The sequence below is a fragment of the Eleutherodactylus coqui genome, unplaced genomic scaffold, assembly GCF_035609145.1.
Source record: "Eleutherodactylus coqui strain aEleCoq1 unplaced genomic scaffold, aEleCoq1.hap1 HAP1_SCAFFOLD_316, whole genome shotgun sequence".
NCBI lineage: Eukaryota > Metazoa > Chordata > Amphibia > Anura > Eleutherodactylidae > Eleutherodactylus > Eleutherodactylus coqui.
In genome coordinates this window covers 73,575-139,766 of record NW_027101835.1, presented here as the reverse complement: position 1 = coordinate 139,766, position 66,192 = coordinate 73,575, and the positions used below count along the sequence as shown (strand labels likewise).

The following is a 66,192-nucleotide window of genomic DNA, read 5'->3' as shown; positions in this document are numbered from 1 at the left end:
TCCTTAATTTATGATTATGATGGCACTGGTTATTAACAGGCTTTTCTAATATGCATATGCATATTTTATAATGTTTGTGTACAAAATATTTTTAAATGAGATATAATTGGTTAACAACATTTTATCTATACAGTATTATACTGGTAGATGGTTTTAGGGAAAGGTTTTAAGAATGAATTTATAATAATGATGAAAAGAATTCTATCTCCAGTGTATGACTGAGGGCGGAGCACTTAGATAAATCCTGTTGAGATCACAGGATGGTCAATAAAGTTGATAGAGAAATTGAGACGCACCTTGCGGTCCAAACTAAATCGGGTGATGATTCACGTTAGAAAGAGGGGAATCCCTCCCACATCCATTACGTCATGAATTGGAAGGCGGAAGATGTAACTGTGTAACAATGTATTAAACTTCACAAAGTCACAATAATAGTTCTGAAACACGTAGCGGAATAAAAGATTTTATCAATAGAAGTTTCGTAGTTCATAATGGCGCGGGTAGGTTTTAAATAGTATATAGTGATATTCCTGAACTGGCTTTGCCTGAGAGCAAAAGCCTGTGTTACCCTGGACGCCTCTTCCCCACCAAGGAGAAAGTGGACAGAAAAAGAAACTTCCTAAAGCCGACTTGGACAACAGGTGCCGGAGGGTTCTCCCAGTGAGATGAATTAACCTTTCGAGCACCAGGTGAGTTACATATTCACCTTCCACTTTTATTTATATACATATAATTGCTTGAGGCACATTCTGATGTTATATAATTTCTTTCTGGTGACGGGGCTTTAAATACCCTTCCTCCAGCAAAGCGAGCGCTGTGATTGGATCGTGCGCCAGCCAGTCATAGCCGGCGTTCGATCCTATCACAGTGCTCGCTTTGTTGGAGGCGGGGTATTCAAAGCCCCGTTTACCAGACAGAACTGATACGAGGGGGTGCTGATAAGTCTTTGGCTTTGTGTTCTTTTTTTGTTTCTATGGTAACGAATGTTACATCACATGAAAGCCTTATATGTCTAATATATGTTTTCAAAATTTTTTGTTTGTAGCTTATGGCAACAGTGATCTAGGCAGTCGGGAAAACAAAATGGTGGAGTCTAAGGTGATATTCACAGCAAATGAGAGCAGAGGAGTGATAAAATTCTTGTTTCTGCAAGGAAAGTCCGTAAATGATATTCATGGTGATATGTCACAGACATTTGGGGATCAATGCCGTTCATATTCTACAGTTAAGAACTGGGTTGCCAAATATAAAACGGGCGACTTCAGCACCAATAATGAGGTACGTCCTGGACGACCGAGAGAGGTTGTTGTCCTGGAGATCGTCGATGCTGTGCACAACCTCATACTGGAGAATCAGAGAATTTCAGCTAAAGGAATAGCAGACATCATGGGGATTTCTCGTGAACGTGTTTGTGTCATTATCCATGAACATTTGAACATGAAGAAGCTATCTGCAAAGTGGGTCCCCAAATGTTTGACAAAAGATCAGAAAAGCATGCGAGTGAAAACTTCCCAGTCCATTTGTCAGCGTTTCCAGACTGATAAGAACTTCTTGGATCGACTGGTCACTATGGATGAGACCTGGATTTATTTGTATGACCCTGAAACCAAGGAGCAGTCAATAGAGTAGAGGCACAGTGGTTCTCCTCGCCCAAAGAAGTTCAGGGTGCAAAAATCAGTCACTAAGGTGATGGCTTCTGTGTTCTGAGATAAGGAGGGCGTGCTACTAGTGGACTACCTTCAAAATGGTTCCACCATCAATTCAAGGTATTACATTGAACTTTTGGACCAATTGAAGGCAGCTCTGAAGGCCAAAAGGCATGGCAAGCTGTCCAAAGGAATCTTGTTCCTGCAAGACAACGCCTCTGCTCACACTGCACAAGCAACCACGGCAAAACTGGTGGAGCTAGGCTTCCAGCTGGTTGACCACCCACCTTATTAACCAGATCTAACTCCCTCCAACTCTCATCTGTTTTCAAACCTGAAGAAACACCTCAAGAGTACCAAAATTCACACCAATTCTGATACCATGGCTGGTACGGATGACTGGTTTGAGGCACAACCGAAATCCTTCTTTTCGCAAGGCTTACAGAACTTGGAATACCGATGTAAGAAGAGTGTTGATATCAGTGGAGAGTATGTGGAATAAATGTAAAGTTTCATCTTCCTATCTTGTTTCTTTCTGGGTAAAGCCAAAGACTTATCAGCATGGCCTCTGTGATAAATTCTTGTAGATCAATCATATAATTGCTGTAATGTCTCAAATGATACTGTTAAGCCAACATAGCCACATCATGTGGGATACAAGTATGAATAGAAACCGCATCACGTCCTATCCAAAAAAAACTGAGAAGACCAACTTTAGGCTCAGAATTCCTGTGGACACCTGTGTAGTCATGAATGTACCCAGGAGCTTGCCGTACCAGAGGCTGCAAGAGTCCCAATCCAATTTGGCAAAAATCTGATCGATCACGGTGAACAGCAGTACTTAGATCAGCATATGAAATGCTAGTCTGAGTGATTATGCTCCATTGCTTCTCGGCAGAAAATATCCTTGATATGGCAGCTTATGGAGGCACCATAAGGCAGCACACAGTGCTTACAGCTCTACCTTGTACACAAGTCCTTCAAAATGCTAAATTCTAAAGAAAGCATAAAACTAAATTATGTACCCATCAAAAGTATTAACATTGATTATGTTTTGTGCAAACATTCTGAAAGACCGTCTGCTGGTGAACCAATTATCTTTTGTGGGTTCATTATTATTTTTTTGGCTGAAGCCTTTGTTTGTTTATCCAAGCTCCTTTTAATGTATATTGCCCCCTCCATACATTACTCATATAACATAATGATTATCTTGCTGGGTACAAGCAGGATGTACATTTTTAAGAGCCCTGCATAAAGCATTTAAAGGGGTTGTCCCGCGAAAGCAAGTGGGGGTAAGCACTTCTGTATGGCCATATTAATGCACTTTGTAATATACATTGTGCATTAAATATGAGCCATACAGAAGTTATTCACTTACTTGTCTCCGTCCTCGCGCTGTCTCTGTGTCCCCGTCGCCATGGTGCCGTCTAATTTCTTCCTCACCAGTCCGTTTTAGACGTGCTTGCGCAGTCTCTTCTCTTCCCTCTGTGAACGAGCCTCTCCAGCGTGCCCACGCGATACAGCTCATCTGCGCATGCGCAGACGAGCTATCACTGCACGGGAGCGCGCAGGGGCGGCTATTCAGTTCCCGGCGTCCCTTTAAACACGGGTGAAGGAGCAGTCTAGCCTTTCACCCCGAATCAGCAGCAGCCAGATGGGACCATCCAGGAGCAGCCAGACGGGACCATCTAGGAGCAGCCAGCCGGGACTATCCAGGAGCAGCCAGCCGGGACAACCGACCAGCAGCCAGGAGCCACACGGGACCAGCAGCCGGGAGCCACACGGGACCAGCAGCCGCCAGCCGGGACGAACACAATCCAAGCCGTGCAGCTGCCTGGGTAAGTGAGGTGTCTGTGATGCTGTGGGCGCTGGGGGGGGGGGGGGGGTGAGGTGTCTGGGGTGCTGTGGGCGCTGGGGGGTGGGGGGGTGAGGTGTCTGGGGTGCATGAATAAATGCATGGCTGGATATGTGTGCATAAGTGCGTGCGGATGCATGGATGGATGAGGCTGAATTAATGAATGAATGAATGCATGCATGGATGTGTGCAGGCCGCATGAGCGTTGGGATGAGGCCGCAAGGGCGGATGTGTTTGTACGTGATGATGGGTGCATAAGTCTGTGTGGATGCATGGATGGGGCCGCATGGGCGGATGTGTGTAGGCCGCATGGGCGGATGTGTTTGTACGTGATGATGCGTGCATAAGTCTGTGTGGATGCATGGATGGGGCCGCATGGGCGGATGTGTGTAGGCCGCATGGGCGGATGTGTTTGTACGTGATGATGCGTGCATAAGTCTGTGTGGATGCATGGATGGGGCCGCATGGGCGGATGTGTTTGTACGTGATGATGCATGCATGCATAAGTCTGTGTGGATGCATGGATGGGGCCGCATGGGTGGATGTGTGTAGGCCGCATGGGCGGATGTGTTTGTACGTGATGATGCGTGCATAAGTCTGTGTGGATGCATGGATGGGGCCGCATGGGCGTTGGGATGAGGCCGCAAGGGCGGATGTGTTTGTACGTGATGATGCGTGCATAAGTCTGTGTGGATGCATGGATGGGGCCGCATGGGCGGATGTGTGTGTGGTTGTGTGTGTGTGTATAGGGATGGATGCATGCATGTATGTATGTGTATGTGCAGATGGATGGATGTGTCTGTTGGTCTGTATCTGTGGGTGGGTGGGTTGGTTGTTGTAGCTTAGCATCTCTGTTGATCTACACCTTCTTGTCTTTAAAATGCAGAGCGTATACGTCGGAGCGCATCGGTGGCCATTGGAGATTCCTGGGTTTGGACTCGTGATATTCTTCCGAAGTTACTGCAGGAGGGTGAGTATTTGCACCACATTTTCTTTCCCACACACAGCAGATCAGTCACTTTAAAACACAAAATCACAATGCCTAGCTGCGTGGTTCCAACTTGCACTACATCCTGGAAGAAGGGAGGCGAAAGTGCTTGTCTTCATGTCTTTCCAACGAATATCGAAAAAACAAGACTTTGGCTACAGCAGGCTCCTCACATCTTTGTTGACGTTGAAGAGTGGCTTACTAAGATTTCCCCAAAAAAAGATTCTTACAGTTATCGTTTGTGCAGCAAACATTTCTTGGAGGATTGCTACATAACAGTCGGCGACCGTAAAAAATTGAAGCCCAATGCTGTGCCAAGTATATTCCCAACAGCGTTGGAAATTGAGACCCGGTTAGCGAAGAAAGGTGAACCTTCAAGAAAACGCAGAAGAATTGGGGAGACGCAGCAGCCAGAAAGTTCAGCCACAGAAACTTCGAGGGAAGAGACTTCGCACGAAGAATCTACCCTGGTTGCACCTAGCGCGGTTCAAGAAATGACAGTCGACGTGTATCTACAAGGTGATGAAACACAGCTAGAAATTCCTATGACAGTAATCAGTGAAGGTTGTACAGTAGATGCAAAGGTAATTGTCAATTTCAAAAGACAATTTGAGCAAAGAGAAACCGACAACGAAGCAAGCAATGCAGGGAGGGGTAAATGCAAGGCCTGTCAAGCAGCGGCAAATAAATCGCAACACAGGACACAACTCCAGTCAAGAAGCATTGGCATCCAATGCAATGAAGTAGAAGCCAGTCCACACCGGAATCCAATTTCATTTAAAATCCCACAGGGCACTCCGTGCTCTTCTACACCATTAAAAACCAATATGGGTAATACTGCCTTCCAAGAGATACCAGAAGAGAGCCCAATATCCAAAACAGCCAATGAGGCCGATAGAATCAATATGCAACCCTCAAGTTGCAATATTGCTTCTACTTTTGAGGAAAGCCTTTCAAGTGTTTTTTCTGATGATCAAAACGACTCGACATTCAAAGCATCGCAAGCATCGGAGAGTTCCGGTAGTGAGGATTTTGCCATTCCTTCTGATTCCAATAACCCCTTGAGCTACCCCTTACCAGAATTTGTAACCTTAGCTCCAACAGAGATGGACCCATCCGCTGAAGAAAAGTACATAGTTTTCAAAAGCTCCTTGATGGGTTTATTTTCAATGATCCCTTGCCCTTACCGAAATCAATGCTTTCTTAAACTAACTCATGTCAAGATTTTCCCAAAGGGATCAATGGTAATTGTGAAATCTTTCTGTGAAAGAGGCTACACCTGCAACTTGTGGCGAAGCCAACCACTCATCCACAATTGCCCGGCGGGGAACATTTTACTTGCTTCCAGTGTCCTTCTTAGCAGATCTAATTTTGCAAAAGTTAGTAATATGCTACATATTCTGAAACTTCAAGGAATCTCAAAAACCACTTTCTACCGCCACCAACATCACTTATTATTCTCAGTGATAGATAATCATTGGATGCAGCAGAGGGCAAATCTAATAGCAGAAATGAAATCAACACCCTTGTATTTAGCTGGCGATGGGCAATCCGATAGCCTGGGTTTTTCAGCAAAGTACACCGTTTATACTTTTTTGGAGTTGAAGAGCAAAAAAAATTGTGGGCTTCACGTTGGAACAACTTGTTCCACCTGCTTCGTCAGTTTCGCTCGAAACCACTGCATTCCAGAAAACACTAATTGAATTGATCGCCGATGAATTAAACATTCAAATAGTCACAACTAATCGGCATGTCTCCATACGTAAGGTAATGCGCCAGGAATTCCCAGAAATTATGCATGAATTTGATGTCTGGCATGTGGCCAAAGCTGTCGGCAAGCAGTTGCTTGTGGCTTCCAAAAGCACACACTGCGCAACCATTTCCCCGTGGATATCGAGCCTCAAAAATCATCTGTGGTGGTGTTCGCATACCAGTCAAAAAAATCCCGAATTACTGGTAGAAAAATGGAAATCGGCAACAAATCACATTATCAACGTTCACGAGTGGGAGAACAATGCCCAATATCACCGCTGCAGTCACGCCCTTCTTGAACCAACCACCGCTTGGTTAGCCCCTAACACTACAGCACATACCAAATTCAAAACCGTGGTTCTGAAAACAAGTTTACTGAAAGACATCCGCCATCTTTCCAATTTTTGTCACACTGGCGATTTGGAGATTTTTCACGCAAGTGTATTGAAATACAGGCCCAAACGAATTCATTTTTTTTATGACGGAATGGTGGCTAGAACGCAACTTGCTGTTCTAGACCACAATTACAACGTAGGTAGGATTCAAAAGCTCAGAAAAACACAATCAGAAGACGGGATAGAGGACCGGAAGTGTTACCGAGTGGAGTACTCAAAAGCACGGAAGCAGTGAATTTTGAAAGCTCTTTATGAGCCTAAGTCCATTGCATTTGTATTTGACATAATTCGTGAGATTGTGATGTTCGCCAAAGGTGAGATGTCCATCTCCTGGCATTCAAAATCCTCAGAATTCCCTCATAATATTGCACCTGTTGTGAAACCCAGTGAAGAGGAATTGGTTCACAAATTTCAAAGTCGATTTCCAAGGTAATCAAGAAAAAATTTTGGTGGGTATAAAAAAAAAAACAAAAAACCAACAAACTTTAACGAAAAATTTAGTAATATTTTTGTATCATGTGCAACCATTGTTTCATGTCTGTCTATTGTAAATAAGTGAACTACAATTTTCAACGGTTCGTCTGTCTCTTTTATCTGTGTCTCTTTATTACTTACTTTGTCTTTTGTATAGTTTACATGTGCGTTGCAATCTTATTTCCATGTGTGTATAGTAAAGATGAGCGAACGTGTTCGGCTCCGCCCCTTTTCGCCCGAACACCGAACTTTGCGAGCAATTCCGTGCTCGGGCGAAAAAAGTTCGGGGGTCGCCGTGGCAGCGCGGGGGGGTGCGGCGGGGAGTGGGGGGGAGAGGGAGAGAGAGAGGGCTCCCCCCTGTTCCCCGCTGCTGCCGCCCGCGCCGCCGTGCCTCTCCCCGCCCCCCGGCGCCCCCCGAATCTTTACGCGCGGACACTGAAGTCCTCGGTAAAGCCGGTGTCCGGGTGCGTAAGTGTTCGTTAAGAACACGTTCGCTCATCTCTAGTGTATAGTGATATTTATTTAACATTTTGGTCACTTATCCTTATTTATTTCCTATGCCCTCTAGTCCCTTTTGTTAATCGCATTAACATCCCTTTTTACTCTTTGCAATCATCTGCATAAAATGTCTTTTTTGTATAGAATGTATAACGGGTACAATGTGAAATGTTGCCGGTCTTATCCCATAAATCCTATGCATTTTTCCACGGGTGTTTCTAACTAATTTTACATTTTTTATTAATTTTTTAAATTTTGTAAAAAATTCGGTCCTTTACGGTAGAATTTTTAGTTAGGGAATTTTTAATTTTTTTAGATTGGTCTCGCAAGAGAATGAGGATCCTTGTCGTGGATTGCGGGCTTACGGTAAAATGACCAAATTAATGACACTCGTATTTAAAAGTATAGCCATAATATTTATAAAATGTTTTTGCACAAAAATTCTTAATTTGGTCATTTTATTAACCAATACCTCATTGCAAATTTTTTTTGATGTAAGTTATTGTACTAACATGACTTACAAAGTAGGTGCATGTGTTTGCGAATACATACGCACGCGCACCTTGTCCAAGTGTCCACGTGTCCACTTGTCCAAGTGTCCACTTGTCCAAGTGTACAAGCGTACATGTGTACATGGTTACGTCTGTCTGGGAGATATATATATTTATATATATAATCTCTCTCATACACACCCACGCAGACGTATGCATATATGTATGTATTACACACATACACACACACCTGTGGGTATGTTACATACATGCATACATAGACATACACGCGTATACTATATATATGTGTGTACACGCATATATACCCACACATATTTTGGTGAAGAAAACTATTTGTTCCATCACACCATCGATGTTGGGAGTGCATTGCAGCTATTACAGTACTTTCTGCTGAGACTTCAGCACTCGACAGCTCCCTGCTATAACGAAGCCTTGCCTCGCTGTGCAGGGGAAAGGTTCAGCACTGGACAGCTCCCTCCTCCCTTATAGAGACCTGCAAAGGAATACACAGGCAGGCAGGCAGAAAAACAGATAGAGGCAGACAGATAGAGAGAGAGAGGCAGACAGATAGAGAGAGGCAGACAGATAGATAGAGAGAGGCAGACAGATAGATAGAGAGAGGCAGACAGATAGATAGAGAGAGGCAGACAGATAGAGAGAGGCAGATAGATAGAGAGAGGCAGATAGATAGAGAGAGGCAGACAGATAGAGAGAGGCAGACAGATAGAGAGAGGCAGACAGATAGATAGAGAGAGGCAGATAGATAGAGAGAGGCAGACAGATAGAGAGAGGCAGATAGATAGAGAGAGGCAGACAGATAGAGAGAGGCAGATAGATAGAGAGAGGCAGACAGATAGAGAGAGGCAGATAGATAGAGAGAGGCAGATAGATAGAGAGAGGCAGATAGATAGAGAGAGGCAGATAGATAGAGAGAGGCAGATAGATAGAGAGAGGCAGATAGATAGAGAGAGGCAGATAGATAGAGAGAGGCAGATAGATAGAGAGAGGCAGATAGATAGAGAGAGGCAGATAGATAGAGAGAGGCAGATAGATAGAGAGAGGCAGATAGATAGAGAGAGGCAGATAGATAGAGAGAGGCAGACAGATAGATAGAGAGAGGCAGACAGATACACAGGCATACAGATATATATGTGTGTCAAAATACATACACTCACAACCCACAGTTTGTGTGTGTGTATATATTATACACACTAACATACGCATATGTAGTCATGTATATACATAATGATAGAACGATTAGTGATTATAGTCGAGACGTTCCAAATAAAAAAACCACACACTATATTTCACAAAAAAATGTATTAACATTTTAAAATCTGTAAAGCCTGAATACAAAATTGCACAAATTAAAACATCCTACAAGTTCAACTGGAAATCCAAATTGCTTTCAGTCGGGTCCATGTAGAACTGGAAACCAGTGTAATTTCCTTGCGGATCAGGGTAAGCTGTCCGTATTGATTTAATCACACACGCTGGTATGGGGATTCTATTGTTTTTCCCCAAGAATCCATGTATCCACGCTGTATAAGAGCGATATGCGCCCACACGCATAACCCTAAGAAAAAACGAAAGGAAATATATTAATATTTCTAAACTTATTAAAAAAATTTTAATAGTCTACATGAAAACAAAAAAAAAAGACGCATTGATATCTTATGTTTTTCCATGTTGCCTTTTTCACTAACCTTTTTTCCTTTTCAAATAAACTTTTTCCTTTGTTAAAAATTATACTTGCATTGTCTTGTGTGTTGTACAATAAAATTGTAATAAATACCTATTGTTTGTGGTGTCGTACTGTCTCCGGGTGACCAGTGCAGATAGTCTTATCGCGTGTTCTATGTTTTCGCGCACAAGCGCATACTGAGCAAATAACGGATGTTGTGTAACACATACGCAAGCTTCTGGTAACATCTGTAGGACTACTTTGTGTTCTCGACAACAGACACACTCCGCCACTGTGGGCATGCAAATGCACTGCCCACAGTGACACCACTCTTTGTTGGCAAGCCTGCCATGGGGATCTTCAGTGGATCCTGAAGCACCCGCTTCTGGTGCACCCTGCGGATCGTTTTGAAAACACTGGAGACTGCTTATGTCCGCCTGAGCATATAGCGAGTCTGCCAGTTGTTGTTGAACCTAAGAAGGGATTAATATGAAGAATACTGTATTTAATGTTTTAGGAAAAAAGGAAGGGGTACATTTTTAATTGTATGGTGTTGCTGAAAGCGGCATGATCATCCTTATTAGGCAGGGCACAGATTCCTGTATGTATATGTGCATACATACACAGACGTACGTACGAATTTGTATGTATATACACAGATGTACGTACGTGTTTGTATGTATATACTGACTTACGGGTGTGTATGCATTAACACGTACACGCGTGCGTACCGGTGTATGCCTAAACACGTACACGCGTGTGTCTGTGTGTATATATATATATATATATATATATATATATATATATATATATATATATATATATATATATTAAATATAATGTGTGTGTACACACGTAATTAAGTGTGACTGTATATACACATACACTCGTTCCTACGTGTGACTGTATATACACATACACTCGTTCCTACGTGTGTATGTATATACAGATACACACGCGCATGTGTGTATATACACACACACACGTGTGTATGTATATACACACGTGTGTGTATGTATATACACACATGAAATAATGTATTGAAATAATAAATTGTACAGGACTGATGCATAGTTGCGGTTTCAAACAATAAACAAAAAAAATTTTATACATATTTCAACACATACCGCCGAATAATGCCGAGTTTCGGGGAAATCCTCATCATTTTCCTCGCTATCAGATTAAAAGTCCTGCTAAAAAAAAAAAAAATGTATTCTGTTTATTACCATTGGTTTGCTGCAACCTTTCTATTTTCAGCAAAAACTTACCTCTCCAAAAGAATCGGATGAATAATCAAGCTCCTCAAATTCAAGATCTTCCTGGTACATGTTTGTTCTTGAATTGGACTACAAAAAAACTTTAAAAAAAACAAAAAAACACCAAGTTAGTGGCACTTCAATAACAGTTATGGAAGCAGCAGCATTTTCTAATAACAATCTTTTAAAGGTCCATGGCAGGCATAATTTAGGCAAATTTTAGATTGATTACTGGGCGATTGTGGACAGATTGTTGATAGCTAGCATTATCCGCAGTCTGTAGGCAGATAGCATGCATATTGTATGTAGAATGCAGGTTAATAGTGTCGATTGAAGGCAGTGTTTGTGTGTAGATTGCATGCAGATGCTATGTCTATTCCATGCAAATTTTCCGAAGATTGCATGATAATTGTATGAATGAATTGTGCGGAATGTATGCTGATTCAAAGCGGTTTGCAGTCACATGCACATTGCAGCACATGGCAGGCACATGGAAGCACACGGCAGGCACAAAAAAAAAAAAAAGGCAGGCACATGGAAGCATACGGCAGGCACAAAAAAAAGCAGCAAACGGAAGCACACGGCAGGCACATGGAAGCACACGGCAGGCAAATGGAAGCACATGGCAGGCCCCCCCAAAAAAAGAAGCACACGGCAGGCACCAAAAAAAAAACAGCACACGGAAGGCACAAAAAAAAAAAAAAAAAAACATGGAAGCACACGGCAGGCACAAAAAAGAATTAAAAAAAAAAGGACATGGCAGGCACACGGCAGGCACAGAAAAAAAAGCAGCACATGGCAGGCACACAGAAGCACACGGCAGGCACATGTTAGAACCCGGCAGGCACATGGAAGCACACAGCAGGCACAAAAAAAAAAAAGGGAAGCACACGGCAGGCAAAAAACAAAATAAAACAAAAAAACACATGGAAGGCACACGGCAGGTATATGGAAGCACACGGCAGGCACAAAAAAAACGAGAACACGCCAGGCACATGGAAGCACACGGCAGGCACCAAAAAAATAAAAAATACCCCTGGCAGGCACACGGCAGGCACATAAAAGCACACGGCAAGCACAAAAAAATAAAATAAAATACACTGCAGGCACATGAAAGAACACGGCAGGCACAAAAATAAAGAAAAAAAAAAAAAAGCCGGCACAAAAAAAAAGAAAAAAAAAATACACGGCAGGCACATGAAAGCACACGGTAGGCACAAAAAAAAAAAAATAAGCACATGGCAGGCGAATGGAAGCAGGCGGCATGCACAATAAACACTACAGTCGCGATAGCAGCACACAGCAGGAAAAAAAAAACGCAGCACATGGCAGGCACTATAAAAATGTAAGACACATTACTATACAGGGCATGCACAATACATTTTTCATGCACAGACTCACTGCATAAGGCAATGATCCTGTGCTAATAAAAGCATGAAAGAGTACCGCGGAAAGGTGCACTTACCTGCGCTTCTGTGTGGTCAAGAGATGGGAGAAACAGCTGTTTGCTGTTTTCTCCGGTAGACTCCACCTCCCGCTGTGACGCTTTCTGCCGACCAGCCAATGTGGCGGCTGGAGCGGCGTTTCATTCATTTGCAAGTGCACGCCTCCACCGATGACGTCAGTCACCTGCTCACGTGACCGGCGTCTCGGGACCGCGCATGAAGGCCTCCAGGAAGAGCGAGCATTGCACCGTGGAACGCACCCAGGGACAACGCAGGCGCCATCTTACATGGAGAAGTTTAAAAGTTATTATTTCTGCTAAACTGTAAGTAGGATGCGGTTTATAACCGCTCAAAAGGGCTGCTTTATGACGGGGGGTGACAGGGGGAATGGGCTAATAATATAAAATTTTGCGGTTTTGCCTCGGGACAACCCCTTTAAAACAAATTAAATTTCAGAAAAGCTTTGGGAGCTCAAGATGAATGTTTATGCGAAATCCAAGAAGCTGTTGTACAAACAGGTAAACTAAACATAATAATTCAAACTAATTGACTTTGAAGTTAATTTTTGTTTATTTAGCATCTATGAAAATATACCTACTTATCTTAACTCTAAGCTGCTCCATTACTTTACTGGGAATATAAAGTTTTGTGCTTAGCTTAAAGCCATATATAAAAGTTCTTCTAAATGTATATAGTATGATCATTTTCCTTAGGACTCTAAAATGTGGCAAAAAATGCCATTCTCACACCGTTATCCTACCAGCTGCAGGGTGTATTTTTTAGTGCTGTGCCACAGCTGCTGCAGAACATCAAAATATACACTATCAAAATAATTTTCAGACATGAATGTCTCTTTACTTCTAAGGCCGGAATCACACAGGCGAGAAACTTGCGCCAGTTTTCTGCGATGCAAGAGCCCGGAAAATGACACAACTATGAAATGTATTTTTTTCAATGTGTTTATTCCCATGTGCGACTTTTCTCTTTATGTGATCCTGCGAGAATTAAAAACCGCAGCATGTCCTGTCTTGTTTCAGAATGGTATGTCTTCTTGCCCATGTGTTCCTAAGGACCCTCTGTATTCTCGCATTGCCTTGTGTTGTCTTGCAATGTTTCTGTGATGCATTTTCATGCGTATTGCTATGGGAATATATGCAAATTTAAGCGGACGTGCTCATCAGCTTCTTAGCAGTGTGGAGGCCTGTTTGGAGCAGCGTGGAGGCAGGAGTTGTTGGCAACTTTCAAAAACACGACATACATTTATATAGACGAGGAGCACTTGATCTATCTGGTGCAGGGGCACCCCATCCTGTGGTACATCAGGAGAGTGGAGTACCATATCAGGAGCCGGAGGGACTTGGTGTAGGAGGAAGTTGCAGAGCTTCTTTTAGGGAAGCAGTGGGAGTCCCCACACTCCCTCCACAATACTGATGCCAGCCATAAGCCCCGTTCCCTGCAAATGATGCAACAGGATACCCGCCTGTATCACATCTTGTATCCAAGCTAAAGGCAGCCCAATAGGTTACTAGAGCCTCCATGCCCCCCTGTATCACAATTTGCATCCAAGCTAGAGGCAGCCCAACAGAGTACTAGAGCCTCAATGCCCCCGTATCACATCTTGTATTCAAGCTAGAGGTGGTACAACAGGGTACTAGAGCCTCCATGCCCACCCATATCCCATCTTGCATCTTGCATCCAGGCTAGAGGCGGTACAACAGGGTACTAGAGCCTCCATGCCTGCCCATATCACATCTTTTATCTAAGCAGGAGATGGTACAACGGGGTACTAGTGCCTCCATAGCCACCCATATCATATCTTGCATCCAAGCTAGAGGTGGTACAACAGGGTACTAGAGCCTTCATGCATGCTGTACCACATCTTGCATCCAAGCTAGAGGCCGTACAACAGGATACTAGAGCCTCTATGCCCACCGTTATCACATCTTGTATGCAAGCTAGAGGCAGTACAACAGGGTATTAGAGCCTCCATGCTGCCCTTATCACATCTTGTATGTAAGCTAGAGGTGGTACAGCAGACTACTAGAGCCTCCATGAGAAGGAAATATATATATCCTTGTAGGTAGATAAGAGAAAACAATGGAATATATACATTTATATAGATATAGTTATGTGCCTTTCTTTTTATATGTATACTAACTTTATTCTCATATGTACTAACTCTATGAAAAACTTAATACTTCGCCTTACATCAGATATGCCAAGATGCTTTGCAAGGCAAACAGAGAAAGAATGTCCAAAGAAACTGGATGAAGGTTAAAGTGAAGGAGAGAAGAGATATGGAGAATGCATGCTTAGCTGCTTTTTTAGAATTGAGTGGGTGATTCTTTGCACTGGAGTTAATTGAATATGTGATTTTCTGTACATAAGCCAGAGGCGCCATATCAAGATAACGACTGTTCAACTATGCATCTGAACTTTCACTATCTCAGGCCGGAAATCCGGACTTTCCATATATGGTTATACGGTGGAGTTGAGCCAATGAGCTCATCACCCATTTCTAGTTATGAGACCAAAGGGTATAAGATCCCATGTAATCTGTAATAAAGCGCGCGGCGCAGTCATGTCCCCGTGTGAGGAACTATACCAGACTCCGTGTGTGGTGTTTTCTTCCTTACCGCCGGCAGCGGGGCAAGTGGGGTGGGCCTGATTGGTGCTGTACTTAGAATTTCTCTGACAAATGGTGCCGAAACCCGGGACGACAAAACCGGAGCCGTGCAGCCCTGTCCACCCGGATCCACGCCACGGGGAAGCCGTCCTGCTGCAACCGAGCCTGATCAACTCACAGAACTCCAGGTAAGACCAGCATATATTTATGTTGTGTTTTACACTGCGAGTCTTGCAGCAGGAGGGACTATCTGTGTTTTGTGACCGGACGGGTTGGGTTAAGAGTTCTACACGGTAACTCGTGTGGGCTTCGGGTTTGCCGTCATGGACCACTGACCGTGATATGCGCATTAATCGCTCACCCAGAAACTAGTCTGTAGTCTATTTGTACTTTGAAGTCCATAGTGTTTTAACAATAGTGGAGATTGTTGTATCTGCAGAATTTTTTTTCCTCTTACTTTTCATTTTGTCTCATAGTAGAAGGGACCCTCGGTTTTAGTTTAGTTAGTTAATGGTTTAGCAGAGGAGGAGATGCACTCTATGAGATAGGTCTCATAGAAAAAGGGACTCTCGGTTGTTTTGCCTTATATATGGGGCTAACGATTTGATTTCAGAGAGATGCATTCTGTGAGGCTGGTTCCATAGGAGAAAGGACCCTCGGTTGTTTTGCCGGTATATAAGGGGCTGACAATTTGGAATTAAGAGGGATGCACTCTATGGAGCGTGTTATTATTATTGTTGTTGTTCTAATATGCGTAAGATCTTATTAAAGAAGACAGAGCCCTTTATGGGCCGCCGCCGTGCGGATCAATTGGTGGAGGAGAGACAGGAGTTCCAATGTGTAAAATGTAAGAAAACTTATGAAAATGTGTAACAAGGACCCGCACGGTAGATTACAGCATGGTGTCTGGGAGGAGGTCTTTAGGACCAAGAAGCGTGCCTTGAAAGATCAAGGTTTCCTAGAAAGTGCTGGAGTGAGGAGGAGAGAGAGACAGTCAGAGAGAGTTAAGTATGTACACATTATTTGTTTAGTAAAGTATCCGTAAGTGAAATGTTGGAAAGTACAGTAAGTGATCAAGAGGGTGTCGGGAGAGTGTCTATTGAAGGTTACATTGGCAGTTAGGTAGGGAGAGAAATATGGGGAACAAGCAAAGTCGAGAAGAAGGTTACAATGCATGTGATTTGTTGGCAAAGAGAGAGGAAAAGGTGTATAATATGTATAATCCATACTAGATGGATATATATATGTGTATATATGTATATACTGTATGTGCAAATGGTTAACTGAGCTTGCTTTTAGATGAGAAAGATTGTTTACATGAAGCTGCAGAGCTTGTGTTTAGTTTTCAAGGTCAAGCGATAAAGTAGAGAGAATGAAATAATGACCCTGGAAAATATCTTTGCTTGCTTAAATGGAATGAAAGCTTATAATGAATTTAATTAATTATACTGTCTTACAAGGCAGGAAATATAGCAATTTCTAAGGTATATTCTTACTTATACAGGGGTTGAAAATGCAAAACAACTCAGTCAGTGAATGCATATTCGGAGAGATAACAGTTGGTTTTACAAAGGTGGGGGCTTTCAGATTTCACTCCAAACTCAGGGTCACAGAAACTAAAATACTTTAGCGTTTAATATAGCATATAATAGCTTCAGTAAATAAGAAAGAGAGAATGTCTCAGTCACTCAGCAAACTTTTTTCACATAATTTGTCAAAGATAGCGCTCATTCACAATCTCATCTCAATAGAATCATGTACTTTATAACATTATAGCACTCACCTCAATGTTTTTCAACTGATGTATGTTTGTTTGTCAAACTTTTTTTTGTCTGTGCGTCTGTGTGTACTGGGACACCTTCAATAGGGGGTGACGGAGCAGACTTGAGCGCATGGATGGATGAAAGTTAATGCCCAGTGCTCAGGCTGTGATGAATGTGGGATGTGTGATGCAGATATTGACTAGGGATGGAGGTCCCCCCCATGCATGGGACTTTACTTGGTTGTGATGTGGATGCTTGGACGGTTAAGCTGAAATGAAGGTGTGAAAAAAAAAGACGCAAGCGACCAATATCGAAGGGGTGGAGCTAGATGATGTAAAGGACGTAATGTTTCATCCCTCTTGTCCACAAGGGAGGGGGTGAGGATCTTGAGCAGCTAGTAAAAGTTTTTTTGGTTTTTTTTCTCTCTCTCAAATTTGATAAGACATTGCAGGCAGGATCAGATTAATAATGAATTTGCTTAAAGGATATCACATTTCCAATATTAATAGATGTTTGTAGATTATTCTGCCCCGATGTAACTCATGTCTCTGTTATTGGTGCTAACATCTTACAGGCCTTATCTGCATCCATCAAATCTTTTTACAATGTGATACTACCTTGAACTCGGCTACTCTTCTTACAATTGAGTATCCTGGTTCAAAGGGGGGGGGGGGAGAAGGCATAGGTGATCTAGGTATTGCAAATCAGCCATTTTTAAATTTTTTGCAACAAGATTCTGATCTTTTTGAAATAGAATATCAGCCTGATTGTCTAGCATTGATGCAACAAGAAAATTTAAGTTTTAAAAAGTTACTGAAAGCCCTTGTTAACAATGCATATTTTGAGTTGTTTTTTATAGATGGTACCAGGGTGATTGACGACTCCACACTGGATATGTAGTGGTCACACAACAAGATGTCCTAAAAGCAGAATGCTCCGCATGTCGCAGTACAAGAAGCGGAACTAAAAAGGCCATCACTGAGGCGAGTAGAGTGGCCACAGGTAAGACGGCAACCTTTTACACTGACTCCCGGTATGCATTTGGCATAGCTCATGATTACGGCCCAACAGGGAAGGCCAGACAGTTTTTTACCTCAGCAGGACAGCCAATTAAAAATGATGCAGCGGTCTCACGGAGGCCCTACTTCTACCCGACAAAGTGGAAAGCTCACATCAATTCCTACACCGGAGAAGCAAGAGGCAACACCATCACAGACCACACAGCAAAAGTAGCGGCCCTCAAGCCGTGGAAGAAAAGAAGAAAAGAAGAATTTAACAATAACTTTGACTAAACCTTGGACTTTGATATGATCTTGGACTTTGATATGAATTTGGACTTTGATACAAACTTTGAACTTTGATATGCTAAAGACTTTACAGTTACAAGCCAGCAAGGAAGAAAAGAAAAAATGGAATAAAAAGGGACAGCATATGGTGAACAGTCAACAGCACTTGCCTACCACGGTCCCTGTGCCCCATGATGGCCCAGCTGACGCACGGAAAGACGCACCTCTATGTCAACGCATGAACGAGGACGGGTGGCTCCTTGGTTTTCTGTAGCTGCTGCATCATTTGTCCAATTTTGCATGATCTTTGCCGTAAGCAACAGGGCAGAAGTAAATTTGCCACATAACACTTGCCTAGACCACTCTACCCATTTCAGGGATTGCAAATTGGCTACACTCAGCTCCCACTTGTTGGGAAGCATGAATATGTGCTTGTTGTTGTTGTTGATGTTTTTCAGGTTGGAGACCTACTCTGTTGCCAAAGTAAATAAGCAGGTAACCGCATAGAAGCTCATGAATGAGGTAATCCGGAGATACGGGGTACCGGAAGTGATTGAGTCAAACAAAGGTACACACTTCACAGGTGAAATAATGCAACACATCATGTCTGTTTTGGGTATATTCCAGGCTTTTCACACACCCTACCATCCACGGAGTAGTGGGAAAGTAGATACAAAAGGCAATGAAGAAAACGGGCAAATCTTGAATTGAGTGTCTCCCATTGGTTTTTCTTTTTCTTAGGAGGGTACATGCCACAGTATCAGAGTTTGGGGAATGATTTTCTTGTTAATTTTGTCATAGGTCTCTCCAAGGAATTGTCAATAATGCATTCTGCAGTCTCTGCTTTTCTCCCAGGTCCTACAGATGAGTGTCACAATCTGAACCCAGGTGACAGGGTCTATGTAAAAAGTTTGAGAGAGAAACCCTGTTTAAAGGTCCTTACCAGATGTTGCTTACCACCCCCACTGCAGTCAAGCTCGAAGGAAAGCCCACTTGGATCCACACTTCGCACTGAAAAAACTCATGATCCTGCATATCCTTTACATGCTATAATGTGGTACAATTCCTCTAACACACACCTTTGACTACTGTACACTAGCCCCCTGTTTCAGAACAAATTAATACAATCAAATGTGCAATATGAAGAGTACACTGAGGGTAAGAATCCAACACCGCATCGTGCTAAGAGAGATGTTGACACTCAAGGTGGTAACTTTGATCCACATGTATACATAGATGTAATAGGAGTGCCAAGGGGGGTGCGGGATGAATTTAATTCTTGAGATCAGATTAAAGCAGGTTTTGAGTCCTTATTTGCTATTGTCACTGTTAATAATAATGTAGATTGGATGAATTATATCTATTACAATCGGCAGAGATTTGTAAACTACACCAGAGATGCTTTACAAGGGTTAGCTGACCAGTTAGGGCCCACTGCATCCATGGCCCTAGAGTGGCCCTGGATATGATTTTAGCAGAAAGAGGTTGGGTATGCAACTTTCTGTATGTGTATTATCCCTTTGATCAAAAAGAGTGTGAGTAAGGGACTGGACAATATGACACCAAAATTTCCCTTGTTTGAAAAAGATGAAGAGCCAGTTCCGATAATGCCAACCACGTAAGTTACCAGAAGAATGGAGAAATGTACTAGTACTTCGCCTGCCCCGATCTCCTAAGATGAACTGTCAGTGGACTTCCCATTTGCCTAGGGATAGTGCAGAAGACCTTAGCTTCCGGCGAGGGGACACCCTGTGGGGTGTTAACTTGTACAGATAGAGGGTATGGATGCCCGGAAATAAGCCCAGGGAATCCATGGCCTCCTTCTGAGGTGAGGTAGGGATCCCCCCTCCTAGGAGTAGGGACTTACGGGCAGTGGAGAAACCCTGACACAAGGGAGAGGCGACCGAGGAAGAGTGCAAGGTCTGGTGCTTGATCTCCGTATTAAGTTTTTAGGGGGGTTTGAGAAGGAAATATATATATCCTTGTAGGTAGAAAAGAAAACACTGGAATATATACATTTATATAGATATAGTTATGTGCCTTTCTTTTTATATGTATACTAACTTTATTCTCATATGTACTAACTCTATGAAAAACAATACTTCGCCTTACATCAGATATGACAAGATGCTTTGCAAGGCAAACAGAGAAAGAATGTCCAAAGAAACTGGATGAAGGTTAAAGTGAAGGAGAGAAGAGATATGGAGAATGCATGCTTAGCTGCTTTCTTAGAATTGAGTGGGTGATTCTTTGCACTGGAGTTAATTGAATACGTGATTTTCTGTACATAAGCCAGAGGCGCCATATCAAGATAACGACTGTTCAACTATGCATCTGAACTTTCACTATCTCAGGCCGGAAATCCGGACTTTCCATATATGGTTATACGGTGGAGTTGAGCCAATGAGCTCATCACCCATTTCTAGTTATGAGACCAAAGGGTATGAGATCCCATGTAATCTGTAATAAAGCGCGCGGCGCAGTCATGTCCCCGTGTGAGGAACTATACCAGACTTCCGTGTGTGGTGTTTTCTTCTTTACCGCCGGCAGCGGGGCAAGTGGGGTGGGCCTGATTGGTGCTGTACTTAGAATTTCTCTGACATCCATAGCCACCTGTATCATATCTTGCATCCAAGCTAGAGGTAGTACAACAGCGTACTTGAACTTTCATGCATCTCTTATCACATCTTGCATTCAAGCTAGAGGCGGCCCAACAGGGTATTAGACCTCTATGCCCACCCTTATGACATCTTGTATGCAAGCAAAAGGCGGTACAACAGGGTACTAGAGCCTCCATGCTCCCCCTTATCAAATCTTGTATGCAAGATAGAGACGATACAGCAGGGTACTAGAGCCTCCTTTCAAGGGGTCAGTTTTTCACAATAAATTATCCTTTTGCACTGATATTGTAATCACTTACTTGTATCAAATATCAGAGAGAAAGTTTCATTCCATTCCAACAACTTCTCTTATGGGAGAGATTGTTTTTTGACAATGAGTGTACATGGCGGATTCTAAATCTGTATGTGGGTTTTGAGAGCAGAATTCAACCTTTAAGACCTAAGGCAAACTGCACCAAAATCCATGGCAAAATTCTTACCATTTTGTTTTTTCATTAAACTAAGCTTTTTATGAAGGGGTAGAAGAAGAACATCTTTTGGGTCCACAAGAGGCTCAGCAACGACATTTTTCTCGGCAGAGTCAAGATTTATTGCAGGCCAGTCCGCTTGAATGTAATCTGATTTCCTATCCCTACTCCAAGTGCTGCAGACCTCTTTTCAAATATTTTCCTATCCCTACTGTCCCACATACATAAAAAGCAACAGTATTTAGTGTACCCCAGTTGCATTCCTAAGAGTACAACCATGACTTTTAGATTTTCCTCTTGTGTTCAGCATATTTGATTGAGTCGAGGAGGGCTGTCATGTTTGCATAAAAGTCTCCTTCACGTGAACTGCATGACCAACAGGAAAAGAAGGAAGACGGTTGCTGTTGTGAAGTAATACAGCTTTCAAACTAAGCTTGGAGGAGTCTATGAATAGCCTCCATTTAGTTGGATCATGGTTCAGATTCAAACATTTTATCCAGCCATTAACGTCGCAGCAAGCAACCAGATTGGTTTTATTCCGAAAAAAAGAAGCAGATCCCCCTGACGTTGGAGAAGACTCCATTGCTGTAGTCTTGACCCTAGAAGTTACGCCTTCTCCTTTGACAAGTCAAGCTTTCGAATGAGATCCCTCAACTCCGCGTGACTCAGTCTGTGCCATGTATCATCTTTTACCTCAAAGTCAGGGTCATGGGATGTGGAAGGCTTGTTGAGTTCTTCTTTTTCCACACTTTCTTCAGTTTCTACTTTAAACTCATAATGTTGGGGTGGAATAGGAACTGGTCAACTATCTGAATGTGGAATAGCAGATGGAAGATTTGGGTATTGAACTGTTCCTGTTTTCTTCATTGACAATCCTTCCTTTATAGGCTGAGTCAAGCAGAAATAGCAGTCATCTGTATGGTTTGTAGGCTACTGCCAAACCATAGGCACGGCAAAAGCCATAGATAATTTTTTATTTTTCAGCCAATCTCGTAGTTTAACTGAGCAAGAGTTGAAACATATATGTGGAGCCCATGACTTATCATGGTCCCCTACATTCATACCAAAATAATGCTGATAGGCAGTCTTTATAAGATTGCGTTTCTGAGACGAAAATGTTATTTCACCACAAATGTAACAAAAATTCTTCACTAAATTTACACATTTTTGTGGCATTTTGATATAGAAAATGTTACACTTCAAAGGCACTCCAAAACCAGAAATTCTGAGAAAAGGTAAAGCAAAAACAATATGAAACTCAGTCATAGCAACACTTATTATGTTTATAACCTACAAACATATGGAGAACGTTGTGTTATGTCAGATGAGAGGTGTGAGAACTACCCCCACCCCAAAAAAACCTCCAACAAAATAAGAATGTAAACTCTAAGAAATGATATGTCACTGTATCTCCAAAGCAAGAGCTAATCGGTCATTTGTATGTTGATTTTTGAATTCAGCAGATGAAAATACATAAGAATACGCTAATTTTGAGCCCGAAACAAAATCATCATTGGGCAGTGTAATCAATGTTAAATTTGTACGGCTTCTAAATGGTTAAAAAAACGAAAGCTTTTCAAATCTGCATCCAAAATAAGGTAAACGGATGGAAATATATATCCTAGCAAAAATGTGTACAGTATGTTTGCACATATTTATTATATTACAATTGAAAATGTGAAAAAATGAGAATTTAAAAAAAAATTGCCCAATTTTGGCGCTTTTAATAAATATACACAAATATTATTGGACTTCTGACCTAGTTGGGATAATTTGCACTCACAATGCCTAGGCCTGTGTTCCTTCCAGATTCCGTGGGGTCTGCTCTGACTCGTACTTTCGCTGCTGCAGGGAGGAAAAAGTCTCTCTGACGGCTGGGTCCACCATCTTTGTATCACTATCTCCCTGGCTTGTGATTGGCTCAGACTGGCTGGTCTGAGACTCAGCTTTCCCTCTTGTGTCCGATCTCTCCTACCACATCTTCTCTTCTCTGTCTCTCTCCCTACATTAAACTCTGCCCCCCAATCAATCCTAACCCAGACAGAAACCGCTCACAACACACAGAGCAGGTTAGGGTGACAGGGGTGCAAGAACATACAAGTTGGTTGGGACAACAATGACACAGACATACACACATACACATTCCACATGAGATAGCCAAACAAGAGCTGTGGGGGCCCCAACCTCAGGCAACTACAGTTGTTTGTCTATAATTGTCCTGTATATAACAACCAGTCCACATTTTTTACTAATTAATGTAGAAAAAGAGTTAATTACAAAGGGTTCACTTACTTTTTCTTGTAGCTATATGATATTAAAATCCCTTTTAATTCAGAATTGATCAGGAACTGTCAATCAACACCAGTGCACTGAAACTGCAAATATTAACCCCTTCAGCATTTGTATTTGTTGATGCACCATGCAGCTACAATGTATATATACATCCTCTACTTTAGCGGCACATCTTATCGTGTAGCTTTCTGCCAGTAGGTTAGCTCTTGCTAATAAACAGTGAGGAATGTAGTGGTCAAAATGAGTCAAATTACCAGCTAGCGACAGGCGAAACCAGAAAATTGAAATGGGGATCTTTGTTCTCAGGTCTTCTATTGATGATAGGCATGGGTGGACTGGCCAGTGAACTCACCAGGAAAATTCCCAGTGGGTCGATTGGGTCCTGGGGCCGGTGCTGGGGGTGACAATTTTTTTTTAATTTGACTGCAGAAGTGACATAAAATAAAAAAAACACATTTACTCACCGGGGTCTGTCTTCTCGGCTCATGGGCTCTGAAGTTCACTCAGCATTGGTTTTGCACTGATTTTCACATTACACGGTCACGTGGTTGCTACAATCAGTCTCCAGCCTCACCAATGCTAGGGACTGGCACTAGACGTAGCGATTACGTGACCATGAAACCCAGGTGAGTGTATGTGGCTTTTAATTTTAATGCATACAATAGGGGGCAAAGGGGATATTATTATTATGATCAGGAGGAGTATTCTTATTACCAAAAGAAGGACAAGTGAGGCATTATTTTTATTACTAGAAGGTGGCCATGAGGGGCATTATTATTACTGAACGGGGACAGTAGGGGCATTGTTACTTAAAGGAGCCCGTATAGGATTTTATTACTTAGTGAGAGTATAAAAGAAGGCACTTTTACTTTGTATGGGGCACTAAAAGTGGTACTTACTCTGTGGTGCCTACAGAGAGCACAAAAAGGGAATACTCTTATGCTTTATTACTATCTGGGCCACTCTGGATAGGAAGATTATGTAGAAGTATGCAAAACAAAGGCAGGTGGCTAGAAAATTGAGGAGTCACAGATGTCTATGTGTCAAATTCTGCAGACACAGGTTGTGACTGGGAGAAGTCATGATCGCAGTCTGGGCCATATGGATAAAAGGGAAGGGGTATTGGTATTCTTTAAAACCCTTTACTTTCCTAGCACATAGCCAGGTCGCTTTCTCAATTATAACACATTTAATCAATTGATCTTTTTTTAATCATAAGACCTTATCATTATACCATTATTACAACTATTAACCCTTTCCAATCCAATTTGTATCCTGGTTTTCCTAGGGGACTTACTCTTTTTCTGCTGTTATACAATGGCGCTATCTGTTGGCTAAAGCAAGTACTGCATGAGGTGACACGTTGGATAGGCTCCGACAGCAGAGAGGCTGGCAATATACAGTAAGAGAACCCCGATGGACGTCTTCTAACATCGGAGCTGTACAGCCTTAAATCATAATGTCTTCAGACATCAGACAGTGGATTGGAAAGGGTTAAGACATTGCAAAGGCTGGTCATGTTAGTAGCCTAGCTGTAATAAAACAGCAGAATGCTGCTACTATAATGCATCATTATCACTTATCTATGTAGGAAAAAACTGCTGAAAATTTGCACCATTTGCAAGAATTTTGACCATGACATGAAACCGCAATTATGTTTCTTTCTGTTTCTCCTAATTCATGTGGATTGTACACTATAACCATAATGGTGGAATAAATTGTATATTCAGTTGTATCTGTGAGTGGTCAAAACTAATCCTAAAGCCTTATGTCCACTTGCATGCACGGATTACACTGCTGAATCCATGTGTGCACGGGGACATGGAGAGGAGAAGAACATTATCTTACCTCACCGAATCCAGCGCGGCTCCCCTCCGTACAGGCTGGATCTTCTTTCTTCAGCACTGCGGATGTGTCTGGGCTTTTTTTTTCCCCTTCAAATCTCCTGCTTTCCTGTGGATTTGTAGCACCTCCACAGTGACAGCTGCAGGTGTGCTGTGGTGAGGGTGGATTCCATTGATTTCAATAGAACCCGTCGCTGTTGGACCCGCTGGAAATTGAAGCATGCTGCGATTCCTTCCTATGCGTGCATCTCGCACACTGGAAAAAAAATCATATCCGCATGCTTTTACTTGCCATGCGGATGGTAATACATCCCTATGGGTGGCAAGACGCGCAGATCTCCTGTGCAGGAGACACGCACGGATTTTATAATTAAAATCCGCACCTGGACATCGGGTCTTCACAAAGGAGCTGGCTGGTTAAAACATAGTTATGTTTCATATAAAATAACTACTTTTATAGTAATGGGATTTGTCTGTTTTTTTTTTACCATAAACTCTGTGGAACTGTACAGGGAAAGCTCTGTGCCCTATAGCAAGTACAAAATCATAGTAAGGTAAGTTCTGCCACCTAGAGGCAAAACATAGAAATGGCAGGGACAATGATAAATATAAGGTTCTGCACATGGGTAGGGAAATACATGTCACCATTACACACCAAATGGGAAACCACTGGGTAACACTGACATGGAAAAGGACTTGGAGGTTTTAGTTAACTGTAAACTTAACTGAAGTAACCAGTGTCAGGCAGCTGCTGCCAAGGCAAATAGGATCATCAGATGCATTAAAAGAGGTCTAGGGGCACTCAGGAAGGACGTATCAGAGCCTGAGCGGGTACAAAGGCGGGCAACTGAAGTAATAAACGTAATGGGCGGACTACAATACCCAGGGAGGTTATCAAAATTGGGATTATTTAGTTTAGAAAAAAGACAGCTGAGGGGCGACCGAATAACTATGTATAAATATATCAGGGGACAATACAGAGATCTCTCCCATCGTCTGTTTATACCCAGGACTGTGACTGTAACAAGGGGGCACCCTCTACATCTAGAGTAAAGAAGGTTTCTACACCGATATAGAAGGGGGTTCTTTACTGTAAGAGCAGTGAGACTATGGAACTCTCAGCCTGAGGACGTGGTGATGGCAAAGTTGGTAAAAGAATATAAGAGGGGCCTGGACGCCTTTCTTGAGCGATACAATCTTACATGTTATATCACTGATTACTACAGAAGGTTTGGTGATCCGGGGATTATTCTAATCGCCAGATTGGAGTCATGGAGGATTTTTTTTCCCCTGTGATATCGCTGCGCTTTTTTCAATGGGAACGCAGCGATATTGCAGCATGAAAAAAACGCTAGTGGGTAAAAGCCCTAAGGCCTCCTGTCCACGGGCAATTCTGCATTGCGTTATCCGCGGCGATAATCCACATGCGGGTAACACAATGAACGCTTGCCATAGGACAACTATGGAAAGCGCAGCCCGATGTACACAAATGGAAATCCGCCACAATTTTCCGCTCAAGTATAAAATTTGCGGCATGTCACGATATTTTCCTCGATGAACCTATCATAATGATAGGATAATTGCGGTGACTTTAGTGTCCTTCCACGACAGAAATCTGCTTGCCCGCGGGCGTAAAACCGCAACACCCATGAACAGGCAGCCTTAGTGCTCCCCCCTCTGCCATAGGGGAGGAGGGGGAAGCAATAAAAGGTCTTCGCGATCAGCCTATATTAATGATAGGCTCACCACGAAGAGTCGCTGCATGCAGCAATTTTAATCACACGAGCGGAAAATCGCTTTCATTTTCTGCTTGTGTGCAGTAGGCTACGCTTTCCATAGTAATCCTGGCATGCGAGTTCCGTGTGCGATTTATTGCCACGAATCTCGCAATGACACCTCGCCCATGGACATCCAGCCTCATTGAGGAAAATTGGCTTCTACCTCACTGTTTGTTTGTTTATTTGCCTTCCTTTGGATCAACATTTGGGAGTAATAGGCTCACCTGGATGGATGTGTCTTTTTTCAGCATGAGAGTGCATTCACATGAGCTTGTACATACATAGGTGCACACAAAACCGCGCACCCATGTACATGCACAAACATGCATGAATGCAGGTCTGTGTCCATTGCCCTCAATGGGGCCACGGCTGCTGTTGGCGGCCCCATTGCAATCACAGAAAATGGCCGTTAATTACTGACTGAGGAGTGCATATAGATGCATCCTCTCACCATGCAGGTAGCTGACTACCAAATGGAGGAGCCAATAACACCTGTGCAGGACCCCCCTCACTATCAAGAGGCAGTGTGAGTGGTTGTTTTATCGGTCTCCTGCACAGGTGTTATTGGCTCCTCCATTTGGTGGTCAGCTACCTGCATGGTGAGAGGATGCATCTATATGCACTCCTTACTCAGTAAGTAACGGCCATTTTCTGTGATTGTTTTTAATTCTTGATTTCCCCTTCTGTGATGCATTTATATTAGTGTAGGGACCCACTACAACGCAAGGAACCGTGAAGTGGCTAGTGGGCTCATGTATCTTGGCCAACATCCAACCAATGCCTTGCATTTATTATCTATCATTCACATACAGTGTGGCATTAAGACTCCAGGTTGGCGGAATCTGCTCATTCACCTACTCCTGGAACCCCCGTAAAAAATCCTCATGACACTTCTACAGTTGTATATAATTCCTCTCATAAGGAACATTCATACATTATCTCTATAGCTGTTTTAGGTACTGGGTTGGAGCATTAGGTGTAGCAGCCGCAGATGTGGAAAGAGTAGTTGGGGACGAGCCAGGAGTCCGCAATAGGAGGTCTTATGGGCAGAACAAATGGAGTAGATGGGTCGTGTTGTCAAGAGGGAAGCCAGGGGTCGGTATCAGAAGGTCTCAGTGTTGAGTTAGAAATGGAGAAAGTGGGTCACGTTGTCGGAAGGGAAGCCAGGGGTCTTATCAGAAGGTCTTCGTTGAATAGCAGAGAAGCAGGCAGTAGTAGAGCTTGATCAATGGCTGCTGAGGCACAATATTCACGCAAAGGAGGCGGGAACATGGCCTGGTTTATATAAGAGGCTTAATCAGAAACAGAAGCATGGCCATTTTTATATAGGAGGCCTAATCAGGAACATGGTGGGGACAAGACAGGGAAACAGAGAAGCATGGCTAGGTTTCAGCAGAGGAGCTGTCCAAGACCTGGACAGAGCTGCCGACTGGAGCGCAGCAATATTCTTGAGGTGCAAGCGAACTGTTCAGGCCAGAGATTGGATGTAGGGGTAAAGGAGGGATTGGAGTCGAATGGGCCTGTGGTGCCTCACACTGAGATGGAGATGTCAGGATGAGGTCGGTTAGTAGCGGGCGGAAACAGGAGAAGGTCAGTTTTTGGGAGGTTCAGTTTAAGGTAGAGAGTGGACATAGGGTTAGAGACCACGTACATCCGGTTGCATACTGAAGAAACGGTGCTGTAATGTCATGAGAGGAGGTGTATAACTGGGTGTCGTCGGTGTAGAGATGGTACTGACAGCCAAATCTCCTGATGGTCTGTCCTGATGGTAGTGGCTGTGTTAATGGAAAAAAGGAGGGGGCAGAGGACTGAGCCCTGGGGGACCCCAACAGCAAGGGAGGAGGATCAGTAGGGAATAGTTGCCCCTCGATTTAGCCGTTAGGAGGTTGTTTGACACTTTAGTCAGAGCAGTTTCTGTCGAGTGTAGAGGATAGAAGCTGGACTGTAGGAGGTCAAGAGGAGAGTTTTCTGATAGATAGCTTTTAAGGCGGGAGTAAATTAGGCTTTCTAATAATTTGGAGATGAAGGGGAGATTTGAGAAGAGTCGGTAGTTGGCAGCATCGGTCGAGTCAAGAGTCGATTTCTTTAGCAGTTGGGATATGATAGCCTATTTGAATTAGGAGGGGGAGATGCCAGAGTTTTGGGTGTGAACAGTCTGAAGGTCCTGTACATATGGTAGGCTGGTGGGTCTGATGAGATTCTAGGCAGCTTGACAGGCAAAGAGAGGAGGTTATGGTCCGAGAGCGGGATAGGGGAGTTAGTGAAGTGGCAAGCAGAGCAGAGACGGAGGAAGACTAGATCAAGAGTATTGCCATCTCTGTGAGTGGGAGAGGCTGTGAGTTGTGAGAGACCAAGGAAGGAGGTCTACATTTGCTGTAATTGAGCCTCTAGAACATGCAAACTCGTAGACTGTCGAAGTTGGCATCCCAGATGGTCCAATACATGTTCTATTGGCGATAAATCTGGCAACTGGGCAGCCATGGAAGTGTGACAGTGTTGTAGAGACATTCCTAGAAACCCTTGTTGTGGGCGGCCAACTATTATCCTGTTGGAGGCCGCCATGAGAGACAACACATGTGCCTGCAGGATGTGCTGAACATATCACTGAGCTGCCATTGTCCCTCGTACCACCACTAGCGGTAGCCGACTGTCATGCAATGGCCCCCAGATCATCACACCAGCAGTGTGAGCAGTGTACCGCTCCACAGCAAAGGCAGGATTGCAGTGTTCACCCTCAGGTCTCCAAACACGAACACAGCCGCCATCAATGCCCAAACTAAACCTGGATTAATCGCTGAAGACAACTGGAATCCACTTTGTAGCATCCAGTTTAATCGTGCATAACACCACTACAAATGGTGATGGTGGGTGTCAAAGGCAGTACACATCATGTGTGCCATGAGACCAAAGGTCCTTTAGCCAAACACCTGGAAATGGATACAACAGATGCAGGGGTCTAACGATGGTGTCACCTGTTTCTGAACTGCTCATACTTGTCGAACGATCATATGATGTTGTCTACTGGTGGTCTGTCGAGGGGGTCCTGAGCCCAGTCCCCTTGTGTGCCCTTACACATCCACTGGTCCCAACACCTCCTAACAGTCTGGTCAGAAAGGTCCAGGTGTCGGCAATTCCTTAATATGACCATCCAGCTTCTTACATCCCACGAAAAACCTTCTGTGTGTCTTAGAGGCGTCTAGTGGTCAACAAGCTCTACACAAGCAGAAGAAGAGGTCACTGCACACAAGTAATCACTGCTAAAAGGGATGAAGCTGATTTTTAATCTGCATGAATTATTTTAGCTCCTGTTGTTCTAGCGTATGAAGCGGGGTTTTAAAAAAAAACAAGAAAAACCCCAACATATTCTGACTCTTCGAACTTCGCGCCAGTGTGTGTGAGCGTGAAAAGACGGGTCCTGCCGTAACTCTTCTTGCACACAACATGCGAGCGTCCCGGTAGTGGAAACTAAACCAGTGATCAGTGGTTTCGTATCGTCCCATCATGCGGCCACATAACGGCCCGTGTGTTGAGGCCCTTACCAAGGATATTCATCGGGGATCTTACAAGATGCTATATAATACAAACCTGCAGCAAGATAGTGTTACATGAGACTGGATTTATCACCAAATCACAGCAAAATCATGGAGATTCTGATCCTGCCCTTATACTTTGTATTACTAGTCAGCATTATTATAGTATTACTACTGCTGATTCCGGAAGGTCTCAGATGCTCCTCGAATCGCTTCTCTAAGATGTGACAAATTTCTTCTCTAGCAGTATAAGGCTGCTGTCACGCCTGCGTTGGGGTCGCTTCAGGGTTTCCGTCTCTCTGCTCCATTTTTGGAGAACAGAAACTGAAATAAAACAGAAAACAACGAATCCATTTTTTCCCCATTGATTCCAATGGGGTTTCAATAAAGCAGAAAGGCTTCCGTATGCTTCCATTTCATTAGATTTTCGTTTCTTTGGATGATAAAATAGCGCAGTCTGCAGCGTGATTTTTCTGTTTAAAAACCGTAGGCCTGACAGAATGAAGGCAAACAGAAGCCTTTCTGTTATTTTTCAAACCCCATTGAAATCACTTGGGTAATAAATCATTTTTTCTCTCCTCTAAAAATGGAAACCGTGAACTGACCGTCACGCAGGTGTGAGCGCGGCCTTATTCTGTAATCCCTGTGCCTCGTGTTTTGTATGTGGGATATATGTGTTTGTCAGAACTTCCAAGTCATTTCATGTTTTAGAATCTCAAACATTTTGATCTTAATTAGAGATGAGTGAACCTACTCGTATTGAGTAATTACTCGATCGAGCACCGCGATTTTCAAGTACTTCCGTACTTGGGTGAAAAGATTCGGGGGGCGCCGGGGGGAGGCGTGGCGGAGCGGGGGATAGCAGCAGGGAACAGGGGGAGCCCTCTCTCTCTCCCTCTCCCCCCACTCCCCGCTGCAACCCCCCACTCACACACGGCGCCTGCCGAATCTTTTCGCCCGAGTATGGAAGTACTCGAAAATCGCGGCGCTCGGGCGAAAAAAGGGCCTGGCCGAGTACGCTCGCTCATCTCTAATCTTAATGTAACACATACAACAACAGTAGTTTCAGGCTTCCCTCACACAGGCGTTGTGGTAAGCGCTACGATTTATATTGAGGGGCTTTGCAGCATTTTACTTTAGTTTTGATGAGGAACGCGAAACGCTCAAAAATAGAACAAACCCTGCTGGAAAATCACAGCGCTAAAAGTCACTGCAATCGAGCGGCTGTCTGAGCGGTCTAATCGAAAACAATGGGAGCGCTATACCGCGATGCTGAAAACGCCGCTCTAGTCGTGGTAAAAAATGTCTCTATGAGGGAGACCGTAGGCAGGTGTGAAAAATGCTGCAAAGTGAGAATGCTTTCAGAAAGAGAAGAAGTGTTCTCAGTTTCATCAAAAACCAAAATGCAAAGTGAGTGAAGAGAGGAATCTAAATCAGTATTTGGTGTGACCGCCCATTACCTTCACAACAGCATCAGCTCTTCTAGGAACGCTTGCACACAGTTTGTGAAAGAGCTCGGCAGGGAGGTTGTTCCAGACATCTTGGAGAGCTAAGTACAGATCTTCTGTGGATGTCGGCTTGTGAAACCATTGGTCACGTTTTGCGGGCGTGATTTTAATCGCTTAGTAAGGTTGGACTTGATGGATATTTGTCTGTTTTCAACCTGCATAAACCAAGTAGCTGAAGAGTTTGTGCCTGCGGCTGCTGACGTCTCCTGATGCCCCCCACCGATGACGGTTGTCCCACCAGACCCCTTGTTCCCCGTCTTCCAGTAGTCAGGCCGTATTCAGCGTCAGAAACATCCAACACGGACTTCAATGGAAATCCATGGCATAAATCTGCATGTTAACGGTAGATCTCTGACATGGATCTGGATTAGAGCTGCCGTACGTACGCACACCAACTACTTGCATTCAGTCTGTATGTGGATACACCGCTGCGGAATCCACATCAACAAGGGACATGTCACTTCTCTTCTTTCCATGAAGCCTTTGGGCCATGTGCTGTCTGTGGTAAATCCCGCGCAGCACATGACCCCATTATAGCCTATGGGTCTATGCAGATTAACGAGGACCGCTAACTCATCGCATGCTCTATTCCTGTCCGTATCACGCTGATGCATGGCTATGTGCTATATCCAAGTGAGTCCGACAGCACATGGACAAGTGTCCGCGTGTTGTCCGATGCAAGTTAAACCCCAATCACTCGGGCGCAACTTGCACACACGGTAGGTGTGCACACAGACTAATGCAGATTCCACCATGTGAACACGGCCTAATGGATACAAGTAGTAATCTTGTATATACTCTATGCAGCACTAGTTACAGGAGGTCCAACCATGTGAACACGGACTAATGGGTACAAGTAGTAATCTTGTATATACTCTATGCAGCACTAGTTACAGGAGGTCCAACCATGTGAACACGGCCTAATGGGTACAAGTAGTAATCTTGTATATACTCTATGCAGCACTAGTTACAGGAGGTCCAACCATGTGAACACGGCCTAATGGGTACAAGTAGTAATCTTGTATATACTGTATGCAGCACTAGTTACAGGAGGTCCAACCATGTGAACACAGCCTAATGGGTACAAGTAGTAATCTTGTATATACTCTATGCAGCACTAGTTACAGGAGGTCCAACCATGTGAACACAGCCTAATGGGTACAAGTAGTAATCTTGTATATACTGTATGCAGCACTAGTTACAGGAGGTCCAACCATGTGAACACAGCCTAATGGGTACAAGTAGTAATCTTGTATATACTCTATGCAGCACTAGTTACAGGAGGTCCAACCATGTGAACACGGCCTAATGGGTACAAGTAGTAATCTTGTATATATAAAGCTGAAAGCCCTCACTGACTCACTGACTGACTGACTCACTGACTGATTGACTGACTCGCCAAACGTTCTCCAACTTCCCGATATCGTAGAAACATGAATTTTGGCACGAGCATAGATTATCTCCAAAATAGGAAAAGTAATTGGGTCCCAACTCGATTATTCAATTCTAGCGCAAAAGAATTGGCGTCGAAATTTTACGTACATAATCTAAATCTGTCACTTCCCAATGTCATAGAAACTTAAAATTTGGCACGGGCATTGATTATGACATAAATAGGAAAAGCTAATGGGTCCCAACTCGATTATTCAATTCTAGCGCAAAAGAATTGGCTTCAAAATTTTTCGTGCGGAATGTAATTTTTTCACTTTCCGGTGTCATAGAAATGGGAAATTTGGCACGAGCATTGATTATGTCATAAACAGGAAAAGCTAATGGGTCCCAACACCATTATTCAATTCTATGTGCAAAAGAATTAGCGTCCAAATGTTACGTAGATAATGAAAATCTCTCACTTCCCAATGTCATAAAAACATGAAATTTGACACAAGCATTGATTGTGTCATAAATATGAAAAGTTAATGGGTCCCAACTCGATTAGCCAATTCTAAGCGCAAAAGAATTAGTGTCCAAATTTTATGTATGTAATCTAATTCTCTCACTTCCTGATGACATTTTATATAAAGGAAACGTTGCATGGTTTCCTCCACGTGGTGTTTCCTGGGTAACGCAGAGAACTATGCAAAATGGTGAACATATGTTTTTCTTCAGTATCTCTAAAGTAACCACGACTTCGTAAGATTTTCCGTGTGAACACCAGATAAACACCAGTACCAAATTAACTCGGGCAAAGCCAGGTATATCAGCTAGTCTTGTATATACTCTTTGCAGCACTAGTTACAGGAGGTCCAACCATGTGAACACGGCCTAATGGGTACAAGTAGTAATCTTGTATATACTCTATGCAGCACTAGTTACAGGAGGTCCAACCATGTGAACACGGCCTAATGGGTACAAGTAGTAATCTTGTATATACTCTAAGCAGCACTAGTTACAGAAGGTCACGTGAAAGACCTGTGGATGTGAGGCATTTTCATGTGGCAGCAGCGCCAGCCCCATTGAAAGCAGTGGGAGAACTCTGGGAGATTCTCTGTGACAGCAGCAGCAGGGGATTCCTTCATCCCCGCAGGGAATCGCTTCACCCCAGTCAGGGCTGAAGGGATTTCCCCACCACATCTTAAGGGATTCCCCGAGAGGATGAAGGAATCTCCTGCCGCTGCTGTAATGGAGGATGACCGAGTTCTCCCATTGCTTTCAATAAGCAATGGGCGATATCGCAGCCAGATAGAACATGCTGCGATCTGTTTCTCACATAGCACCGTGCTGCCATGTGGGATAATATCTCTCATGTGTATGAACCTATTAAAATGAATGGGATTCATGTTTGTGCGTCTCGCAACGCAGAAATCTCACCCGATCTTATCAGCCGTGTGAAACTGGCCTTATTCTTTAGTTGCGGGTTTGTAACTAATTGCAACCTCCGTCCCCCGGAGACTGAACCTAGCTATCGGGTTGTTCAATATAAAGTTGTCTTCAGGTCCTTTTAGACGAGCCGATTATATTATTGTTCGACCGGGCGAATGGCGTCACCGCGGCCTCGTTCACTTGTGCTCTCTGTTTAGACAGGCAGATCCATTGTTGAATCATTCAGTCTGTATAAACGGAACAATAAGTGAAGGAGCCGATGGTGGCGTATATGCCTGCAGAAAATGAATGAAACGCGAATGAATATCGTTTGTCGTCCAGTCGTTGGCTCGCTTTTAGACTGAACGATTTTTATTCACTTTCGCTTGTTTGAACGATAATCGCTCCGCCTGTAGGCACCTTTAGGCCTCATGTCCACGGGGAAAATCAGGCCCGCTACGGATTCTCCATGGAGAATCTGCAGCGGGTCCCTCCTGCCCCGCGGACATGAGCGCTGAAAATCAGAATAAATCAGAATTAACTCACCTCCCGCACGCTCCGGATACTTCCTTCGCCGCGGCGTCATCTTCTCTGCGTCGCGGCCGGATCTTCTTTCTTCGGCCCGGCGGATGCGCAGGATGATGTCGGTGACGTGCCCCGCGCATGCGCCGTCCCGAAGCAAAATGATCCGGCCGCGACTGAGAGAAGATGACGCGGCGGCGAAGAGAAGAAACGGAGCGGGTGAGTAAAATCTGATTTTTGTTTCCCGCGGATCCGGACGGCTTCCATAGGCTTCAATAGAAGCCCGCGGGAGCCGTCCCCGCGGGAGACTGGCATGAAAATGGAGCATGGTCCAGATTTTTTCATGCTCCATTTTTTTTTTAAATCACTTTTATTGACCATCCGCGGTTATTTATCTACCCCGCGGGTGGTCAATGCATCCCTATGGGGTGCGGATCCGCGTGCAGAAGAGTTAAAATCTGCTGCGGATTTTAATTCTTTTGCCCGTGGACATGAGCCCTTAGGCCTCATGTCCACGGGGAAAATTAGGCCCGCTACGGATTCTCCATGGAGAATCTGCAGCGGGTCCCTCCTGCCCCGCGGACATGAGCGCTGAAAATAGGAATTTAAAAGAATTTACCCATCCGGAGCGGTTCGGGAAAGTCTTCTCTTCCTCACGGCCGGATCTCCTTTTTCGGCCGGCGGATGAACTCGGCACGTCGCCGGCGTGCTGCGCGCATGCGCCGGGCACATCCGCCGAGCCGAAGCAAGAAAGATCCGGCCGTGAGGAATAGAAGACCTTCCCGGTCCGCTCCGGATGGGTAAATTCTTTTAAATTCCTATTTTAGGTCTCCCGCGGATCCGGACGGCTTCCATAGGCTTCAATAGAAGCCCGCGGGAGCCGTCCCCGCGGGAGACCCGCACGAAAATGGAGCATGGTCCAGATTTTTTCATGCTTCATTTTTTTTAAAATCCCTTTTATTGACGATCTGCGGGTATTTATCTACCCACGGGTGGTCAATGCATCCCTATGGGACGCGGATCCGCGGGCAGGAGAAGAGTTAAAATCCGCTGCGGATTTTAATTCTTCTTTTGCCCGTGGACATGAGCCCTTAGGGAACTGGGCTGTCATTATTCCGACTACCTGGAGAGGGATGCCCTGCCTGGGGGGCTCATACATTTGGCCCCAGCATGGCCGATAGGCTGCAGCCGCCTGAGGGAAGAGAGGGAGACCTTCAGCTGACGCCAGGCCCGGGAGCGATGGCCAACATAATGACCATATTTGCGCATGCTTTTGCGTACCTAAAGCAAAGGTGTAATAGAACGTCAATGTATTTACTCCGATGAGTGCGTTTTGCACGAGGATTTTGCGTACTTGGACAAAAGTAGGAACTGTTGTATTTTCCTGTGGTTTGTGCAGCAAAGTCCCCCAGAGAAGTCTATGGGAGGAGCGCAAATACGCAAGAGGGAGCGTGAAACACTGCGCAAAACACGGGGAATACAACACATCTGGAGCTTTTAAAGCTAAATGGTTTTTTAATCCACGGAGGGGTGTGTCGTGTGACCTGGCCCTGCGTTCGCACAAAGTACAGAACTACACGCAAACACGAGCGCAAATATACTTAATTCACTATAATGCGCTGCGGCGAGTGTTTTTCTGCATATGGTCGTGTGAAGAAGCTCTAAGGCCGGGCTCACACGGCCAAAAGTGTAAAGCGCAGCGTGGAGCCGGCTGTGACCCTGCATATGGCGGCAAAATCCTACTGCACATGACTGTGTACTCACGCACCCCGCCATGCGCAGCACACCTGTGTCTTTTTATACTCCCCTTAGTGATGATGCGTATACCCCCCCGCCCGTATGCATGTAATTGTATATACATACGCGTATATATGCTTGGCAATAGAGAATAATGGGCTCTAACTCACGTATTAATGGTGCTTGTGTATTACGCAGTTCCTTCTGATAAGCGTACAGCAATGTAAGTGATGTTGAGTTACCGCGTATCGCACGGCGTACAGATCCCATGTAATACGCTGTAAACATACGGATGTGTGACTAGCCCTGAGACAGGCTGTGAGGTAACAGCCATCGCAGAACCCTCAGCCACCAGCCATGGCTTCTTCATCTGCCCCAATAGGGCCACCAGCTGCTTCCCTACAGAATGGGGGCCGCTGCCGCAGTGTGTGAACGGCCGTGGGAAGGGGACTGCAGCCGTCTGTCGGGACATGTATTCTGTAGACGGCCCCTGTCGTGACATCCTCCAGGCTGGTGACAGAGCAGAGCCCTCCTCCTCGGCTGCCTCACTCTCCGCCTCAGTGCTACAGTCTCGGACGGAGGACATTACTCCGGTGATGGGAGCCGGGCTGCTGACAGGAGGATGCGGCAGTCATCACTGGCGGGGAACACGGTGAGTCGGGGGAGACGGGAGGATGAGCTGTGATATATCGTGCAGGGGCGTAGCTAGAGGCTCATGGGCCCGGGTGCAAAAGTTTAGCTTGGGGCCCCCTTCCAGACCCGTCCACCCACCACTCCTTTTCACAGCTACTCCTTGTATATCACTTTTAGCTACATTACTGTTTTTTTTAATGACCCATCAATGGATCATTAGTAATCAGGGGTTTTAGATTTTTAAAACATCCAGAACACAAGCCTCAAGGCACGCTTTGCTTCCTCAGGAAAGAAAAAAATAATTCTATATACACATACATAATACAGGCACACATACATTGGAGACAGCATGAGCTAACTTTTATCACATGTTAGGGCTCATGTCCACGACCAGGTTTTCACCACGTATTATGCACACGTGGTAATCCCAGCATGCTCTCTTTCTCTGCGTACCACGTAACGTGAGCCCTGTACACTTGTATGATACACTGCCCATACACATTACATTGTTTTCATACGCATTGTCACTCTAAACAGAGTGGGGAATTAAAAAAAGAATCCCCCTGTGCATGTGCAGTGCTACACAAGGCCATATGTGGTCCCTGCCGGCAGCGTGCATAGTTGGGAAATGTGTGAGATGCCGGTGGTCTCCCACAGTGTTGTAGGCTTACAGCTGTGGCATTGAGCCCTCAGTCACCAATACAGCGGCTCGGTTCTAGCATACCTCTAATAGTGAAGTCAGGTGCCGGCTCGCAGAACCCCCCTCACTCACCCCCACTCCCCATCACACAGAACCCCCCTCACTCACCCCCACTCCCCATCACACAGAACCCCCCTCACTCACCCCCACTCCCCATCACACAGAACCCCCCTCACTCACCCCCACTCCCCATCACACAGAACCCCCCTCACTCACCCCCACTCCCCATCACACAGAACCCCCCTCACTCACCCCCACTCCCCATCACACAGAACCCCCCTCACACAGAACCCCCCTCACTCACCCCCACTCCCCATCACACAGAACCCCCCTCACTCACCCCCACTCCCCATCACACAGAACCCCCCTCACTCACCCCCACTCCCCATCACACAGAACCCCCCTCACTCACCCCCACTCCCCATCACACAGAACCCCCCTCACTCACCCCCACTCCCCATCACACAGAACCCCCCTCACTCACCCCCACTCCCCATCACACAGAACCCCCCCCACTCCCCATCACACAGAACCCCCCTCACTCCCCCTCACACAGAACCCCCCTCACTCCCCATCACACAGAACCCCCCTCACTCACTCCCCATCACACAGAACCCCCCTCACTCCCCATCACACAGAACCCCCCTCACTCCCCATCACACAGAACCCCCCTCACTCCCCATCACACAGAACCCCCCTCACTCACCATCACACAGAACCCCCCTCACTCACCATCACACAGAACCCCCCTCACTCACCATCACACAGAACCCCCCTCACTCACCATCACACAGAACCCCCCTCACTCACCATCACACAGAACCCCCCTCACTCACCCCCACTCCCCATCACACAGAACCCCCCTCGCCCTCCCACTCCCCATCACACAGAACCCCCCTCGTTTCCCCCACTCACCATCACACACAGAACCCCCCTCACTCACCCCCACTCCCCATCACACAGAACCCCCCTCACTCACCCCCCCTCCCCATCACACAGAACCCCCCTCACTCACCCCCACTCCCCATCACACAGAACCCCCCTCACTCACCCCCCCTCCCCATCACACAGAACCCCCCTCACTCACCCCCACTCCCCATCACACAGAACCCCCCTCACTCACCCCCCACTCCCCATCACACAGAACCCCCCTCACTCACCCCCACTCCCCATCACACAGAACCCCCCTCACTCACCCCCACTCCCCATCACACAGAACCCCCCTCGCCCCCCCAGTCCCTATCACACAGAACCCCCCTCGTTTCCCCCACTCCCTATCACACAGAACCCCCCTCGTTTCCCCCACTCACCATCACACAGAACCCCCCTCACTTACCCCCACTCCCCATCACACAGAACCCCCCTCACTTACCCCCACTCCCCATCACACAAAACAACCCTCACTCACCCCCACTCCCATCACACAGAACCCCCCTCACTCACCCCCACTCCCCATCACACAGAACACCCCTCGTTTCCCCCACTCACCATCACACACAGAACACCCCTCACTCCCCTCCCCCCTCTTAATCATACCGAGGACGTTCCCTCTCACTGACTGCACTTACTTTCACTATGGTCTCTGCGCAGGCAGCCCCTCTTGCACATCGGCGTTTCCTCCCAGGAACTCCGCTCAGACTCCTCCCCTCTGATGATCTCTGTGCTGGAGAACCAGATGGGGGAGGGGTCTGAGCGGAGGTCCTGGGAGGAGCGCCGATGTGCCCGGAGAGGCTTCCTGCCTGCGCAGAGACCATAGTGAAAGTAAGTGCAGTCAGTCAGTGTCGCCTGACTGACTGCAAAGTAAGCCCCGTGGGCCCCCTGGGGCTCAGGGGCCGGGTCGCAACCGCACCCCCAGCACCCCCTATATGTACGCCAGTGATATCTTGTATATCCCGACAGACAGACAGACTGCTGTGTGTATATACTGTATGTGTGCATGGGGGTCGGGAGGACATGTCAGCTGTACGGCACGGGGGTAACAAGTTGGTCTAGTCAGCATGCAGCCCGGACTAGTTGTTGTACTTGGTTACCAAGGAGCAGGACTGTCAGCCACAACACAAGGCTGCCTGAGGAGAGGAGGCTGCGGAGGGAAGCCCTGCACGAGGGGGTGTGAGGGCTGTCAGAGAGGGGAGGGGAATATGAGGGCTGGAATGGAGGTGAGGGGAGTATGAGGGCTGGCATGGAGGTGAGAGGGGTATGAGGGCTGGCATGGAGGTGAGGGGGGTGTGAGGGATGGCATGGAGGTGAGGGTGTATGAGGGCTGGCATGGAGGTGAGGGGGGTATGAGGGCTCGCATGGAGGTGAGGGGGGTATGAGGGCTGGCATGGAGGTGAGGGGGGTATGAGGGCTCGCATGGAGGTGAGAGGAGTATGAGGGCTGGCATGGAGGTGAGGGGGTAGGAGGGCTGGCATGGAGTTCAGGTGTCTGTGAGGACTGGCATGGAGATGAGAGGGGGTATGAAGGCTGGCATGGAGGTGAGGGGGCTATGAGGGCTGGCATGGACGTGAGGGCGATATGAGGGCTGGCATGGAGGTGAGGGGGGTGTGAGGGCTGGCATGGAGCTGAGCGGGTATGATGACTAGCATGGAATTAGATCAACAGTTTAGGGACATGAAGTAATCCTGCCGTATTCCGCCCCTCAGGGTCCTGTAATGTAAGGCTGGGTTCTCACATGCGTGAGATTTCCTCCGGGAAAAGCGCTGCTTCAAAACCCGCGGCACTGTGCCGCAGGTTTTGAAGCGGCCTGGCCAGCGAATCCGCGCCGCAGCACCGGCTTTTGCCGGCTTTGCCGCGACGGATTCGCTGTCCCGTGTGGACAACAATTCTGAGAAATCCGCCCTGTGCGAACCCAGCCTAAGAAAGCCGTTGCGCTGTCCGTGTTTTAATGTCATACGACCCCTTTATGTATGCTGAGTATATGGCCGGGCTCACACAGTGACATTCATACTCGCTGCGCCCGCCAATCCCCACGCACACGTAATACACGTCCAGATAGAACATGCTGTGGATTTATTCTCTGCACCAGTAATACACGTGTGAAAACCCGCAGATGTGAGCGATCCAATACAAGTCAATGGGCTAACGACATCACGAGCTGCATATAGGAGAAGTGCGCATGCACAATAATAATACACCCGTGTGACACCTGTATGACTTGAAACGCGATAGCGAAGCCCAAGCACTTTTACAACACTGTGGCTATGAATGTTTTGGGGTGAAAGTGAAGAATTCCTATCCTATCCTCTGCCAGGAAGTTAAGTTGACTAAAATACTTCTTTGGTAATTTTTAGAGACATGTTTTCACAATTAATGCTAATCTGACCACTCCATAGTGTTTTTACGTCCTGCCTAAGTGAGCTGTAATTCCCGGGGACGTAAAAACATGCTTCCTCTGGGGATTAAAGCCCTGCAGGCTCTGGACATCGCAGTTCCTGGCTGCCAGCTCCCGGAGATAACCGACAACCTGGAGCTGTCATGGGGGGGCCGCAGGAAGCCCCCTTCCCACAGTTACACGATCGCCAGTATCGCCCGAATAACCCATGATCATAGTATGAGTAGTCAAAAGCACAGAGCTGTCACCGGAAGCTGCTGTATGTGGTTCCCGGTCACTTCATTGCTGTTATCCAATGGATAACAGCGACCATGTAAAAGTTTAAAAAAGGTGTAAAAGAAAACCTCTCCCATCATGGATTATGTCCGTGAGGGGAGATGAGATTACGATCGGCCCTCGGATTTATATGTGGACCTTACCCTGGCTGTTGCGGACGTGCCTGTCGCCAAAATAGCGGGCGCATGCACAAAAGCCGGGATAATATAAAATCCCCCCGCTCTTGGCTACGAAACGTTGCCGAGAGTCTGGAGATGCCACAGGGGGCCGTGGTCCTTGGTCACATGGTCGCTGCTATCCAATGGATAACGGCGATCACGTAAAAGATTTTTAAAAAGTTTCACCTCCCGTCACGGATCTATACTTGTGACTCGGCTTTTTAAGAGATAAAAAGGTTATGGCGGTGAGAAGACGGCAACAGAAAATACTATATTATTAAAGAAGACATTTTATTATTAAAATTAGTAAAGAAAAAAAAACGTATATATATCTGCGGGCTGTACCGAAAGTGCAGAAGTGGTCATAAATTCTTTATTAATTGATGTAGATTGTTCAACTTGCACATGTAGTTGGAGGGACTCTTCCTCTATACGGGGCCTTCAGAATCTTGTTCTTCCTTGCAGGTCAGTAATGGATTCCAAACAGAAACAACGTGCTGTCATAGAGTTCTTGATGAAGGAAGGATGAAGGCTGTCCGACATCCACAAAAGGCTGCAGAATGACACCATTGACAAGAGGAATGTTCACAGGTGGATGAAGAGGTTTACAGAAGGTGAAACCAGCACTGAAGACAAACCACACAGTGGGAGACCATCAGCTGCGACCACTGACACAAATCGTCAGCGAGTGGATGAGTTGATTCACGGCTGGACTAATGGGTTGAGGCCAAACAGTGACCTCCAGGACTGCCAAGTCTGGTAATATTCCCAACTAGTAATAACACGATTATGTGTTACAAGTACAAGTAAATCAATAATTCATCTGTGCACCAAAATGGATCTATTAGCCCCTTCTCCTATAAACAGTATATAAACAGATTAAAATGGAATGTGTAGGCCCTGTAAGAATGGTAGAGGGTGATGGGGAGAAAGCAAATCTGTTAAAAGGTTTATTCCCCAGTGCATTCACACAAGAAAATAAAATGTTAGATGAAATGCAGAGTGATTTTTCTTGGACATAGAGTGACCAAAAAGGCGCAATTGTGGCATTGTGTAATTTCTTTTTTCTGACCGCGTCCACCCTGCAGGATAGATAATGCATTATTTTTTAGATCAGACTTTTACATTAGCGGCGGTACCAAATATATTTGGGGGGTTTTTTTGCTTGTATTTTTTAATTATAAATACAAGAAAAGTTGTTTTTTTTTTAACTTTTAGTATGTTTTTTACAATAAATTTTTTTTTGTCCCCTTAGGGTACTTGAACTTGAGGTTGTTTAATCGACTTTAACATTTGATGGAATACTTATTGCTGTATATGGTATTTTTATCAGCATTCTATTATGACGGGCCACAGGGAGCCCTGAGGGCTTCAAAAGGCCTTGGGCTGCCATGACAAGCGAACAGCACCTCGCAATCTCATCACGAGGGCGCCGTTCGGGACTCTCAATCTCCGATTGGATATTTATAGGGTTAACCATCGGTGTTAGCGCTCACGCTGATCATGGCAGTTGTGGTGAATTATCAGCTGTCAAAAATAGTCGGTATTCACCATCTCTGGAGTAAAATTGGCTCCCAGTCCCGCTCCACACAAACCTTCCCCAGGAGGGCGTATATATACGCCCTTTATGGTGAAGGTGTTCAATTTTAAAACATCTGTCTTCGGTAGACCATCCCTTTTTTTTTAATAGAAATCAATAGTGATCAGCCCTGATCCGGCTGCTCTGATGCCCGGTAATGTCATGTATTTATGGGTTGTGCTGCCAATGCAGAAATTGGTCTTATAGAGCGACACACATACAGAAGGATCCGGAGCCGGGAGCCACCTTCTATGGCATCCACAGGGATTATAGTCAGGGGTTTATGTTTGGTCAATTTCACTTTTGCAGTCTCTTAAAGGGATTGTCCAAGAGTTTAAGAAATAAAGCTAACAGTAAAATGTTATAAAAATAGCAATCATTACACTTCCGTTAAATCACCCAGCACTCTGGTGCCGATGCTCCTGGGGTCCCAGCCATTCTTTATTCTCCTGGTGCAGTGATGCACTATACTTCTGGTTAACAACCTCAGCCAATCCGAGGCCTCAGTAGACATGTGCCATACATGCTAGCGAGGCCAGTGATTGGTTGTAGTGGTCACATGGCTGTGGTAGTCACATCGACAAGCCAATCGCTCTAGTATCTTTGGCTGTCATGAATGGAGAGGTAGTGCACACGCATGACCACCGGTCCGAACATTCATGGACATGTGAAAGTTCCTGATTTCTTTATCGTTGGGATCCATGCAGTCAGACCCTTGCCAATCAGATGCTTATTCTTTATCCCTAGGACATTCCCTTTAATCATATCTTAGAAGTTACCCATATCTTCCTGCACAGAGGTCTTTAATGTCTTTTACACCCCTTACATGCCCTAACACAGCAGAAGACCGGGATATTGGCGTGTAGAATGACTTTTCCCGGCGCGGATCATACAGCAGCTATATGGACAGTCCCTCTACGGGGATCACTGCTCTCACACCCTCGGTGTATATATATTTGCAGTATTTAATCATCTTAGAGGGCATTAGGCTTGAAATGATTAAACCCATTATACAGCATTTACCTGTTTAGAACGTTTATAGTGTTCTTGCTGATGGTTTTGTTGCCTTTCGTACAAGTCCGGGGTTAGAGTATATTAGAAGCATCTTGGATAGTACTAGGTAGCAGTTACGTCTTCGATATATAAAGTACTGGCGCATCGCTCACACGGATGACTATATTTACGGATATTTCACTCTATACACCGCGGCTGCAGGAAATGCGCTTTCAACAGTAACTGTCTGCTTGGCACAAATAATACTGCATATCCTGGCCTGCCAATCTTTGTCAGAATTGCTAATGAGATTTACAGGTTTTAGCATTGCAAGAAAGCATGCAAGTCTCTTCTAAATCCTACCTCTGTGTCTTTTCAGGCAGCTTAAGGACAGGACCCATGAGAAGAGATTGAAAGCGGCAGCGCAGTCGTGAGTGGTCTGCTGTTGTTTTGGTGCCAGCGACTCAAGCATCAGCCGCCTAGTGGGAATAGGAGGTAGAGCATGCTTCAGGAGAGCCGTGCAAGATATTGTGTGACATCTTAAGAGCTAAACTTGGAGTCAACATTCCTATAGCTAAGGATACCCTGAAGAGTCAACATGGCCACCTCACGGCTCGCGAACAGAAGCACCAGGGACATCGCAAATGTGATGCAAAGGTTGCAAGGTAAGTGACCGTCAAATAAACTGACCTTTAGCGCATTATCACTTTAGAATACGCCTCTGCTCTGACAATCGTAGCTGGAGCCGTCCAGGTGTCATGGAAGCCAGAGGCCTTTTTTTCATGCACCCACAGAAAATAGTGGGCATTCTTGAACAAAATCACTCAAAATAGAACCTGCTGCAATATTTTTAATCTTTACCATTGGTACGAGCAAAAAAAATTCACAGGAGCGTATATCGGCCGCCGTTTTCACGGCCGGCGATATACACTACCATTTGAGCTTTCTTCTTCTTTTCCTCCCTCTCAACAGCTCTCTACATCTCTACTCCCTTCTGACTGTTTGCAATGGGAGGGGTGAGACGGAGGTGGAGCTAAGCTGCTGCCCCCTCCCCACCTGTTCTCCACAGCCATTGCAAACAGCCGGAGGAGAGGAGAGGCAGTGAGTCGGGGAGGGGGAGGGAAAGTGGAAGACAGCTCAGATGGTAGCATATATCCGCCGGTCGTGAAAACGACGTCATGGCTATCATAGATAGTAAACAAAAATTATTTTAAAAATTGGTAAAAGAACAAAACAATACAATAAAATTATACACGTAAAAAAGAAAATGACCCAAAGCCGACACCAACCCAAACCGTCATCGTATGCATCCTGTAATCCGAAGCTATACAAAAAATATATATCTAAACATCCAAAACAAAATGAGGAACCCATTCCTGTACTTTATTTAAGCGTAAATATACTAAGAAAAAAACAGGTATAAATTTCAAAAAATCATTTTTTTTAGATTTTTACCGCCAATAAAACAAAAAAAAAATTGAAAAAAAAGTCATTGAAAAAAGATATAAAAATAGCCCTGTATGTCAGGGGAAAAATTATGTTGGTAGCTGAAGGAAAAACAATAGGGCAGTAAAACCAGCACATGGGTAAATTCCTTAAAAAGTGTCCAGTCCCTAAGGTGCATAATAGCCTGTTCCTTAAAGGGTTTTACTAATTAAAACCCGGTAATAGCACATTTTATTTTTGTAATCTGTTTTTATTTTCCAATTTGTAGATTTTTCTTCAATTCTATTATCAGTGCATGACTATGGGGGTGCCCATTCTGCATTCAACAGCATTTAGAGATACTCTTTACAGCAGCCTCATGGATCATTTACACAACGGACAGAAGGGGACTCATTGCTTCTATGGGAGACTGTTCTAGACATGTGCTTTGATATGTTCAAAGGTAATTTCGCAGGGAGGGGGAAGAGGTGAGCTGTGACCATTACCTATTTTAAATGGTACACCCTGTTTTATCTACATGTATTGTAGGTGTTACCTTTCATTGCAATCCTGCCTGTGATAATAGTGACTGCTGAAAAGTTTTCCGTACAGAACAGGAAAAATTGGGCTGATGATCAGTATGAAAATATAGCATTTTAGGGATTTTTTTTAAAAATACAATTAGTGACCAATTCTTTTCTTTTTTAAAGGTCACCAAAAAATCTTATGATTCTTAAAATTCTAAACATTCTCATTAGTCATTGTGTCCCCTGTATCAGCCCCAGCAGTAATAGTATTACTATTGAGGCCTCTGTGCGGGTCACTGTTATTACTGAGGCCACTGTGGGGAGTCACTATTATTACTGAGACCAATACAGGGGACAGTATTACTACTGAGGCCACTGAGGGTCACTATTATTACTGAGGCCAATAGAGGGGACAGTATTACTTCTGAGGCCACTGAGGGTCACTGTTATTACTAAGCGCGACAGTAGAGGGGACAGTATTACTACTCAGGCCTCTGTGGAGGTCACTATTACTACTGATGTCAATATAGAGGACAGTATTACTACTGAGGCCACTGTGCGGGTTACCGTTACTGCTGAGGCCAATATATATATATATATACCGTGTTTCCCCGATAGTAAGACGTATCGGGGGTGTCAGGGGGGTCGGCCAATGTAAGCCGTACCCCGAAAGTAAGACATACCGTAGAAAAAAAAAATCATTACTCACCTCCCCCGGCGTTCCGTCGCGCTCCGGCAGGATGTCGCTCGCTCCTCGTCCCCGGCGCAGCATAGCTTTCTGAATGCGGGGGCTTGAAATCCCCGCCTCCAGAAAGGTAATACACACGCCGTCAGCCAGTTACAGAATGGCTGTGATTGGCTGAAGGCGCACGTGGCTTCAGCCAATCACACTATTCAATGACATCATTGAATGGCTGTGATTGGCTGAAGGCGCACGTGGCTTCAGCCAATCACACCCATTCAATGATGTCATTGAATAGTGTGATTGGCTGAAGCCACGTGCGCCTTCAGCCAATCACAGCCATTCAATGCTGTCATTGAATGGCTGTAACTGGCTGACGGCTTGTGTATTAGCTTTCTGGAGGCGGGGATAAAACTTTTGGGGATAAAAAGAAAGTAAGACACTGTCTTACTTTCGGGGAAACACGGTATATATATATATATATATATATATATATATAACATTATTACTACTGAAGCCACTGCGGGGGTCACTATTATTACTGGGGCTGATATAAGGGACACTATTACTACTGAGGCTGATGTAGCGGACACTTTTACTACTGACGCCACTATGAGGGTCACTATTACCACTGAGGCCAACACAGGGGACAGTATTACTACTCAGGCCTCTGTGGGGGTCACTATTACTACTGATGTCGATACAGAGGACAGTATTACTAATGAGGCCACTGTGGAGGCTACTGTTACTGCTGGGGCCAATAAAGGTGACATTATTGCTACTGAAGCCACTGTGGAGGTCACTATTACTCCTGGGGCTGATATAGGGGACAATATTACTACTGAGGCCATTGTGGGGGACAATATTACTACTGAGGCCATTGTGGGGGACAATATTACTACTGGGGCTGATATAGGGCAAGCACTATTACTATTGATGCCACTTTGCAGAATACCTTAAGCTGACTTAGGTTATGTTTATACTTGGCGGAAATGCTGTGGAATGTGGCAAATTATGCAGCATTCCTGCTTCCAGATACGGCCATTTAAAGCTGTTTTTTTTCTCTTCAGCGCCGTAGAAATATGGCGCTGCATTAGAAGTCCATCGCAGGTCTCTTCTGCCAGAGGGAGCGGGTGCTCAGCTGTCAGATAATGGCTGAGCACTTGTTCTAACAGTGGGGACTGAAGATACCTTTTGTTACACGCTATTTAACTCTTTGCACGTTGCAGTGTAACCGCGGAATATAAGAAGCAGAAAAAGGAAGGGGGCTCCCTCTGTCACCCATTGGACCCCCGTAATGTGATTACGAGGTCTCAGTGGGTTGCTATGGAACCCAGAAGCTTGGATGTAGCCTCCAGGTCTGTGGCCGAGGAGGCTCAGCCTATACTAACCTCATAGGCTTTCTAATGCACTACTATACTGGAGTGCAGGAATTACCTATATTGACACCGGCATGCGTCTGTCATGTTGTGCTACTGGGACCTGTAGTGCTACGGGTTTCCAGCAGCACGTTTCCAGAAGTGTGGGATGATTGAGCTGGCTGGGTGTATATTGCTCCAGCTAGCCAACCTCCATCGGTCTGTTGCACATATATACCAGCCCCTCTTACTAGAGGGTTCTAGTCATTTGTCATTTATATCATTCCCTCTCAGAACTGTGGAGCTTGGCATCATGCATGTTCTGCTTTGGTGTTATTGCACACATGAGGTTCTGGGTAGGATTCCCTTGTCTCTTTGTTTGTGTGAACAGTGACATGTTCAAAGTCTGTATGTAGGTGTTTACACATTAGGTGTGAATTTTCCAGTTCAGTGTGTGTTCCTGCCTGTCACCATATAGACAACGTGGTTTTGTGGGCTTACGTATTCTGGCCAAAATACAATCCCTTGTGTGTACTAACTTGTTAGATATTTCCATCTGTCTGGGTGTTGTAGTACATTGGTGAGTATTTTGGCGCTTATCGTTCAGTGTACGTGCATGCACCGACATTTATGAATTACTGCATATTTACTGTGAATGGAGGCGCGTGGGACGGAAAGATCCCCAGCTGCCTACACCTCCATTCACTGAGCGATGATCAGGCCTCATGCAGAGTGCTGGGTCGGATTCCGCTGCGGGAATTCTCACAGTGGGATGCGAGCCGTGCTCCTGCAGTGACCCTCACGTCTTACTTCCTCCAGTGTCTACTCCGCTCTGCTGTGTGCCGTCTGCCGACAGCATGGGTGGGTGCCAGGAAGCCAACGGCGGTACATAAATATATCCCATTGCATTGCCCATCACAGCTGAGGTAATGTCATGTTTAAAGGGGTTGTCCCACGCCGAAACGGGTTGTTTTTTTTTTTCAACCCCCCCCCCCCGTTCGGCGCGAGACAACCCCGATGCAGGGGTTAAAAAAGAACACCGGACAGCGCTTACCTGAATCCCCGCGCTCCGGTGACTTCTTACTTACCTGCTGAAGATGGCCGCCGGGATCTTCTCCCTCGGTGGACCGCAGGGCTTCTGTGCGGTCCATTGCCGATTCCAGCCTCCTGATTGGCTGGAATCGGCACGTGACGGGGCGGAGCTACATGGAGCCCCATTGATAAAAGAAGAAGACCCGGACTGCGCAAGCGCGTCTAATTTGGCCATTAGACGCCGAAAATTAGGCGGCTCCATGGAAACGAGGACGCTAGCAACGGAGCAGGTAAGTGAAAAATTTCTTATAACTTCTGTATGGCTCATAATTAATGCACAATGTACATTACAAAGTGCATTAATATGGCCATACAGAAGTGTATAGACCCACTTGCTTTCGCGGGACAACCCCTTTAATGCAGGTGGGTTTCGGCCCACACTGCATGCCCCAGTCAGACTAGGGTTCTTTAGAAGTGGACACATGCAGTTACAACTCCGTGTGCAATATCCCATTGCAGTGCCCAGCAGAGCTGATGTAACGTCAGCTTTAATGCAGGTGGGCAAAAAATTAATTGGATTATACTGTAGGCGAGGGACCCAAAAAATTGGTGTACCAACAGTACTAATGTACGTCAGAAAAATTGCCCATGCCCAACCAAGAGGGAAGGTGAAACCCATTAATAGCTTTGGTTAATGTGGCTTAATTTGTAACTAGGCCTGGAGGCAGCCCAGTTAAAATAAAAATTGGTTCAGGTGCAAGTTTCAACGCTTTAATGAGCATTGAAACGTATAAAAATTGCTTACAAAAATTATATGACTGAGCCTTGTGGGCCTAAGAAAAATTGCCCGTTCGGCGTGATTACGTCAGGTTTCAGGAGGAGGAGGATGAATATTATACACAGATTGATGAAGCAGAAATGTCCCCGTTTTGGATGGTGAGAGAGAACGATGCTTCCATCCACGGGTGCAGCCAACGTATTGCTTAGGTATCGCTGCTGTCCGCTGGTGGAGAAGAGAAGTCTGGGGAAATCCAGGCTTTGTTCATCTTGATGAGTGTAAGCCTGTCGGCACTGTCGGTTGACAGGTGGGTACGCTTATCCGTGATGATTCCCCCAGCCACACTAAACACACTCTCTGACAAGACGCTAGCCGCAGGACAAGCAAGCACCTCCAGGGCATACAGCGCGAGTTCAGGCCACGTGTCCAGCTTCGACACCCAGTAGTTGTAGGGGGCAGAGGCGTCACCGAGGACGGTGCTGCAATCGGCTACGTACTCCCTCACCATCCTTTTACAGTGCTCCCGCCAACTCAGCCTTGACTGGGGACCGGTGACACAGTCTTGCTGGGGAGCCATAAAGCTGGCAAAGGCCTTGGAGAATGTTCCCCTGCCTGCGCTGTACATGCTGCCTGATCTCTGCGCCTCCCCTGCTACCTGGCCCTCGGAACTGCGCCTTCTGCCACTAGCGCTGTCGGATGGGAAGTTTACCATCAGTTTGTCCACCAGCGCCCTGTGGTATAGCATCATTCTCGAACCCCTTTCCTCTTCGGGAATGAGAGTGCAAAGGCTCTCCTTATACCGTGGATCGAGCAGTGTGTACACCCAGTAATCCGTAGTGGCCAGAATGCGTGTAACGCGAGGGTCATGAGAAAGGCATCCTAACATGAAGTCAGCCATGTGTGCCAGGGTACCTGTACGCAACACATGGCTGTCTTCACTAGGAAGATCACTTTCAGGATCCTCCTCCTCCTCCTCCTCAGGCCATACACGCTGAAAGGATGACAGGCAAGCAGCATGGGTACCGTCAGCAGTGGGCTAAGCTGTCTCTTCCCCCTCCTCCTCATCCTCCTCATGCTCCTCCTTCTCCTCCTGAACGCGCTGAGATATAGACAGGAGGGTGCTCTGACTATCCAGCGACATACTGTCTTCCCCCGACTCTGTTTCCGAGCGCAAAGCGTCTGCCTTTATGCTTTGCAGGGAACTTCTCAAGATGCATAGCAGAGGAATGGTGACGCTAATGATTGCAGCATCGCCGCTCACCATCTGGGTAGACTCCTCAAACTTTCCAAGGACCTGGCAGATGGCTGCCAACCAGGCCCACTCTTCTGTAAATAATTGAGGAGGCTGACTCCCACTGCGCCGCGCAAGTTGGAGTTGGTATTCCACTATAGCTCTACGCTGCTCATAGAGTCTGGCCAACATGTGGAGCGTAGAGTTCCACTGTGTGGGCACGTCGCACAGCAGTCGGTGCACTGGCAGATTAAACCGATGTTGCAGGGTCCGCAGGGTGGCAGCGTGCATGTGTGATTTGCGGAAATGTGCGCAGAGCTGGTGCACCTTTCTGAGCAGGTATGACAAGTGGGGGTAGCTTTTCAGAAAGCGCTGAACCACCAAATTAAACACATGGGCCAGGCATGGCACGTGTGTGAGGCTGCCGAGCTGCAGAGCCGCCACCAGCTTACGGCCGTTGTCACACACGACCATGCCCGGTTGGAGGCTGAGCGGCGCAAGCCAGCGGTCGGTCTGCTCTGTCAGACCCTGCAGCAGTTCGTGGGCCGTGTGCCTCTTCTCTCCTAAGCTGAGTAGTTTCAGCACGGCCTGCTGACGCTTGCCCACCGCTGTGCTGCCACGCCGCGTGACACCGACTGCTGGCGACGTGCTGCTGCTGACACATCTTGATTGCGAGACAGAGGTTGCGTAGGAGGAGGAGGAGGGTGGTTTAGTGGAGGAAGCATACACCCCCGCAGATACCACCACCGAGCTGGGGCACGCAATTCGGGGGGTGGGTAGGACGTGAGCGGTCCCAGGCTCTGACTCTGTCCCAGCCTCCACTAAATTCACCCAATGTGCCGTCAGGGAGATATAGTGGCCCTGCCCGCCTGTGCTTGTCCACGTGTCTGTTGATAAGTGGACCTTGGCAGTAACTGCGTTGGTGAGGGCGCGTACAATGTTGCGGGAGACGTGGTCGTGCAGGCCTGGGACGGCACATCGGGAAAAGTAGTGGCGACTGGGAACCGAGTAGCGCGGGGCCGCCGCCGCCATCATGCTTTTGAAAGCCTCTGTTTCCACAAGCCTATACGGCAGCATCTCTAGGCTGATCAATTTTGCAATGTGCACGTTTAACGCTTGAGCGTGCGTGTGCGTGGCGTCGTACTTGCGCTTGCGCTCAAACTGTGGCGCTAGCGACGTCTGGACGCTACGCTGAGAGACATTGCTGGATGGGGCCAAGGACAGCGGAGGTGAGGGTGTGGGTGCAGGCCAGGAGACGGTAGTGCCTGTGTCCTGAGAGGGGGGTTGGATCTCAGTGGCAGGTTGGGGCACAGGCGGAGAGGTTGGATCCTGGAGCCGTGCGGACATCAGTCATGACTGCAAATTCTGTCAAGGCAAAAGAAGACATTACTGGTACCATGTACAACACATACTGAGGGGGTAATGCCAACCTGGCACCAGTGCAGGGCAGTCACCATTTTCTGAACTGAACAATTACTTATGAGAATGCAGTCAGATTTTCTTTTGATGATCACAAGATTCATTGCGAGTTGCCGTAATCTTACCATGACTGGAGAAAACACAGCTACACCCTACTGGCTCTGCTACATCCTTAGGTCTCTAGGAGTTTATAAACTTTTGGGCATAACACTTACCAGAGGATTGCACATGTGAAGGGATCTCTGCCTAAGGGCTTATTTAGACAACCGTATATATATTGTATACGGTGTCCTTGTCTGCAGGGGGGGTGAGGATGGAAGAGCCAGGAGCAGGAACTGAGCTCCTGCCCCCTCTCCGCCCCTTGCCACTATTTGCAATAGGAGAGGGCGAGACAGGGGCGCAGCTAAGTCCCGGTGCTTAGCTCCGCCCCCGCCCCTCCCATTGCAAATAGTGGTGAGGGGCAGGGAAGCGGTGGGAGCTCAGTTTCTGCTCCTGGCTCTTCTATCCTCGCCACCCTGCAGACAAGGACACCGTATATCGGCTCGGCGTGAAAACCGAGCCGATATAAGGTCGTCTGAAATAGTCCTAAGGGACTCAGTCCCAGGAAATTACAGGCATCTGCGTACTTTTTCACTGTGGGAAATGTGCTCTTTTGTAAATGTGCTCTGATGTGTTTTTCATCTGCTGCACTATGTTTTTTGTATAGTCGAGTCGCTCGGTCTTGTTTCTACTTGGAAGGTTTGGCTTTTTGGCCACAATTCATCCATGAAGATCACTTCTGACCAGACTTCTCTGAACAGTAGATGGGTGTACCTGGGTCCCACTGGTCTCTACTAGTTCTGAGCCGATGGCACTATTGGGTATTTTCCGATTTGGAAGGGAAGTAAGCATGTGTCTTTCATCTACTGCATCAACCTCCCTTAGCCGACCACTGCATCTACAGTCCTCAATGTTGGCCCTTTTTTTTGCCCTTTCAAAAAAAACCTTGAACAGCACATGTTAAAACTCCATTTTATTTTGAAATCTTTATTTTGAAAACTGGGAAAATAAGGATTCCGAATCTGGCACTCAATGTCCTCCGCTTGTTCCAGCTGCAATCTGACAGGGAAGATGAATCTGTATGGCATCTGGACAGCTCTCTTCCCTCATAGAACTTCAGGCTGGGGTTGGGGTCCTTCCTCTTCCTCATGACTCTTCCAGGCTGCAAGAAAATGAAACCCAAATGATTTGAATGACCTCATTAAGATTCTCAAGTGCATAACTGCCAGCACCCAGTCTTTGGTGGCCCTGGCGACCCCGCAATATCCAGAGGCCCTGGCGACCCGGTGACATTTAAAGGCCCTGGTGATATAGTTCCCATTCCTTTGTGGTATATTGATAGCTAGAGCTCCCAGTCTTCTGTAGCACATCGGTAACTGGAGCTCCCTGGTGGTTCAGCCATGCGCACAGCACCAGCTCCTACCATAGTTTATTACATACCAATAAGTGGATAATTTCACATACCTGCTTGTTTCTCCATCTGCACCAAAGTATCTTCTGTGGGGGCTCGTCCAGTAGCTTCTCTGCCAGATGACAACCACGAGCCTTCAGTAATCTGCCAAAAACTTTTTCAGGTTATATCACAATACCAAATAAGACGATGCAACCAGAAAATCAGCATTAACATCCTACGTTCTCGATCCATCAGCCCCATACCTTACATGTGGTTGGGAGATCAATTCATTTCCACAATTATTAGTCCACCATAGTAGATACAATACATAGGTGGATACCGTAGTTCCTTTCCTATTCCTATGTATTGTGGACTTGACAGCTGATGACCCCGGTGAAGAGAGCTAAAAGGTGGATCCTATATTTGTCAATGAAATGATTAGCCAATAGCCATGCATTGGCTGTTGGTTGTCCCTCTGTGTCACAGGGAATATATGAACCAGGTGAACACTACAAATTTGCTGGGGAAAAAAAGGTGTCTACCTGAAAAGGAAATCCCCCTTAAAATTTGAAAAAAATTGTGCCCCCTAGTCAGAATTAGCCGCCTCCCGGCTTGTCCCAGTTTTTCCTGGCAAGAGACCATCTCTTAGGTATTCCAATCCCCTTGCTGACGTGATTCATTAGTGACCCGGTTATACATTTCATTTAAAGGCTTTTTCTGAGTCAGGCAAGTGTTTATTTTTTGCGCGGGCAAAAAAAGCGCTTCTAAAATAACCAATGGGTTCCTATAGAAGGGCTCACATCAAAGAATGTAGTTGAGTAAAACGGTTCGCACACCTAACAAAGATAGGACATGCTGCAGGTCACATGCAGCTCTGCGGTGTGCACCAAACATAGGACCTGTCCTATTTTTGGTGTGCTCTGTGCAGGAGTTTCCATTGACCCCTATGGGAGCAGGAGCTTATGCAGGACATTTAAAACCTGCTGTCCAGACACACATTTTAAATGACTGCTGTAAACTCCTATTAGTCCTCGCGGAGATGAGGAGACTCCCTGAGGGTTCCCTTAATCCCTGCGGGGACTAACAGGAATTTACAACAGGACATTTACAATGTGCTTCTCGGCAGCATGTTTTAAAATGTCCTGCTGTAACCAGCGGGGTATTCCTCCAGCTCTGCTGGTGGGCAATTCCCCAGCAGTTCAGAGCAGTAGGGGACTCTCTCCCCCAGGGATTTCCATATAGCAGGAATACAGAGGGGGTGGAGTTACGGGGCTTTCCGGAGGGCTTTCCAGAAAGCGTGGGTGGAGGGGGTGGGGCTAGAGGATCCACGCTCTAGCCCCACCCTCTATATATTTGCTATGGGAAATCTGAGAGAAGCCCTATAGCTCTATCCACTCTCTAGCCCCACCAACTCTCTCTGCGCTATGGGGATATTTAAAGCCCTTCCCTGAAAATCACTGCAGGGGTTGCTGGCAGCCCATTGCTTGCAATGGGGCCATCGGCAGCAGTTGCAGCCCCATTGAAGGCAATGGGCACAGACCTGCATTCATGCGTGTTTGTGCACATACATGGGTACGCACTTTTGTGCGCACCTATGCACGGCACACGCACACGCTCGTGTGAAGCCACCCTTAGAGTGTGTTCACACAGGACAGAAATGCTGCAGAACATCTGCAGCATCTTACAGGACGAGCGTTATGGATAGGATTTCAAAAAATTCCATCCACAGGCTGCAAAAAAAGTGCAGCATAAATTGACCCGTGCCACGGATTTTACATCTACAGCAGGTCAATTCATACTGGGCATGTTCACACTTTCATATGAAGGGCTGAAATCCGTGGCAAATCTACATCAAAACCTGCGCCATTTAGCACGGATTTGGTGCGAATCTTGTAGCTGCAGAAAATCCAGTGAATTTGCAATGTGTGAAGAAACCAGAAAGCTGGAAAAGTCTCAAAACACATCCAAGAAACATTCGCTGTTTTTCAACTTTAGGCCACTCCCACACAAACGTTTATAAACACGCTGCGTTTTTCAGCGTTGAGAGCAGCGTCTTTACAGCATATTTTCTGTAGTAACACCGATGACATCACTTTTTTCTCTCTCCCAGCGGCATTACAAGAGTAAAAAACACACTCCAGAAACACGCTGCAACGCATGAAAGTAGAACATGCAGCGTTACTTTTAGCGACCGTTATAAAAGCCAAATGATCTTTTTGCCACACACAGTGAATCGCAGTGCGGGCATCTTTTTTTGTTTTTCGACACACATGGCCAATTGCACCACAAGCACATTTCTTTTTTTTGCCACACACAGCCAATCGCACTGCGGGCATCTTTTTTTTTTGTCACACAGCTAATCGCAGTGCGGGCATGTTTTTTTTCCTTCTTGCCACACACAGCCAATCGCACTGCGGGCATCTTTTTTTTTTCTTTGTGCCACACACAGCCAATCGCACTGTGGGCATGTTTTTTTTTCTTCTTGCCACACACAGCCAATCGCACTACAGGCATCTTTTTTTTTCTTTTTGCCACACACAGCCAATCGCACAGCGGGCATCTTTTTTTTTGCTTTTTGCCACACACAGTCAATCGCATCACAGACACCCTTTCTTTTCCACACACTGCCAATCGCACTGCGGGCATCTTTTTTTTTTCTTTTTGCCACACACAGCCAATCGCACTGCGGGCATGTTTGTTTTTTTTTGCCACACACAGCCAATCGCACCACAGACACCCTTTTTTTTCCACACACAGCCAATCGCACTGCAGGCATCTTTTTTTTCTTTTTGCCACACACAGCCAATCGCACTGCGGGCATCTTTTTTTTTTCTTTGTGCCACACACAGCCAATCGCACTGTGGGCATCTTTTTTTTTTCTTTTTGCCGCACACAGCCAATCGGACTGCAGGCATCTTTTTTTTTCTTTTTGCCACACACAGCCAATCGCACTGCGGGCATCTTTTTTTTTGCTTTTTGCCACACACAGTCAATCGCATCACAGACACCCTTTCTTTTCCACACACTGCCAATCGCACTGCGGGCATCTTTTTTTTTTTCTTTTTGCCACACACAGCCAATCGCACTGCGGGCATGTTTTTTTTTTTTTGCCACACACAGCCAATTGCACTGCGGGCGTCTTTCTTTTTTCTTTTTGCCACACACAGCCAATCGCACTGCGGGCATCTTTTTTTTTTCTTTTTGCCACACACAGCCAATCGCACTGCGGGCATGTTTTTTTTTTTTGCCACACACAGCCAATTGCACTGCGGGCGTCTTTCTTTTTTCTTTTTGCCACACACAGCCAATCGCACTGCGGGCATGTATTTTTTTTCTTTTTGCCAGACACAGCCAATTGCACTGCGGGCATCCTTTTTTTCTTTGCTTTTTGCCACACACAGCCAATCGCACTGCGGGCATCTTTTTTGTTTTTTCTTTTTGCCACACACAGCCAATCGCACTTCGGGCATGTTTTTTTTCTTTTTGCCACACACAGCCAATCACACCACAGATATCCTTTTTTTTCCACACACAGCCAATCGCACTGCGGGCATCTTTTTTTTAATTTTTGCCACACACAGCCAATCGCACTGCGGGCATGTTTTTTTTTTCTTTTTGCCACACACAGCCAATCGCACTGCGGGCATATTTATTTTTTGCCACACACAGCCAATCGCACTGCGGGCATCTTTTTTTGTTTTTGCTTTTTGCCACACACAGTCAATCGCATCACAGACACCATTTCTTTTCCACACACTGCCAATCGCACTGCGGGCATCTTTTTTTCTTTTTTTCCTTTTTGCCACACACAGCCAATCGCACTACGGGCATATTCTTTTTTTTCTTTTTGCCACACACAGCAAATCGCACTGCGGGCATCTTTTTTTTCTTTTTGCCACACACAGCCAATCGCACTGCGTGCATGTTTTTTTTTTCCTTTTTGCCACACACAGCCAATCGCACTGCGGGCATCTTTTTTTTTTTTGCTTTTTGCCTCACACACACACACAGTCAATCGCATCACAGACAGCATTTCTTTTCCACACAACGCCAATCGCACTGCGGGCATCTTTTTTTCTTTTTTTCCTTTTTGCCACACACAGCCAATCACACTGCGGGCATGTTTTTTTTTTTCTTTTTGCCACACACAGCCAATCGCACTGCGGGCATCTTTTTTTTTTTGCTTTTTGCCACACACAGTCAATCGCATCACAGACACCATTTCTTTTCCACACACTGCCAATCGCACTGCGGGCATCTGTTTTTCTTTTTTTCCTTTTTGCCACACACTGCCAATCGCACTGCGGGCATCTGTTTTTCTTTTTTTCCTTTTTGCCACACACAGCCAATCGCACCACAGACATTCTTTGTTTCCACACACAGCTAATCGCACTGTGGGCATCATTTTTTTCCCCCACTCACAGCCAATCGCACTACGGGTATCTTTTTTTTCTTTTTTCCACACACAGCCAATCGCATCACAGACACCCTTTCTTTTCCACACACTGCCAATCGCACTGCGGGCATCTTTTTTTTTTTTTTTTTCCTTTTTGCCACACACAGCCAATCGCACTGCGGGCAGGTTTTTTGTTCTTTTTGCCACACACAGCCAATCGCACCACAGTCATCCTTTTTTTCCACAAACAACCAATCGCACTGCGGGCATCTTTTTTTTCTTTTTGCCACACACAGCCAATCGCACTGCGGGTATCTTTTTTTTTTTGCTTTTTGCCACACACAGTCAAACGCATCACAGACACCCTTTCTTTTCCACACACTGCCAATCGCACTGCGGGCATCTTTTTTTTCTCTTTGCACCACACAGCCAATCGCACCACAGACATTCTTTGTTTCCACACACAGCTAATCGCACTGCGGGCATCATTTTTTCCCCCCACACACAGCCAATCGCACTGCCGGTATCTTTTTTTTCTTTTTGCCACACACAGCCAATCGCACCATAGACACACTTTTTTTTCCACACACAGCCAGTTGCAGTGCGGGCATGTTTTTGTTTTTTTTTTGCCACACACAGCCAATCGCACTGCGGGCATCTTTTTATTTTTTTCTTTTTGCCACACACAGCCAATCGCACTGCGGGCATCTTTTTTTTTTTCTTTTTGCCACACACAGCCAATCGCACTGCGGGCATCTTTATTTTCTTTTTGCCACACACAGCCAATCTCACCATAGACAGACTTTTTTTGCCACACACAGCCAATCGCACTGCGGGCATGTTTTTTTTTTCTTTTTGCCACACACAGCCAATCGCACTGCGGGCATCTTTTTATTTTTTTCTTTTTGCCACACACAGCCAATCGCACTGCGGGCATCTTTTTTTTTTCTTTGTGCCACACACAGCCAATCGCACTGTGGGCATGTTTTTTTTTCTTCTTGCCACACACAGCCAATCGCACTACAGGCATCTTTTTTTTTCTTTTTGCCACACACAGCCAATCGCACAGCGGGCATCTTTTTTTTTGCTTTTTGCCACACACAGTCAATCGCATCACAGACACCCTTTCTTTTCCACACACTGCCAATCGCACTGCGGGCATCTTTTTTTTTTCTTTTTGCCACACACAGCCAATCGCACTGCGGGCATGTTTTTTTTTTTTTGCCACACACAGCCAATCGCACCACAGACACCCTTTTTTTTCCACACACAGCCAATCGCACTGCAGGCATCTTTTTTTTCTTTTTGCCACACACAGCCAATCGCACTGCGGGCATCTTTTTTTTTTCTTTGTGCCACACACAGCCAATCGCACTGTGGGCATCTTTTTTTTTTCTTTTTGCCGCACACAGCCAATCGGACTGCAGGCATCTTTTTTTTTCTTTTTGCCACACACAGCCAATCGCACTGCGGGCATCTTTTTTTTTGCTTTTTGCCACACACAGTCAATCGCATCACAGACACCCTTTCTTTTCCACACACTGCCAATCGCACTGCGGGCATCTTTTTTTTTTCTTTTTGCCACACACAGCCAATCGCACTGCGGGCATGTTTTTTTTTTTTTTGCCACACACAGCCAATTGCACTGCGGGCGTCTTTCTTTTTTCTTTTTGCCACACACAGCCAATCGCACTGCGGGCATCTTTTTTTTTTCTTTTTGCCACACACAGCCAATCGCACTGCGGGCATGTTTTTTTTTTTTGCCACACACAGCCAATTGCACTGCGGGCGTCTTTCTTTTTTCTTTTTGCCACACACAGCCAATCGCACTGCGGGCATGTATTTTTTTTCTTTTTGCCAGACACAGCCAATTGCACTGCGGGCATCCTTTTTTTCTTTGCTTTTTGCCACACACAGCCAATCGCACTGCGGGCATCTTTTTTGTTTTTTCTTTTTGCCACACACAGCCAATCGCACTTCGGGCATGTTTTTTTTCTTTTTGCCACACACAGCCAATCACACCACAGATATCCTTTTTTTTCCACACACAGCCAATCGCACTGCGGGCATCTTTTTTTTAATTTTTGCCACACACAGCCAATCGCACTGCGGGCATGTTTTTTTTTTCTTTTTGCCACACACAGCCAATCGCACTGCGGGCATCTTTTTTTCTTTTTGCTTTTTGCCACACACAGTCAATCGCATCACAGACACCATTTCTTTTCCACACACTGCCAATCGCACTGCGGGCATCTTTTTTTCTTTTTTTCCTTTTTGCCACACACAGCCAATCGCACTACGGGCATATTCTTTTTTTTCTTTTTGCCACACACAGCAAATCGCACTGCGGGCATCTTTTTTTTCTTTTTGCCACACACAGCCAATCGCACTGCGTGCATGTTTTTTTTTTCCTTTTTGCCACACACAGCCAATCGCACTGCGGGCATCTTTTTTTTTTTTGCTTTTTGCCTCACACACACACACAGTCAATCGCATCACAGACAGCATTTCTTTTCCACACAACGCCAATCGCACTGCGGGCATCTTTTTTTCTTTTTTTCCTTTTTGCCACACACAGCCAATCACACTGCGGGCATGTTTTTTTTTTTCTTTTTGCCACACACAGCCAATCGCACTGCGGGCATCTTTTTTTTTTTGCTTTTTGCCACACACAGTCAATCGCATCACAGACACCATTTCTTTTCCACACACTGCCAATCGCACTGCGGGCATCTGTTTTTCTTTTTTTCCTTTTTGCCACACACTGCCAATCGCACTGCGGGCATCTGTTTTTCTTTTTTTGCTTTTTGCCACACACAGCCAATCGCACCACAGACATTCTTTGTTTCCACACACAGCTAATCGCACTGTGGGCATCATTTTTTTCCCCCACTCACAGCCAATCGCACTACGGGTATCTTTTTTTTCTTTTTTCCACACACAGCCAATCGCATCACAGACACCCTTTCTTTTCCACACACTGCCAATCGCACTGCGGGCATCTTTTTTTTTTTTTTTTTCCTTTTTGCCACACACAGCCAATCGCACTGCGGGCAGGTTTTTTGTTCTTTTTGCCACACACAGCCAATCGCACTGCGGGCATGTTTTTTTTTTCTTTTTGCCACCCACAGCCAATCGCACTGCGGGCATGTTTTTTTTTGTTCTTTTTGCCACACATAGCCAATCGCACTGCGGGCATGTTTTTTATTTTCTTTTTGCCACACACAGCCAATCGCACTGCGGGCATCTTTTTTTTTTTCCTTTTTGCCACACACAGCCAATCGCACTGCGGGCAGGTTTTTTGTTCTTTTTGCCACACACAGCCAATCGCACCACAGTCATCCTTTTTTTCCCCACAAACAGCCAATCGCACTGCGGGCATATTTATTTTTTGCTTTTTGCCACACACAGCCAATCGCATCACAGACACCCTTTCTTTTCCACACACTGCCAATCGCACTGCGGGCATCTTTTTTTTATTTTTTTTGCCACACACAGCCAATCGCACTGCGGGCATCTTTTTTTTCTCTTTGCCACACACAGCCAATCGCACCACAGACATTCTTTGTTTCCATACACAGCTAATCGCACTGTGGGCATCATTTTTTGCCCCCACTCACAGCCAATCGCACTGCGGGTATCTTTTTTTTCTTTTTTCCACACACAGCCAATCGCATCACAGACACCCTTTCTTTTCCACACACTGCCAATCGCACTGCGGGCATCTTTTTTTTTTTTTTTTTTTCCTTTTTGCCACACACAGCCAATCGCACTGCGGGCAGGTTTTTTGTTCTTTTTGCCACACACAGCCAATCGCACCACAGTCATCCTTTTTTTCCACAAACAACCAATCGCACTGCGGGCATCTTTTTTTTCTTTTTGCCACACACAGCGAATCGCACCATAGACACTTTTTTTTTCACACACAGCCAATCGCACTGCGGGCATGTTTTTTTTTTTCTTTTTGCCACACACAGCCAATCGCACTGCGGGCATCTTTTTCTTTTCTTTTTGCCACCCACAGCCAATCGCACTGCGGACATGTTTTTTCTTTTTTTCTTTTTGCCACACACAGCCAATCGCACTGTGGGCATCTTTATTTTTTTTGCTTTTTGCCACACACAGCCAATCGCATCACAGACACCCTTTCTTTTCCACACACTGCCAATCGCACTGCGGGCATCTTTTTTTTTTTCCTTTTTGCCACACACAGCCAATCGCAGTGCGGGCATCTTTTTTTTTTTTCTTTTTGGCACACACAGCCAATCGCACCATAGACACCCTTTCTTTTGCCACACACAGCCAATCGCATTGCGGGCGTCTTTCTTTTTTCTTTTTGCCACACACAGCCAATCGCACTGTGGGCATGTATTTTTTTTCTTTTTGCCAGACACAGCCAATTGCACTGCGGGCATCCTTTTTTTCTGTGCTTTTTGCCACACACAGCCAATCGCACTGCGGGCATCTCTTTTGTTTTTTCTTTTTGCCACACACAGCCAATCGCACTGCGGGCATGTTTTTTTTCTTTTTGCCACACACAGCCAATCGCACCACAGACATCCTTTTTTTTCCACACACAGCCAATCGCACTGCGGGCATCTTTTTTTTTATTTTTGCCACACACAGCCAATCGCACTGCGGGCATGTTTTTTTTTTCTTTTTGCCACACACAGCCAATCGCACTGCGGGCATATTTATTTTTTGCCACACACAGCCAATCGCACTGCGGGCATCTTTTTTTTTTTTGCTTTTTGCCACACACAGTCAATCGCATCACAGACACCATTTCTTTTCCACACACTGCCAATCGCAATGCGGGCATGTTTTTTTTTTCCTTTTTGCCACACACAGCCAATCGCACTGCGGGCATCTTTTTTGTTTTTTCTTTTTGCCACACACAGCCAATCGCACTGCGGGCATGTTTTTTTTCTTTTTGCCACACACAGCCAATCACACCACAGACATCCTTTTTTTTCCACACACAGCCAATCGCACTGCAGGCATCTTTTTTTTTCTTTTTGCCACACACAGCCAATCGCACTGCCTGCATATTTATTTTTTGCCACACACAGCCAATCGCACTGCGGGCATCTTTTTTTTTTTTTGCTTTTTGCCACACACAGTCAATCGCATCACAGACACCATTTCTTTTCCACACACTGCCAATCGCACTGCGGGCATCTTTTTTTCTTTTTTTCCTTTTTGCCACACACAGCCAATCGCACTGCAGGCATATTCTTTTTTTTCTTTTTGCCACACACAGCCAATCGCACTGCGGGCATGTTTTTTTTTTCTTTTTGCCACACACAGCCAATCGCACTGCGTGCATGTTTTTTTTTTCCTTTTTGCCACACACAGCCAATCGCACGGCAGGCATCTTTTTTTTTTTTGCTTTTTGCCACACACACAGTCAATCGCATCACAGACAGCATTTCTTTTCCACACAACGCCAATCGCACTGCGGGCATCTTTTTTTCTTTTTTTCCTTTTTGCCAGACACAGCCAATCACACTGCGGGCATGTTTTTTTTTGCTTTTTGCCACACACAGCAAATCGCACTGCGGGCATCTTTTTTTTTTTTGCTTTTTGCCACACACAGTCAATCGCATCACAGACACCATTTCTTTTCCACACACTGCCAATCGCACTGCGGGCATCTGTTTTTCTTTTTTTCCTTTTTGCCACACACAGCCAATCGCACTGCTGGCATCTTTTTTTTCTTTTTGCCGCACAGCCAATCGCACTGTGGGCATCTTTTTTTTTTCCTTTTTGCCACACACAGCCAATCGCATCACAGACACCCTTTCTTTTCCACACACTGCCAATCGCACTGCGGGCATCTTTTTTTTTTCCTTTTTGCCACACACAGCCAATCGCACTGCGGGCAGGTTTTTTGTTCTTTTTGGCACACACAGCCAATCGCACCACAGTCATCCTTTTTTTCCTCACAAACAGCCAATCGCACTGCGGGCATCTTTTTTTCTTTTTGCCACACACAGCGAATCGCACCATAGACACTTATTTTTCACACACAGCCAATCGCACTGCGGGCATTTTTTTTTTCTTTTTGCCACACACAGCCAATCGCACTGCAGGTATCTTTTTTTTTTGCTTTTTGCCACACACAGCCAATCGCACTGCGGGCATGTATTTTTTTTCTTTTTGCCAGACACAGCCAATTGCACTGCGGGCATCCTTTTTTTCTTTGCTTTTTGCCACACACAGCCAATCGCACTGCGGGCATCTTTTTTGTTTTTTCTTTTTGCCACACACAGCCAATCGCACTTCGGGCATGTTTTTTTTCTTTTTGCCACACACAGCCAATCACACCACAGATATCCTTTTTTTTCCACACACAGCCAATCGCACTGCGGGCATCTTTTTTTTAATTTTTGCCACACACAGCCAATCGCACTGCGGGCATGTTTTTTTTTTCTTTTTGCCACACACAGCCAATCGCACTGCGGGCATATTTATTTTTTGCCACACACAGCCAATCGCACTGCGGGCATCTTTTTTTCTTTTTGCCACACACAGCGAATCGCACCATAGACACTTATTTTTCACACACAGCCAATCGCACTGCGGGCATTTTTTTTTTCTTTTTGCCACACACAGCCAATCGCACTGCAGGTATCTTTTTTTTTTGCTTTTTGCCACACACAGTCAAATGCATCACAGACACCGTTTCTTTTCCATACACTGCCAATCGCACTGCGGGTATCTTTTTTTTTTATTTTTTCCTTTTTGCCACACACAGCCAATCGCACTGCGGGCAGGTTTTTTGTTCTTTTTGCCACACACAGCCAATCGCACCACAGTCATCCTTTTTTTCCACAAACAACCAATCGCACTGCGGGCATCTTTTTTTTCTTTTTGCCACACACAGCCAATCGCACTGCGGGTATCTTTTTTTTTTTGCTTTTTGCCACACACAGTCAAACGCATCACAGACACCCTT

General features: G+C 45.7%; 1 long non-coding RNA gene across 3 annotated transcripts; it reads right to left on the bottom strand.

The window, feature by feature from the left end:
- Positions 1-9,425: 9,425 nt before the first annotated feature.
- On the bottom strand, positions 9,426-40,260 carry LOC136591518 (uncharacterized). 3 transcript variants are annotated; one of them, XR_010788012.1, is made up of 5 exons: positions 40,183-40,260; positions 11,073-11,161; positions 10,932-10,997; positions 9,916-10,277; positions 9,426-9,696 (listed from the first exon to the last, which is right to left on the bottom strand). It is a non-coding gene; the product is annotated as an uncharacterized lncRNA (long non-coding RNA). The 3 variants fall into 3 exon arrangements; XR_010788013.1 differs by lacking the exon at positions 40,183-40,260 and adding an exon at positions 23,561-23,579; XR_010788011.1 differs by lacking the exon at positions 40,183-40,260 and having other exon boundaries at positions 11,073-11,652.
- Positions 40,261-66,192: the final 25,932 nt, after the last annotated feature.